Here is a 70,700-nt window from a genome sequence, read left to right as displayed (position 1 = left end):
GGTCAAGCTGCTGTAGCTGGCCCTGCTTGAGCTGTGGGGTTGGACTAGATGATCTCAAGAGGCCTTTTTCAACCTAAACAGTTCTGTGTGAATTTATACACCCCATGTAGATTTTGCGACTGAAGAACCTTTCAATCCAAATTGCACCAGTCAGCAGCAATGATGAATTAAACAAAAAAGGTCATTTTCTAAAGCTATGATACAAATTGCATTGAAGTCATTAAAAAGTCCCATTGATTTCAAAGGGCTTTGGCTTAGCTCCAATACTCCTTATTTAAATAACTGTCTAAATGGCCTGATTTTCACCAATATAGGGAATGCAGCTGCTCCAGAGGGCTTCACTTGGCTTTGATCAGACTCTAATTAGTTGTACTTGTTTAAAATGTTTCTAAAAAGTTTGAAAATTTAATTATTTTTTTTTTTCACCTCACAGTCAACAAACCCAATTCCTGGAGGAGTATGGTTTAAACTTTCCCCAGAGCTCAACCTTTTATGTAAAATAACTTTAGAAAAAATATTATTACAAAAGACAACTTTGAGTATGAAAAATTAGCAGCATGGTAGAGAGACTGTTGTGTAATTACAGTAACAGGCCAAAGGTTTCGGTGTCTCAGGCTCGTAAGGGCAAAATTCTGGGGCAGTGTTGAAGGGTGTCATCCAGCAATTGTGAACTATGTTGGAAATCGGAGATGGCAATGACTGGAGATTGAGAAAAGAGCATTGGATCCCACTTTCTTACAAGTGGCAGCTGTGTGGGAAGCAGTAACTAGTGACGGATGTTTTTGCCTTCTACTTAGTTCAGGATGTGTGAATGATGATGTTTCTGAAAAAGATTGGTAATGTAATATCCTAGGCTGACTAGAGATCTGAGATTTGTTACTGAAAAACTCCAGTGGGAATGCTGAAACTGTTTTCTGAACACAGGAAAGCTGAGATGCCAGAGGGAAAGTGATAGCAGTGACATTCTGGTGAAATGTTCATCAGCTATTGTCATACTTTATTAAAATCAATGAATTAAATACCCTCAACAATTATGCCAGTTATCAACAGCTTTTGAATGTGTAAATCTTCTTCTTAACGAAATTCACCTGGGCAGTGTTTCCTGTTCTGCTACCAAAATGTGTGTAATTTCTGTATGAATTATTGCCTTTTCTACAAATGAAATGATCCACCAGTTAAAGGCCTGTTTTTTGTTATTACCATTTAGCTCAGAGGGATATACTGTTACTAGCCATACTGTAGTTCCTACTAAGAGCTCAATGTTTTTCTTGCATAGTTACAAGTTGTTATTACTTTTTTTTTTAATACTTTATAGGCGTATATTTTATTTCAAAATATTACCACACCTTAAGGTTGAGGTAGCCAGAACATCTTGTGTGGTGTAGGTTTCTTCTTTGGAAGCACTGGTAAGTGTGGCTTCATCTATATTTCTTCTTTATCTGCTGCAAAAGGAAGAAAAAAGCTCTGATTGATGCATATGACTATGGGGAAAGACAAAAGGGAAAGATCCATCCTGGTTAAGTGCAAACTAGAAATATCAAACCAGACAGCTAGCTAAGCAGACAGCCAGATAAAAAGATAAGAATGACCGTAGAAATATACTGAGAATTGTACTTAGCTCAGCTGGGGAAAGGCACTGAAGAAGTAATATCCCTCCTGAAGACACTTGAATGTGTAAGAAGTAGCATGAGATACAGGATAGAAAGGAACACAGTCACCTGTTTTATTCTTCTTATGAAAATTCAGGGTATAAAGATAACCTTAAAATAAACACTTGTGGTTTTCTGTTGTAATAACAGTAAGTGGAAGTAATAACAAGTGCCAGAAGAGAAAAAGCTTGGTTCTTTAAATGGTCAAACCAGGCTCTAGCTGTGACCAGGAGGGACCAGCCAGAAGGACTGTGAGCAACAGTGAACTCTTCCTCTTCCCCAGGGGACACTTGTCACTACCGAGCTGTGCCGTTAGCTCAGAGCAAGTAACTCCTCTGCAAGGCACCCTGAACAGGGTGAGCAGCACCCTGAGCAGCAGCACAATGAAACAGTGTGCCTTGCTGGCATATTTTGAGAAAAACTTCTGAGCTTTCTCAAGTGAAAGCATATTATTCTGTGAAATAATTTGTTCTTCGTGAATGAAAAGACAAAATTCCAGCATTCACCATTTCCACCACTGTAAACTCCAAAGAAGCTATACATGTTTCAAATTTACATGAATGTAAAAAAGGGAAAGATTCAGACCATGAACCTCACATTTTTGGCTTGCTGACTTTAAGCTTGTTAAAAAGGCACAGATGCAATGACTGATAAAACCAAAGCCTACGTTTTCTTGCTTTGCTACGCAGGAGAGGAAGTGGTTTTTCATCTAAAATGCAATACCACAAAGAACTAACTTTTTCCATTTCTGAGTTATACAATGTTCTTTGTAGCTAAATTCTTGGCACCCATCAAAATATGACTAAGAGACTGCACTTGAAGCGATATGTGCAGGATCCAGCTACTCAAATGAAGTCACCTTCATCTTAGTGTGGGCATTCCTTATCAGAATGCTTCTGGGTTTCTTGATATGAAGTGTTATCCATCCTCTCTGCCTGGCTTTAACTGCTGATGCGGTGCAGTAGCGAGATACTACTACATAAGGTAGCTGTCAGTACCTTCAGCGGAGATGAACACCTGAATCCGTGGGGTACCCATCTGCTGCTGTAAATGTCCATACTTCATTGCACCTGGTCGTGCCAATAGAGGGGTTGGTTGTAACTGCTGGCCTCTCTTTTCAGGAGCGATTGGGAAGTCTTGTGAGGTGAAGCTCTTGGATTTAAGGAGAAAGTGGATGCCGTGCCAGATGTTTTTGCTGCAATCCTGTGCCTGAAGATAGTAGCAGAGGAAAATTTCCCTGGGAGGATGGACTCTGAGATGTGGGCAAAGGCCTTCTGTCTGCCCTTTGGCTTCAAGAAAGGGCTGGGCATGCATGTGATCTGGGGAGGGAACCACACAGCAGGGATTGCTTGGGGCTCTCTTGTAAGCACCTGGAGCCAGCCTGTTTCACCTTGACTGCTTATAGCAATCCCCAACTGCCGTGTGTGCTTGCTTCTCATCCTCCTTGAGTGATGTCCTCTTGCTACATATTGTGATGAACTGGATAAATTGTGCTCTTTCAGCCCCTGATCTGGCACAGTTACTTTAGAGGGGCTGTGGCTGAACTCTAGGGCGGAAACAAACCTGGCCAAAGCTGCTGTCTGGCCTACATGATTGGTTTTTTTTCCACATAGAAACCAGGCTGTTAAGAGGGGGAAGGGGAGAAAATCCTATGCACTTGGGCCGCTTCTAGCACCAAGGTGGGTCATACGTGGTTCTGCAAGCTCCCAGATCCCACAGTTTAGATGAGACCAAAGGGTAGCTAATATTTAAGTCTTTCATTTAGTTTTATTTACTTACTGAGTACCTATTAGGTTTAATTTTAATTGCAGTAAGGCCTCATTGCACTAATCTGAAGGGGTAAAGGTACCTCTTAATGGTATAAATTAGTTAGTTTCAATTTTAAAGCACTGCTTTAATTCAATCTCCATTTGAGGAGCAAAGAATAATTGCACTGGCTTCTTGTTGTCACTGCTTGATGTGTTCAGACCATTGATGTGCGTGCTGGCGTTTCTTGGCAATGTGTAGAGCATTAGTGCACGTGGCAGAACTGTGGAGCTGACCCTGTTTCCACAGGGCAGCAGACTTAGGGTTTTGTCTCTGAACATTGTTTAAATTACCTTTTAATTGCTGTTTCAAAAGAGAAAGTTTTGAAAGGTGTAAACGGAAACTTTCTAAAAGCAAAAGTCCCCTGAAGGCCCACACGCTGTTTCTCGGGATGCCTAGATAGTTTCTTGCTCTTACACCAGCCTGCTGAAATAAGGCATTTTAAGCGCTCGCTCTCAGTTTCTTTTGACTACCCCAGCTCTTACAGGGATCAGGGATGTTTGGTACTTCAAAATGCTTTGAGATCCCTGATGAAAGGTGCTGTATAAATGCACCTTTTTTTACACAGAAAGAATACGGTCTGCTAGGACTGTCGCAGACTACACACTGCACTACAGGTAACCACGTCAACGAGCGTAAAGTCCCCTTGCTTTTATTAACAGCAAGATCATGCTTAGCATCCTACTTGATAAAGCATGTTTCAGTAAATGTGTTTTCTGTTTCAGTCTTTACAAAGGATGTAGGGCCTTGAATACGCTGCTGGAGAAGTCCCATCCTGCTGCTGCTGCTGTCCTTGGGCCCATTCAGACAGGGCTGGGAAGCACAGCATGGACCTGAGTTTCCTGGGAGTGGGTCAGCTGCTGGATCATTGGTTCTCCAAAGTTCCTTGGCTTTGGGTGCTCTGATTTTGGTTTTTGCTCATTTTTGTGGCCTTGATCCTAAACATAATAGTCTTTGTAATGTCTTGCATGTGTAATATGCTGTACACTGAATGCAGGAATCATTTGCTTTTCTGCACGGGCAAGCAGCCTTCCCATAGGATGGAGGAACTGTTATTTAACAGTCCATAGAAATACATACAGCAGCTGGAAAAGAAGTAAATAAGGAAACAGGAAGCAAAACTTTTTCAAGAACTGAAGAGGCAGGACTAGTATTTGACACTTTGGGATGCTCTCTATCCTTTAGCGTGCTCCCGGGGGGTCTTCTGAAACTGGGCTAGCCTTGCTATTCATTTTAACAAAGGCTAGATGGACTTCAACACAGTAAGTCCCCGAGAGAGTTGACAAAAGATACCCTGGCATGTCAAGGGGGAGATTGCAAAATGACATTTTTAGCTGTAGTGCCTGATTTCTTTCAAGCTGGCACCACACCTGTAGGATGGAAAGAGAATCAGCCAGGCAGCTAAACTTGTACTTCCTTCTGGTATATCAATACGTTTTGTTAGAAACAATCAGTCACTTATAATCCTTATACGACAGCTGCAGTTTCTCCTCTCAGCCTCGCATACTGTGCCATTATAAATAGATTGTCATATTCCTTGCAGCACTAAATTGCTTTCTGCATTCCCAGTCCCTGGGTGGACAGATTGACTTGGGAAACCTGCCATTTTGGTAGCCCTCCAGAAAAAGTGATTACTTACTTTTGCATCCGTTGCCAAACCTGTGTAAGTATGTTACCATTAAAAAGTCAGTATTTAACCACAATTACCATAAAGGGGTATTTGATATGACAGTTGTTTCCTGCTGTGTTATGTTTCTCTGTACACAAACAGCAAATGGACGATTTTAATCAAAGCAGGGGGGCCTTTCTAGTGATATCTGCACTGCTTTGAACACAAAATACATTCTTGTTTCTCTAACCAACACAGTGATTAAGGATTTAAAAGTGCAGCCCACAATAAAAAAATGCCAGAAGTATACCTGTTGTAGGGAGCCCACAGGCACAGAGAAGTATTTGGGTGTATTGAATGATACCTCCTGCAACTAAATGTTAACTGCCTAAGGTTTGCTGATGATAGAAAACTGGGAGGAATGGTGGATACACCAGAAGGTTGTGCTGCCATTCAGTGAGACCTGGACAGGCTGGAAAGTTGGGTGCAGAGGAACCTGATGAAATTCAACAAGGGCAAGTGCAGGGTCCTGCACCTGGGGAGGAACAACCGCATGCACCAGTACAGGCTTGGGACGGACCTGCTGGAGAGCAGCTCTGTGGAGAGGGACCTGGGAGTGCTGGTGGATGACAGGCTGACCATGAGCCAGCAGTGTGCCCTGGCTGCCAAGAAGGCCAATGGGATCCTGGGGTGCACCAAGAGGAGTGTGGCCAGCAGGTCAAGGGAGGTTCTCCTTCCCCTCTACTCTGCCCTAGTGAGGCCCCATCTGGAGTACTGTGTCCAGTTCTGGGCTCCCCGGTTCAAGAAACATGAGGAGCTACTGGAGAGAGTCCAGCGGAGGGCTACGAGGATGGTAAGGGGACTGGAGCATCTCTCCTGTGAGGAAAGGCTGAAGGAGCTGGGCTTGTTCAGCCTGAAGAAGAGAAGGCTGCGAGGGGTCCTTATAAATGCTTACAAATATCTGAAGGGTGGGTGTCAGGAGGATGGGGCCAGACTCTTTTCAGTGGTGCCCAGCGACAGGACAAGGGGCAACGGGCACAAACTGAAGCACAAGAAGTTGTGTCTGAACATGAGGAAGGACTTCTTCCCTCTGAGGGTGACGGAGCACTGGAACAGGCTGCCCAGGGAGGTTGTGGAGTCTCCTTTTCTAGAGATACTCAAGGCCTGCCTGGACAAGGTCCTGTGCAGCCTGCTGTAGGTGACCCTGCTTCAGCAGGGGGGTTGGACCAGGTGACCCACAGAGGTCCCTTCCAACCTCTACCATTCTGTGATGCTAGAAGCAGGGTGGTTGTGTGGCTGTGGAATACTTTACTGGAAGAGTAACAATATTCATAGCATGTGCCTGTCCTGTGGCCTAATACAGAAATGCATGCATGGCAGTGGGCTGGGCACTCCAGAATCTGGAATATGTCCCTGCATATAACAAGATCTATTGCCATAATGACCTAATCCAGCCTTGGTGAGTCAGGGAAAAACTTCCCATTGAGGTGAATGGGCTTTCGATTATACTGTAACCCTTCAAAAATCTTTGAAGACAATGTGCCTTATGCCTAGCCCTGCAAAATAGGGCACTTTGTGCTGCGTGGTTCTTAATGAGGCAACGTCTGTTGCATTTTAATAGCATCCTCTTAGGCATTGGCCCAGATAGGAGCTCCTTCAGTGGGTGTTTAGACACTCCACATTGAACGCTCATTGATTAAAACCCAAACACAACCTCAGAAGCAGGGACTAGTCTGTCCTGACCAGGCTCCAGACTGATGTTCCCTCCATGCTCATTCCTTCCCTGTTTCTATCTAGTCCTATGAATGACGAATTTTTTACTGCATGGTGACAGAGCGCCAAGAGTCCAGGTGAAGAGCTGTTCTTGTCTCTGTTGCCCTTCTTCACCAGCTGTCTTCCTAATCTGGACTTCATTTGAGAAATTGAATGCCCCATGAGAAGGTAGAAGATGGGCTGAGAGAAAGGTGCTGAATCTCCCCTTCCCGGTCAGCTGCTATAAAAATGAAGTTAACATACAAAGGCTAGGAGAGGAGGTGACACCTTTGAAGTTTCATTTTTGAGGGATGATGACTGTTGGGAGAGGGCCTGCTGGATTCACCCCTCAGGGAGAGCAGAATATGGAGGAGACATCTAGTTTATAGCTGAGGCTCAGGGTGGATGTTGTCAGGTTCCCCTAGGGCAGCTCTCATCGTGCAGAGGCTTTCTGAAGAACCTGATAAACTTGCATTTCAACAGTGATCTCGTGAATGCGTGTTCCTCCAGGGCTTGGTGGCAGGTGAAGGCTCCATTTTGGGTCATGTCTTTAAACTTGGATGATTCATGTCTGCTGAAATGCTTTATTAAAATGAAACCTAAACTCAGACTCCTCAAAATGCTTTTTGGAATGGGTAAATATAATTATTTCACAGTTCCGGATGAGGGCAGGATTTCTAAAGATAGCCGTATGCCTAGCATCAGGAAAGGAAGCCTTTGGTATTTTTTCCCTCCGGTGACTAAATGGGTAGGTGCCTGAGGGTTTCAGTCAAGATTAACCTGAATCCCACGGAGCATTTATCTGTACCTTGAGGTAACTGAGCAATCTGAAAATACAGCCCTGGGGGATTTGCCTAGAGCCTAACAGAAAGCAGGTTTTGGATCCGATAACAGAATATGGCTTTCCTGATCTGCTGCTCACTCCACGGGCACCGATGGGCTTCTGTGCTGCTGCTTCTCCTGTCTGCTCTTTCATGAGGGGTCCCGTTTGGCATGCATTTTAGTATTGGATTGTAGACAACAGGCTTATACTTTGTGACTGAAGGTAGAGGAATCAGGGGAAGAAATCATTCATAGTAGATACTTATAAAGAGGTATTGATACACAAAATTCTATTGCTTTGATATAAATATGAATTTAAAGTTACTTAATAGGCTGCCTAAATGCCATTTTACATCTGGCCTGTGGAGTGTTTTAGCAGACTCAGTCTATTTAGATTGACCAGATACTTATTGCATACTAATCGGAATACTTACTGATTTAGCGTATTTAATGTTTTTCATCTAGCTAGTAGGAATCTCTTTAGTTGTTCTTTTCCTCCATAAATACTTTTTCTAATGTCCAGCACTCTTTTTTAATATGCAAGTCCTCTCTCCTGAATCTGAAGAGCAAGATTAAATAGGATGCTTATGATATTGTGTATAAATAATAGCTCTACACCATTAAAAGCAGCTGGCTAGTGAGTACTGTAAAATCAGCATCTTTTTGTACTTTCAACCAGAGCATAAACAAACTTCATGGCTTAGTGTACCATCAAATCCAGGTCTGGGATAATGTAAGTGCAGAGATCCTAGAGTTTGTTCCAAAACCAAGGAAAATAAAAAATCACAAACCACTACATAGCTACTGTATTTTTACTGCGCTACCTTATTTCTGAGCTGTGGCACCTTATCAGCACTTCTTTCTGTCATTCCCTATTGCCAGACACCTACAAAATGCCTGCAAAGCCTTCAACACTAAGTAGGAAAGATGATGCCTGTCTCCAAGTAATGAAGTTTGTTTACAATCCAAATATTTGAAGATGTTGCTAGTTATGTGGTAACCAGAACCTGTGTAACTCAATGCTTTAATTAAAGGTTTCAGTTGACTGAAGCATGGATGGTAGCTGATTTGAAAGCTATTGCTGCAGTTATGTTTTATCTACCTCTAAAGCCCACAGCAGAAAACATGTAATTCAGAGTAAATATAAATTTTAAAAGACTAGTTGTTGGTTGGTTGCTGTGCAAATGCAATCAGCTGTTCGTAGTCTGGCGTGATGGGAGAAATATCTCAGATGGGGAAAACTGCACCCTCCAGGAAAGCCTGCTTGTTGCATTTTCTTTCATTTTGTGACTCTCAGTGGTTTCAATCTCTCCCAGGACCTTCTGTCCACAGAAAATGCCATCGGAACCACTTTTGCTGGGCTCTTCACAGCTTCTGAACTCCTGTGTGGTTTGGCCAACATTGTTGCTAGTGGTATTGGACTTGGAGACTTGATTATTTGTGTTAGTGAGAGTCAGAGTGGGCAAGCAGGTAATGAAGGACTTGGGTCAGCAGTGCAAGGGAATGAGCTCAAAGCTTACCACCTTTCCTGTTCCCAATAAATGTGAGCAGAAAACTCCCCTGAGGGGGATTTTAAGAAGGCATCAGCTGCTCTGGAGATGTATCCAAACCTCTGGACCTTTTGTGGTTTGCCCATCACTTCTTACGATCAGGAAAGAAATGCATGACTCTGTGAGGAAGGTATTTTAAGCTTATTTTCTTTAATCTTCTGGGTTCTGTGGTTGTGACTCCCCTGAGGTCATACAGATATTTTTAAATGAATTCTCACTGCTTGAATAACAGGGAAATAACGTCTTGCTGTTCAACTTCTGCGTTCTCCAGCTTCATAACTTTGGTCACTCCTCAAGTGGAGCTGAAGTTGTTGGGCTGTTTCAAGTGTCCTTTTGTATTTACATTAATAACAAACCTTCCCCCTCGAAGAACATTTGCCATACTTCAACTGTTTATTGTTCAGCCAGGCCAACTAACAGCTGTATTGAGCAAAGCCCCATGTGACAACCAGCGCATTCCTGGATGATTATAGTATACTGCCAATGACTGTTTAATGTGTATGTTGTGGTAGTATCCAACTGGCCCAGAGCACAGCTAAGGGCGAAAAAAAAAAACCCTTGCAATCTCAGTATGAAATCGCCACATAGGGATATAGAAGGCAAGGAAGACGTTGTTGCGCCCCTGGTGAAATGTCTTCTGTCCATCCTTGCCTTGAATTTCTACCTGTTTTCTGACAGGAGAGGGCTCAGCCTGTGTACACATGTGACTCGGCACGGGGGCTTCGGAGCTGTTTTCCCCAGAGACGGCTCAGAGCTTTTCTCCAAACCACATTTGCATCAGAAAATGAAGTCCGTCAAAATCGAAACACGTTGTGGGAACACGCCAGCATTCTGGGGGTGGCGCTTTGACATCCTCAGTTTGTTCTGATCAGTACCAGACTGCATTGATTTGACGAGATGAAGGCATTTCGTTTCAACTTGCAGTGCTCCTGTTACTTTTCACTTGGTCTATTTACATTGAAGGAAATGTTAATATTAAAACTCATCAAAGGCAGCAGTGCTTTATATTGTGATACCATTGTAGAAGTGAGGTATTTCCACACTTCTGAACTGATCTCTTTTAAAAGAATTTCTAACTAGCAGGAAAACTTAAAATTTGGATTTTTTGGATTTACCGTGACACAAACTTGGAAACACTGTAGGTGACTACAGGTTCCTAGCTAACTTGAGTGTGTCTTTGTGTCCACATCATTCCTTGCTCTGACCTGTGCCAGATACGATTTCCAGACCAAAAAACTTAGGAGGTTTTTATTTACTGGATTAATTTAAAACCCTTTTAAATTTTTTTGTTGTAAGTAACACAGTGGAGCTCCCACAGAAGTTCTTGGGCCTTGCAAGAGGGAGCAGAACATTTCCCCTGTCTGGCGCGACATGAGCTTCTCGCAGCCATCCTCGTGCCCTGGGCACTACTGGCACCCTGCACAGTCCTGACACCACTTCAGGGCTTTTAAAATAATACTTGGTTTTTTTCCCTGTTTCTATGCACCCATTTCCCCTTCTTGCTCTCCTCCCATAAGCAAGCAGAGGGGTACAACTGCTGCATATGACCCCTGGGGAAGTACAGCCTCACCTGGGTGCTTTTCCAAAGGGGCTGCTCCCACGGCAGTGTGAAGCTGGACAAGCCTTGGAGGCTCAGCCTTGATCCCATAGCGGGCAGCAGAGGAGCATCAGCTGGCGTGGAGCAAGGTACAGTTTGTCTCCTTGTTTCTTCCTCATTAACTGCCTCTGCCACAGCAAAGATGAAAGCATTGGAGCAGACTGGTCCTCAACTTTCCTAATAATACAAAATTTTTACATCATCTATGCTGTTTACATTGCTGCTCTGCCATCAGCTACTGTCTTACTGACATCATCGAACAGGCACACAGGGAGGAATTACCACAGCTTGTTAATAAAAACAGTTTTAGCACTTGGGATTGTTTCAAATGGATTTTTGTGCTAAGAACGATGTTTCTTCCTTACCCCAACATCTTCTAAAACAAAAGAAGGGGCTGTGTAGCTATCGATTCTCTTTCAGCAGTTCCTGAATAAGGAGAGAAATTATATTCGGGCAGGCCTTTAAATCGATTTGCAGATCTCATCTGGACCTGTCTTGTGTGAGAGCCCTCCACTTTGTTAGTCCTCTGCGACACACAAGCTTGCTGTTCTCCTCAGCTAGACAAATAATAGTATCCAAAGTGGATTAAACTGACAATCGGCTTCTTATAAAAAGTCATTTTTTAAATGTCTGTATGAGAATGAACGTTTCAGGCAAGTCCACAGACTGTTACAGGAAAATTGGATCTGAAATTAGCTCCTTCGGATTAACTTTCATGTAGCGGGGTATCGCAGTGCCACCTAGATTCTTCCTGTTAATAAGGCTTATTTAAGGGGCAGAATAATGATAGTCTGGCAAAATTCCTGCTTTTGCAAGATTTTCAGTATAATTTTGATGACTCAAAATGATCAGATATGATTCTTTTGAATTAAGCATGGTCAGTGACTGCTACCATATCTCTGTAGAGTATTAAAGATTTTGAACATTTTCATGGTAATATTTTTGTTAGGAAATGGAATTAGGGCTCTGCAGGCTGCGACACAAGTTTTGGTTTCTTTTTTGTCCTGGTGTTACCTTCTACAAAACAAAATGCTAATTAAAAGAATGTTTTAGTTCATTTAACATTAAAAAAATGTTTCTGTTTGAAGAGAATAATTTCTCCAAAACCTAGATTACACCATGCCTAATCAGCTAGAAGAACTGTTTTTGTTTGGGAGCAGTTACCTGAAGTGAGGTTCTTTGGGACTCATTTTCATAAGACAGAGAAACTGGGAACTGAGCTGTTATCCTTGGTGCAGCTCCCCAAGACCAAGGGGAATAAAAATATAAAACCAGCCAAACAGAGAAACTCACATTTGTGTACAGCTCTTGGACTCGTCTGCTAGTATGTTGCCAAGAAATGTCTCTGGACTTCTCCTTGCTACCTTGATTTAAGTGGAGGTCTTTTGGATGCCTTTTTCTTTTTTGCGCCCGAGTTTGGAGGACATCTTCTCTGGAACAGTGGGGAATAAGACACAATTTTCCCCTGAATTGCTTTCCTTTCCTGTTACTTTCTAGGGTTAATTAGCTCAGAAGGATCAAAGGGACGGCTGTCTGTTTCCCAGTCGGGCAGGATGCAGCCCGTAATGGCAGGCAAGCGGTCGCCCGTGTGACTGATGTTTCTGATGCAGAGCAGGGAGACAAGTGATGGAAGTGGCTGTGAGCTGAAAATGAATCTATAAGCCCTTTGAAAGTTTGAAAGAAAGATTTCATGCCCTTCACTGACTGAGAGATGGTTTTGATATAAACGAGTCCATCGGGCCTTTGGCTGAGCGAGCAAACGCTGCTACTTGGAGAAGATGCTCCACTGCAGTGGAGCCATGAGATGCCACGGTTCCCAGCCCCAGGGCAGGGAGCAGGGACGCCTCTGCCAGTGCCTAAGTCCAGCAGGACACCCTGACACCTCCTCCCCGAGGCTGCTACAGGGGAGGCACAGCTGCAGCGGGATCTCAGCTCCGCACTGGGTCTGGCCCCATGGATACTGTAGCCTGTGTGTATTTTCTGTCTGTAATATTTAGGGGGAAGTGTGGCATGCCGATGGGAACCGACTGAAAATGAGGTGACCAAATCTGCTTGGACCTGCAATATATTTCATCTCTGACCTTTGATATCTCTTGCTGCCACTATCTTGTGTCTTCCTTTATCAGAGACTTCCACTCTCATGTCGATTTTAAGATATGGGCTGTGGGCCTTGGGCAAATATTCACTGGAGATTAGGAGACTTTAATGAATGCAGCGCAGCAGAAGCACTCGCATGACAGCAGCTTTTGAAAAACCTTTCCCAGGGCAGTTGCAGCAAATCTGGGGCACGCCATGATTTTGTTCACTTGAGATGCCGGCTGCAAGGCGTGCTGTTCCACGTGGATTTTCTTTTGCATTTCACCCGCTCAAAATGTCCACTCCGCAGCTGCTGGGGGCTTGAAATGAATTTGGGAATGCATCCAAAAAACAGTGGGTGGATGTGTTTTGCAGGTGAAGGCTAGCGGATGAAAATTGCTACCAGACAAGGGGGCATGAAGAAAAGACGATCCCAGTGCGTACCCTGGCCAGAGCCAGGGCAGAGGGAGGGAGGCAGGATTTGCTTCCATGGGGTGCGTCAAGATGCTGACCCAGATTCGTGATGCTGCGGTGGCGGGTTTTACGCAGCGCTGACTGCGCATGCAGCAACTCAGCAGGAGACAGCTTGTGCAGTACAAACGTTTCATCACGTCCCTTCCAGGGCAGGGAATGGGCTACCTGGAAGTCCCTGCAGCTTGATGGCTGGATTGGGAATTGCCTCACCCCTCCTTCCCTCCCTCTTCCCCTCTGTAATTACTAAAACCCTGTAGAAAAGTTGAGCAGTGGGGTCTGGCTTCAAGGTCAGGTGCATCTTTGAGGCCAGCACTGCTGTGAGCGGGTGGTTGCACTGGGTAACCCCCAGAAAACCTACTTGAATCATCAAAATCATTGGGATTGTAGCAGTCTGACGGTGGTATCAGTCAGGCCCCTGGGGACATACACATTAGTGCAGAGCTGGCTTTAGGTGTGTCGTGTCCAGCTGCCCGTGAACTGCCTCGTTCAGAGTTTGTCCCTTTTACCTGCATCCTTATTAGTTGCTAAATGACCAATAAATGATCTCTGCTTAATCTTCGTGTTTCCCTGCCATCAGTCATGTAAAACTCTCAGTATTACTTTATGCCTGATACAGTTCTGTTAAAGGAAATGGTGCTATTCAAGGACCCACATGACGCAGAGTTTGGTCTGACCTAGAGCTTATTTAATAAAAGCTTTGTCTATTGAGTGTTGGCTTCCTTTTTCTCCTCGAGTGACAGGACCACAACCTCCTTTCATTTTGGCTTATCTTCAGAGATCCAAGCTCAGAGGAAGGGAGGACCAGAGAAAAGAGGAAGGCAAGGCTTAGCACTTAGGACTGGCTGCTAAGTCTAAGGTCCAACTCGGGCCTGCTGAGACCCATTTACACTGTCATGGACTTCTGCTTCCCATTTTTGTCCCCTTCTCTCCCTCTAGAAAGTGGGAATGATTGTACTGGTCTATCTTATCAACGTATTAAATAGTTCAAGGTGTTGAGGCTTAGCAAAAGCTTGGAGAGTGGCAAAGTACAAAATGCGGCAGCACTGTGTGGTCCTCAAGGAGATCACTCCATCACACAACAAGGCCACCAGGAAGGTCACAGCGATTTGGGTTCTTGTTCAGCCCTCCTCCCCAGGATCTGGAGGAAGACTCTCAGCCTGACGTCAGCAGTTTGCGAGCCCTCCAGTCTGCAGATTTGACTGTTCACAGCTGTGGGTCAGCAATTGTTGGGATATTTCAGGTTTTTTCAGGTTCCATTCGTGATGAGGTAGCAAGAGAAGAGGCAGTTGTGTGACTCCTCATAGTTTAGCACAGAAACATCACTGCTCCTCCGCTTCTGGCAAACACATCATGACCGATGCTGTCCTAAGTGAAAAATGTTCTCCTCTTGTCCCATTAGGAGCTGCGATGGAAAGTTTCCTGTGGATCCACTTCTGTAGCAGCTGGGCCAAGAAGGAGTCGGGTCCCTCAGGCAGGCAGTTTCAGGCTGGCATCAGCAATGTTGTTTTTAGTACCATGCTACGGCCACCGGTGTGTGAGATCACACCTCTTAAACCCTTTATGAGAGGAAGAGGCAGCTGTCCTCACTGCTGAAGGCCTCCACATTAGTGCTGCACAGTGCCAGCCATGTGTCTGCCCTCAAATATGCTCAGTGTGGCTGCCAGCATTGATTTTATTGAAGGAAAGCCCTAAGTTTATTGGGCCAAGCTCTTTGTGTCAAGATCTTCTCGGCAGAGGGGAGAGGGGCATTCGTCAGGGACTGCAGCTATCCCTGAGGTTTGCTAGCAGGTTTTTGAAGCTGTCATGGCCTGTGGATGGCCATGGGGCTTCACTTGGTGGCCAAAGCAGTGCTGTGCTGGTTAAGGCCACCTCTCCGTAGCAGAGTGCTTAGTGTGATCCCTGTGTGTCAGGATACATCCCCTCTGCCTGGCTCAGGCTGCAGAAGGGCTGGGAGCATGGGGAAGAGCTGGGTCTGATACACGTGATTCTCCTGCCTGCTGCCTCTTCAGTCTGATCTTCCCCCTGCCCCTGGTAGGGCAATAAATGCCAAATGAGAAATGTCTAATTCTTCCCTATTTTCCTCAGCCTGTACTTGTTTCCTTATCTGAGTGGCCCAAAATAACCTCTGCCTCCTCTCCTTTCCAAACATTGTTCATGCAAGATTGACCTCGCGGTGCCCACATAGGAGAGTAAAGCACACAGCTTGGGTTTTGCCCATAGACAAAAGGGATTGAAATCCAATGAGTGGGGGATTTCCAGAGGGGGGGGTTCATCTGCCGCTACTGGGGATTTTCCAAGAAGGATGATCCAAAGCAGAAGCCTTGTGTAGACCTCACAGCATCTGTTGCACGGCCTGTGTATCGTGAGACACTGCAGGAAAAAGTTAGTTTTTTGGATTCAGAGGTGCATAATTGCATAAAGACATGACTAGAGTATATGGGGAATGTTTTTTCTTTTTTTCTCTTCTGTGATAGTTTTGTTCCTTTTATTGCCCTCTTATTTTGATGTGCTCACTTGTGATTACTGGATGCTGGCCTGAAGAGGGTGAATGCAGTGCTGGTGTAGAAATGCTATGTGTAAAAACAGAGACCTTGATATGGATAAATAGCAAGGGGTCAGATCCTCACCAGAAGATAAATGGGTGCAGAGCCTCTGCCTACAGATGAAGCCATCCCTCTTTATACTGCTCTGAAGACCTGCCTTGGAGAAAGTCAGCTGAGCTAGGGAGCTAACGGACTTGCTAGGGAAAGTATGATGAGACATATGTCCACATGTCCCTGATGCCTCTCACTTGCTTTCTTGACTAACTGGACTCCTTCTCTGGGGTGGAGGATGTGTGACGGACAGGGAGGTTGTGCCCCTCCAAAGGTGAACCTTCCCTGGGGCGACCTTTCCAGCCAGGGCGGCTCAGGCACGGGGCGTCCCATGACCATGAGTGCATCGGGGAGGTGTTGCTGGAGTGGCAAGGGTCCTACTTCGGCTGGAGCTCTGAATAGAAGGGGAAAGATGTGTCAAGAGCCTGCATGATGCAAGTGCCATGTGCCTCTTGCACATCTGGTGCGTGAGGTATGAGGAAGCACGGGGAAAATTCTTGAGCTTTGTAGATAGTTTTATTCATATCTTCCAGATAAGGATGGACTGTGGTGGTGCTTGCAGGTAAATCTCATGGGTGACTGGGAGCCCTTGTTGCCCCTCCTGATGCACGTTAGATGTAGCTGAAAGCTTAGGTGGGACAGAGGTGCCATGTGGACCTTGCGCTGGGTCACTGCACAACGGGGAACTCTGTGAGTCTGAAAAGTCCGTGTTGTCCAGCTGCTTGTAGGACACGAAGGGATTAGTAAAGGGATTTCTTGATAGCTTCCACCTCCCTTTTAATTAAGGGCATGAGCCTCAAGTGACATAAAAAGGCAAAACTCCCCTGGTGTCCTTGGAGCTATACTGACTGACATGACAGAGGACATTGGCCTCATTGTTGCCGTTGATCTTGGTTACTCATTTTTTCAGATTTCCACTCAGGATTACTCATACCACTTTTTCAAATGGGATATGTGTGGTGACTAAGCTGGGATGGATGAGTCTAACTTAGTCCATTATATCTTATGCTAACATGAGTTGTTATTTTTAATGTACTCATTTTTGAAAACTATATATATTGGGGGAGAATTAGTATTTTACTATATACAGAGTTCTCTCCTTGTAATACCACATCAACTTTCAGGCAGCCGATTTTTACTATTTTGCATGCAGCTATATTGAATTGGATTTAATGCTCCACGGGGCTGTGCAAAATGGTGCACCAAGGGAACTGGGAGACAAAAAAGCTTTTAAATGTACTGTAATATTTAGTTCCCAATGCCTGTGCAGAAAGGAGCAGTTCGAGACGTTTGGCAACACTTGCCCACAGCTGTCCTAAGACATACTGTCCCTGCACTTCCTACTGTACGTTGGGTGTGCAGTACTGTGAAGATACCACATTAGTGATGGGTTATTGTGCTCCTCCAACTCTGCAGGACCTGGAATACCAGTGCCTGGCATTACGCCCTCGGTAAATTCTGTCTGGTATCCAGCATGCAAGCCTGGAAATAGTTGTCTATCAGCGAAAAAAAAGTGTGTGAATCCTTTGTTTTTCTGCCAACAAAAAGGTACCTTCAGAGGTAAACAAAAATAAACTGGCTGATTTGGTCAAGTAGATCTGAGCTGAAAAGTTGAGAGACTTACATCGTGCCTGGGAATGTGTATTTACAAACAGCGTGTGCTCAGATCCTCTCTAAGCAGCGGGTCATGGAGCTCCAGTACTGTGGCGGGAAGGTGTTTTGCAGCCTGAGGAGTCTTGTTCTTGAAATCTCTCAAGTCCTGTGCAGCGTCCGTAGGGCACAGCCTCGTTTTATAGCACTTCCACCCGGCTGTTGTTAACCCGTGGCACCTTGAAACCCTTGGATATGTGTTATACCCTCTATTGATGGTGGCATTTCAGCAAAACCTCTCTTCCTCCCCCATGCGTGTTACACATCATTCCCTTGCAAAAGAAAATCCTCTCTCTGTGACCTGGCAGGTTGTGAGCTACATGCAGGTCAGAGGGTAGTTCCCAAATGTATTCTTTTCTTTTTTATATGCTGTGCCATATTTTCAGTGTAATTACCAGCTTCGTGTCAGTTTTGATTTCTAAATGTGTAAAGCTTATGAATTACTTTTTGTTTCCCTTTTCCATAGCTTGATAACAAATGTTTTTCCTGTAAAGTGTTTCCTGTACTGCAAACATCTGACCATGACTGGTCAACTCCAGTCGCCACTGTCATGAATGACTGCAAATTGTGAAACTTGATTGTCCCTTGATGAAGACGAGTGAGCTCATCGTTCCAACCCGAATGTGACTCTTCTGCTAGGCATTTTTTTCATTATCAGGGGCAGGAAGGGTCCCCGTAATGGGAAAGATCAAACCAAAAGATTAGGGAATGTCTCACTGGAACCGCCTGAGATTGTCACAGCCCTGTTCACTTGGCTTACTAGCACGTGAATTGGGAAAGTTAGGTCACCAAATTCTTATGGTGCCTCTTGCAGTGTGGGAGTATCCCTGAAAAATTAGGAGGCAGCAAATGTGCTAGGAGTAACACGCTGTTTTACACAAGGCATAATTAACACGTGGAAATTCCTTTTCAAGAGAGTGTCGAGGTCAAGAGGCAAGTGGGATGAAGAATAGGAATGAAACAGAGGGCTAATGAGACTGCTCCTAACGACTCTGTTAGAAGGAATCAAAAGCACTAACGAGTCTTGCCTGTGGGAGCGTTTGCTCAGGCTTGGATATTGTAGCTGTTCCTTGGTTGTCCACGGGTGGATTCATTCAACCTTTCGCTGCATCTCTTTGCTCTCAGAGGCTCCGTATCAGAGTAGGTGGGTTGCTGGGATTGCCCACAAGACAAATTTGTTTGTGTATGTAGCATGGAGGGAATCAACAAAAGCATTTTGTGTGTGTGTAAATATACCTATGCACACTATGTAAATTGAAACTATTTAATATGCATAGTTGTTCAGACCTCACTAAGCTTTGTGGCTGAAAAGTCTGAAGGCATGACATTGTCAAGGGGAAAAGTTGCATTTATCACCTTTTTGCTTGCAGCCTCCATTTTATACACTGACCTCAGCAAATGTAGCAATGAAGACAGCAGTATCAAGGAAAAAAATCAAAACAAAGCCTCCCAGCTGCTTACCCGTGCATGTTCCCAAATCCTGCACTGTTCTAGGTTTGAAATTTGCAAATCCTTTCCTTTATAATGGGCTGAACAAGCAATCAGGTTAAAACAACCTCCTTTTCCCTTTGTCTCCCCACTCCCTCTCCAAATCTACAGTGTAAGATCCTCACACCAAAGTTTGCAATTTAAACTAAAATTTCTGACCTCTTCCTGATATCTGGATTTCTTTGGATTGCCTTAGTGGAATGTGCACGTCCCAGTGCTCTGAGTGGTGGCTCGAGATCCCTCCTGTTCCCCGGTGGGCAGGCTGCAGGACACTGATCCAGCCAGGATGACAGAATGCTTGGAAGCCCCTAGTGCTCTCCTGAGCCCAAGCTTAAGTTTTATTTGTGCCGTTTGCCAGAAAAATGTTAGTAATGAATGAAATAGCCATAAGATCACACAACTGTCCTCCTAAGCTTTTATTTAATCTATTTTGAAAGGATGTATCATTTTATAATACAATGCTTTTTTTTAAGAAATGCTGCAGATGAGAGATGACATATTTGCAGTGATGAATGGAACAGTTGAAGAGACCTGTTGTTTATCGTCCATCGTGGCAGTTGCACATATCCTCGCCTGATGAAGCAATTCCTTATTTGTGTATTGAGCACTAATTTTTTGTGTGTTCTCTGTGTTTAACACAGAGGGCATTGCTCACTCCCGTGGCATTTACAATTAGTGGTGATCACAGGCAGCGTAGTCAGAAGTAGGTGGTGTACAAATCAAAAGCCAAAGGAGTGCTGGTTTTGTTGGACCTATAGGCAGGTACGTCACTATTTTCTTCACCAGAAACAGAGTTTATCCCTGCACTGTCCCAGCCCCCCCTGGGCACAAAGGCGTGAGCTGAGAGTCAGGAGGGGACCAGTGAGTGGACAGGACAAAAAATGGGATGCCTGGGAACTGCAGGACCCCTCTTCTCTTTTGGTCTTGATACCCTGACGAGAGAGCGGCGGGAGGGTGAGGGCAGAGGAGAAGCAGTGCTTTGGGCTGTGCTTGGGATTAGAAATGTGTTCCCTGGCAGGGAAAGTTTTGGTGATTCATTATCAGAGCCTCCATGGGTCTGAAACAATTTTGCTGCGCATTTCTCAATCCCTGTTATGCTCGTCCTGCAGATAACTCGGCGACAGGCAAAGGCTCTTTTAGAAAAAAAAATGTTAGAAGTGAGAAACAGCATCACAGCAGCAGCTGGCAGAGCTGCTGCAGATAAGGGCTTGTGACGATTTCCATTACCCTGTTGTCTGAGTGCTTACGGTTCAGCCATTAAAATTAGGTTGGAGCTAAAAACTGACATTGAGTTGCTCATCTCTAACACTGAACACACACAAGGTAAGTTTTTTATCACGTAGGTTCCCCATTCCTGGCAAAATTTATAGTAAATGGATTTGTCCCCATCTGTTAGCTACAGGCATAGACTTACGCATGCAGTTTGTAGGTACAGGGCACAGAGCTATGAGGAAATTAGCCAGGTGTGGACCCAGAGCTTGTTCTCTGTCCTGAAAATGGGCAGGCTGCCGTATGGCTGAGTGTATGAACACCCCGGAGCTTCTCCGTGTATGCCAGTGAGCGCAGCGCAGCAGCACTTTGGCATACTCAGCTGTGTGTACTGGTGCTTCTGGACACACGGCTGGGCTGAGCTGTGGCATTTACTGGCCTCTGTTTGGCCATGATGCCTCAAAAAAATTTTTTTTTCCCTTGAAAGTTAATACAAACCGTAAGTTTCAGTCCTTTACATTTTTATTTTTGGAACCTATTTAGTCGATGATCTGTGCCCATAAAAGGGCAATGAAACTCCAGTTCCCATCCCTTTTTGTCCTCCAGCAGCTGCTGGGCAGTGCTGCTACTGCTAACAGTTGCTGAATCGTGATGTAAGGCTGCCTGTGTGGGCAGGGACGTACATCTTCGGTAATATAACGGGAAGAGTCCCTTTGGAGTGCTTAGTTCTGAAGAGGTCATTCTGCACTGTAGGAAGTAAAGAAATAGAGGAGATAAATCTTCCTGAACATGTGTTGCGCCTGTACAGACACGCAGGGATCTGGTAGCCGCTGTCATCAACGCTTGTGTCCACTGCAATGCCTCTGGAAATACCTCTTGGAAAAATTGTTCTTCCTTAGTGATTTTCTGTAGTGTTTCCGAAACACCACGCGTGCCTGACCACTGCTTATTGGATGGATTTTCCCTGGCCAAGAAACAAAGCAGAACAGGGCCGGGATGTGGAGGGGAACCGGGGTAGCTTACACCGGATGAAGGGTGTAATCCCCTTTTTGGGAAGGAGAAGAGCCAAAAGGGATCAGGGACATGATGAGAGAGTTTTCTCTCACAGGGTGAGTGCAGGGATGGTAACTGCCCCTTGCTGAACATTAATCCCATAATGGCCATGGGCTCAGCAGACCCACATCTGTTGCCCCACCTGAAGACCATAATCTACTCACAACTCTCATGGGGGCTGTGTGACTGTGACTTAATTAACGCTCATCAAGAAAGAATCTTTCACTTCATTATATCACCACTTTTTATTTTTACACTCCTTCGATTAAAACCTAGAGTAATTACTCGCACTGTTGACTTTGGCATCTCCTCTTAGATCTCCTGCGATAAGCAGTGAACAGGGAGGTGACTCAGAGCACTGGAGTGATCCGGGGGCGGCATCTAATTTAGGCAGAGACGGCTGGTTTGGGTGCCTCATCTGGATGGCATGGCTGCCTAGAAAGGAAGAGGACTAAAGTCCTGAATGAAAGTCCCTTGACAGGACTCGTAGCAGACCCACGTGATACCTGGAGTGACAGTGTTTGCCACAGTACCGCTGCGTCAGATGGGGAAAAAAAGCTTTTATTTGCTTTCTTGCTGGTCAGATGCGATTAGTCATATTTGAAAACTACTTTAATCAGACTAATAGTAAATGCACATGCTCGGCTAGGAAAAACCCTTTTTATTTTTGAGGAAATCCACTTGATTTGCCTGATGCAGTACAAATGATTGGCACAGCTCAGAAATATTTGTACAATGCTCTGAACTCGTGTACAGGTGACTGTTTAACTTGACTTTCCTATCGAAACCTTTCTCTTCTGCTAGGCTACAGCCACTTACGCTGTCTTCCACAGCATTTTAAGGCTGAGTTACCACCTCAAAAATAACATACAAAGTCCTGTGAGTTTACTGTATCTTTATTATTAGGTGTCTGTAATTAATGGCCTTATTTTGGAGAAGAAGGAGGGGAAGCAGCGTTCTTTGAGCATGTTTATAAAAGCAAAAATGAGCAGGGTTTTAGGAAAAAGAGCAGAATTTGGAAACAATGGTGAAAAACACCCAGATGTTTTTTATGTCATCAGCCTGTCTCAGTGTGTTGCTGCTGATGGGGGATTCACGTAGAACTGAAATTCCGATGAGTGTCCTGGCACACTCTTACTGGTTTGAATGTAGGGCTGAGAGACATCTGCCCTGGATTCTTCGTTCTGTGCCTGCTTCTCACCCTTTCATGTCCTAAAAAGTCTGTTTTTAAGTCACCTGGGATCTCTAAGCCACCATGCCCCGCCACCCCTCGGACAGGATGTTAGCACTCAGATGGTCACATTGGAGCTTGCAGGGCCACTTCTGGGTATGGCACCATCTGACTGGCTTGCAAAGTGCCAGGTCCTCTTTTCCTCATCTCATGCAGGTGGCACGGAGGACTGGTCAACCTGCTGACAACACTTTGGGGACGCACAAGGTCCATTACCGTGAGCTCACTCTAAACTGTTCTCCAGTGGTGAGGAAGGAGGCAAGCCTGGGGGTTGGTGTGGTTGTTGCCATGTAGGTGGCATGGGCAACACTGACTCAGCTGTGGAGGACTGGCACTATCACTGTTTTCATCTGTAGTGACTCTTTCCAGACAGAGCTCAAAGGATGACCCACGACTTACAGAGATCACCTGCAAAAGGCCACTATGGTGAAGCGATGGAGCAACACAGTGTTGCATGCTAATGATCCCTACAGTAGAGACAGCCAGTCCCACACCTTCTTGAATACCACATGCACCATTTCGGGTGCTGCTCTGATAAAATGAAGGGGCCTGTGATTAAAGCTTGTCCATCCAGTTTCTAATATCTGCAGTTTGCTGCTGAACAGAGAAACAAGGGCTGAGCTGACCACCAGCAGACACTGAAGTGAAGCTACAGCTGTGCCCCTTGAGAGACTGCCGAGTAGGCAGAGCCAGGGCCGTGTAACCCAAAACTGTGGCACAAACATCTCACTAAGAGATGTCTTTCCAATACATTGCACCTGCTGCAGGGCAGAGTGCTACTGGGATCTGGAGCCAGGGCCACGGCTCTGCTTGCTGGTGGGGATTTTGTGTGGCTGGCTAGTGCGAACGGGATACTTACAAAGACTGAACAAGCTCATTAGAGGTCAGGAGAACCACAGGAACTGGACTGGAGTAAGAAAAAGGACTGGTCAGCTGTTGGCTGCATGCCGAATTGCTTTCAGCAGGAACCAGGGGGAAAAATTATTATTAGTCCAACCAGCAAACTAATCTCTCAAGGAGGTATCTAAGTAGATGGTAGGTGTGGTGATAATCCTCAGTGGGCTGGGGAAGCCAGCCCATAGTGTGCAGTCTCCACCGCTGACATCTGTTGTGTGAGTCCCTGCGCTGTGGTTTCACAATCCATCAGCTGCAGGATCATCAGCGTGGGAAAACAGAAGTTGCAAGAAATGCCTGGGACATTAATATTAACCCTAAATAAACTTGGGTTTATTTTTTGTCCCTTGCTATATAAGAGCAGGGCACTGCGATTTCCTATTCGGAGCAGCCAGCCTAACCCAAGTATGGGTGATCTACCTTCGGAGCAAGAATAAGCATTTTGCACAAGATCTATATTTATGGCCAAATACTGCTTGCTGTACTCTCACAAGGGGCATGAGGGAGCCAGCTTCCTCTTCTCCCTCGATTACATCATGTTGTTTTTCTTCTACCAGGAGTGGCAGTTCCTTAGGAAGTCCCTCAATCTCGTGAGTCAACTGAGCAGGATTTGCCTTAAAATTTTTATCAGTTTCAAGCATCGATTATACTGATTGGCTGATCATACTGTCCTACTGCTCTGTTATCCGGATGACCCGCACTGATTTATGTGGTAAGAGCATAGTCTGCCTGCTTAAAGTTTGGTCGCAAGCTTCAACCACAGAGACAGGCTCCCCTGGTAAACGCAAAATTGATCTCTAGTTTTCTCCTACCATCTTTAACCCTCAGTGTCCTTCCCTCATGTCTGGGTGGTTTTAATAAGTTGACCTCACAAAGGAAGAGGGGATACCTGAACCAAGGTGAGAGAATGTGCTGTTCTCCTTCAAGCAACACCCTTTTTAGAGGCTCAGCAAGGCCAGTGCATTGCGCTAAGCTAAAAGTGGCAGTGACCTCCCAAGAAAAGAAGTTGGTACCAGCAATTTGCGAGCTGGTGTGCCCCATCGCCTTGCCTCACCTGCAGGGATTAGCAGGGGCTTGGCCTCCTGCAGCCCCTCCGGGATGTCCTGGCAGACCCCGGCATTGCGGTCAATGGGAAGAAATTAAGGGGGATTGCGGGCGTGTCGTGGGACCCAGCTGGCAGCTGTGAGAGCAGAAGCAAGTGAGGAGTGGTTTTCTGGTGGGAGGGAGGTTCTGGGGAGGCAGGAGATGCTTTTGATTGAACTGTCATTGCTTTCAGAGGGAAAATCTCTTCAGTAAAAGCTGCATAAACCCACATGGGCCCATTGGCCTTTGGCACAAGAGACTGACAAAGGAAGCATCCTCTGTAGTTAAACTGGTTTGTTGTATCAGAGTAAGGAAGATGGTGAGCATAATTATTGCCCGCTGCCTCAGGGAAGCGGAAGAGGAGGAGGTGGGAAACAAGCTCATCCTGTGACCCAGAGCACTTTGCTCATTGACTAGAGAGATTAAAATTTTGAGCCCATTAATACGAATTCCACTTTCCCCATTGCCTGACTTTGGCTGCATGGAGGGTGACTGCTGGTTGCTCGACTGTGGTGGGAGGCATGGGTTTTTGTGATGCGAGGTGAGAGCTCTGGGCAGAGGGTGCCGAGGAGCCTCTGCTGTACCTGCTCGCCCCGCGCTGGTGATAAAGCAAGCTGTGGCTTGCGCTGTAGTAGTCATAAGTAGAACAAGGTCAACTGCCTATTTCAGTCAACGCGACAGAAATAGAGTTGATCTCAATAAGATCCCAGCTCTTTCTTCCTGTTAACTTTTCAGCTCCAATTTTAGGGTTGCCGTAATCAAGCCCAGGAAGAGGCTGTTTATCCCATGGAGGGGAAGTTGCTTGAAGCCCAGGCAGGAGAGCAGTCGCCTGAAAGTGTACTTTAAGAAATGAGCGTCTGGCCCACAGAGAGGGTCTGTGCAGTTCAGGAGTTGTTCCTATCCAGTCATTGGTGTGGCCACACAGAAGGTATAGGGGTCAGGAGAGGACCTGTTCTCCTTCCCTTCTGGCGGCGGCTGCACTGCAGAAGGGAGGTAGTTGGGTTGAACCATCTCGTCTGGCTGAGAAAGTTTCCAGGTTCACAAGTCTGCACATCCATTAAACTGGTAAAACTCTGGCTTTGCACAGAGCCTCCCCTGCCTGCTGCCAAAGAATATCGATGCTCTTTTCGTTGAAGGCGAGATGCTGACAGCTCTGTCTAATACACACACAGAAACGGGGTGGAGTGGAAACCGGGACTGAATGCTAATCTAAATGAGCAGCAACTTACAATACAAAGCCTCCAGTGTAAATTAGTTAGGATGTTCTCTTAGGACAAAAAGTCCTAGTGGTTTTACGATAGTTCAATTAGTTTCCTCCGGAACACCTGCAAATACCAGGGCACAGCATTGCCGACAGCTGACTGCCGTGCGTTACCTTGCAGCCTGCCCGTGCACTGCCTCTGTCCCCTCACCTCCCCGGGGCCGGAGGGAGGGCTGCGAGCCTGGGGCTGAGCGGGCCAGTGAGCCACGGCGCTGAGCCCCCTGAGAAGGGCTGGTGCCGGCTCAGGAGCAAAGGAGCAGAGCCCGTGGTTTCCCCGCAGGGGTGGTGCTCTGCTGGTGAAGCTGTCCCGCTCTGTGCCCCTGGGCAGGGGCAGAGGCACCCACCCTGGCACCTGTTTTGGCACAAGCGCTGGTGCAAATTCAAGAACTGACCTGGTGTGAGAAGAGGTAGAGGAAGGGGGATCTGTGCCTCTTCTGCTGGTTCCTGCCCCCATGGGATGATGTCCCCACGCCACCCCTGTGCGCATGGGTGGACCAGCGCAGAGCGGGCAGCGAGGCAGGAGCAGCAGCCGGAGGTGACGCTGGCACATGACGCTGGATTAAAAAGTCCCCTGAGAACCAGGACTGCTAGCGCTGGTTATCTGGGCTGCAATTTGCCCCCTGGTAGCCAGGTCGCTCGTGGCAGTGAGTGGGGCTGGTATGTTCTCAGCTGTGTTATGAAGGCACATCTGCTGTCTAGCAGGGCTTCATCTGGCCGTGCAGCGTTGCGCTTTTTCACACCTCTGACCTTCAGAGCCTGGCCAGTGTTTGCAGCCAAGCAGGACCAAAACTGCAGTCCTGGTGGAAGGTCTGATGCGGAAGCTTGTTCTGGAAGACAAGAACCTTCTCACGTGAGACAGGAGCTGCCTTCCCGAAGAGGGGCCACAAGCAGCTACAGCGGTATTTGAAACTAGCGTCTCCAAAGAGCTAGCTGTTCTGGTATGCTGCCAAGTGCGGATAAGCCATAAAGGTCATATTGCCGTCCTGCTTCCCCTTTTGTTCATGGGGGTGGAGGGGGAAATAGGCAAGACAGAGTATTCTCCCTCTTGTGGCTCAGGAAGGAGGAGCTACATTGGGCAGTGAAAGAAAAACCAGGAGGGAGAGCACATGAATGGCAAGAGCTGTCACTTCTGGCAGACAGGCAGGCAGTTGTCCTCCCTGGCACGAGGAGGAAAGAGCTCAGCGTTGCCTGGCTTTGCAAAGGGGCACCAGGGCTCAGGTCTGCCTGGGAGCACGCCTAGAGCTTCTCTTACCCGGGGGCCTGGAAGGACCCTCAGAAGACCCCCATCCTGCGGTGTCAGCCGCGGCGTGCCCTTGCCTATGCCGTGGATGTCCGTCTGCAGTTCCCCGGCTGCCAGGACAGGACAATCGGATATTTGCCTCTGGAAAGGAGACCTTGTGCCAGTGCCCCGCAAGGCAGAGTTTGCTCTCAACGAATCGATGGCGTGGTTTGGGGGCAATGGGCAGCGGGATTTGGCCCAGCTCGCTGTCGATAGCACTTCAGCTTTCTCAGCTCACAGTTATTGTCAGGGCAGCTTTTCCAATAGAGCTGATTTGAATAATTCACCTTCCCTGATCTCTTTTCGAAGCCAGGAGGGCTAGCCTTTATGAGCCCAAACTGCTGAACAGATTTGTAGAAGTGACCCCACTTTCTCCAGTCCTCTCACTTCCTAGCTCTGCTCTCCATCACTGGTGTGTTCACCTTTGGCTTTTCTAAGGAGAGACAGAGTGAAGGATCTCACCCACTCTCTAAGAAAAGGAAGCAGGACCGTGTCTGGCCTGGATGTGATTTATAAATAAAGACCTTCAGAAAGCAGTTCCCTTTTCACTCTCTCTTACTGTCCCTTATGTCCCCTCCTGTGCGGCACAGATGTGCCACCTGTCCCTTCTTGTTGCCGTGCTCCTCATGTTGCTTCTTGCTGGGGGCTCTGGGAGCACACCTGAAGACTTCTTGTAACCAGAGTCTGTTCTGCTCCCTGTGGTATGTGTACCCTGGTGAGGTCAGTCACTGCGTGCTCACCCAAACAGCCGCTGCTTAAACAAGGAAATCATAATGATAAAAAGACTGTAAAAAAAAAAAAAATCTGTGTCTGTCCTGATGAGGTTCCTGGTCAGACTGCAGCCAGAGATGGTTGGAGAAGCTTAAATACTTCTTAAATACCAATAAGCAAGTTGGACCCAGACAGGTTTGAAAAACTATCTGACTTTACTGAAACAAAGTCCTATTTAATCATTCCTCTGCTAAAGGTGGCATATACTGCCAGGTAAGTGGAAATATGTTTGTTTTGAAGCCCTGGGTAAATGTCCTGTAGAGGAATTAAAATGTCAATCTGTAGCTGCATATGTTTAATTAAATTGTATAAACAAGGCTGTGAGCACAGATCACCTTCTCACTCAAGTGCCATGTCTGAAAGGTGTCGGACGACTTCCCGCTCCTCCCAGTGCGCAGCCATCCCCACGCCGTGCCGGCAGAAGGGTCACTGTCGGGGGTGCTCATGGGGCTGCTGGAGGCAAATTCCTCCGGGTTAGCTGGTCCCCTGCTTCAGCTGCTGTTCGGCCTAGCTGCAGCAGCTCAGGGTGGGTGCTTGCAGGGTGGTCTTGAGCCAAGATCTGCCACCAAGCACCAGGAGGGAAATGATGTCTGCAACGGCTGCGGGACGAGCATCCGACCGCAGCCCCACTGCAGCAGCCGAGAGCTAAACGGGAGCAGGCATGGAGGCCAGCAGGCATGGGCTGACTTCTCCTGTCTGACCGCCTGCGATGTCGCTTTGTGTAAGCAGTGCTGCTCACTGCCATGGCCTCCTGGCCCGAGTGGTCCTGTGGCATGCCGGGAGGGAGGGACACCTGGCATCGTCTGGGGCTTACCCAACCCACGCAGGCTGCTTACTGTGCAGCAAAAGCATCTACGGGGAGTTGCAGTGCCATAGCTATTGCATTTTGATTTTTTTTTCCCCATGGGGAACAAGCCATGAAAAGCAAGCAGGAGTACAAGGGTACATCTTTATGCTTACTACTGGATCTTATTTTCCTTATAAACTCATTTTGTGCACAGTTTTAAAACCACCTCCTTCCTTAGAAGATGAACTGTTTGTCTGAAAGAAGCTATGTTTACTCTAGTACTAGAGGATTAGTTAAGAAGGAAGTTTGCATTTTACTGAGGGAGGTGCCTTGGAAACAGAATTTTAAAAAAAGAAAGAAAAAGTGGGTATTCTTTTCTTGAAAAAGGCTAACAGAAAATAAATCAAGTGGTTTCTCAGCTTTGCCTGTGTAGTTAACTGACATTCCTAATGAGGACAAATGAAGGCACGATGGGGTGCATTAAAACCTATCAAGAATCAAAGAGTGCTTAAAATACCAAATGGGTAAACTTAAGCAGTGAACACAGAAGTTCAGCCTGGCCACAGGGAGATCTTCTTTTAGCCCATTCATGCCATAGCTGCTGAAATGCAAGATACTGGTTTGCAATTTAAATACTGTGCTGGTTAGCACTTTTGCTTTCCCCAGGTTTCCCTATTTTCTGCTCCATGGTGTAAGTTGTTGTGTAGCTTTGGGCAAGTCTTTCAACCTCTTGGTTCCCATTTCTGCTGGTAAAATTGGGAACTTTCTTTGCTCTGTTTAAATTCCAGTCTCAGGAGGGACAGGCAACTGTGCTTTATTGTCTTTACACAGCCTGTTATGGTGAACACCTAACTTCGGTTGTTAGTCTGCTCCTAAAACCGAAATAATGCTACCACTGCGAGGGCAGCTCTCGCAGCAGTGGGCACAGGGCTTCCCAGTCCCGCCATCATGCAGAGCACAGAGTGTGCAGTGGTCGTGGCGGAGGGATGTACCGTCTCATACATCAGGTCAAATCCTCCCCTCACACATCATTTCAGAGGAGATCTGAATGTTAAGAGGGACAGGACAGCAGACCTTCCTCTGCAGAGTGGGTGCTGGACATGGCTGTGTTGGCAAAGGTAATTATTCTTTTTTTCAATCCCAAACAAGAGAAAAGGTCCTTGATTGTAGAGCGGAAAATAAGAATGGTTTGACGTGGAAGAAATCTTTCAATAGCAAGGGACTCTCTAGTTTGAGAGCACTTGAGGGATGTCTGTGTTATTGGCAAGAATTTTGATGGTTTCTTTTTCACATCTGTTCAATATTCAGCGTGTGTTTTTAGAAATCTTTACTCTTTTTGTGAGGTTGAACAGGTTTGATTGGATTTTATGCAATTAGTATACTGTGAGAGTTTGTGAGGATTTGCTTCAATTCTGAGATGATTTCTCTTTGTCTGCTTGTCGTTTTCTACAAATATCTGAGCAAGTGCACCATGATGGCAAAAGCATTTGAGGAAAATGAATGTCAAAATTCCGTGTGCTGCTGCTGCTGGAAGTGGGAATTTAACTAAGATCTGCCAGCTTTCATAGTAAGAATTCTTGTATGCTTTTCAGAAAATAGAAGTGCAGTTGTTAGAGGATAGATAAGTCATGTCTCTTATGGGTGTTGAATTACAGAATGCAAAAGCACTTAGAAAGCTGTTCATTGAATATGCTCAGGAAAAAAATCACAGCGGGTTGTGGTTTTTGGGTGCAGGAAAGAGGCCAATCTTATGTCACAGGCTAATAAAATATATTAAGGATGAAGTCAGTAAAAGTTCTGTAGGAAATCCTCTGAAACCAGGGACGAATAGCAACTTACAGTCAACATTCTTAGAAAAATATAAAGTTAAGTTAAATATGAGACAAAATTACATTTGGCCTCCCTTTGTATTGTAAGAACACTTGGCAAACGCTTGAGTATCCCTTTCAGAAGGGAGCAGTGCTTGCTGCGGGTAAGCTCTGCAGGGCTCTTCTGCAAGGTGAGCTCTTCCATAAACAAGTCATGAAATGTTTCCTCAGTTTGCATTGATTAGTACTGAGAAATTTGGTCAGAAAGTAAAAGATAGATAAATCAATGATTCCAAGTGTTTTCCAGCAAATGCTTGCTTTAGGACACATCTAGCTTTGGGAGGATGCCCAAACACAGGAACACCATCTCCAGCTCCCCTGGTTGGAAGGACCATTTTGGGTGGTGAATCAAGTACAAGCGCATGGAGAGCTCCTTCCCCAAGCCTGAGCATGGCTTGGAAGGACAGGTTGAGGGAAGTATGAGCTAACCCTCCTCTCTGTGATGAGCCCGGTTCCAACTGCTGCAAGCCACGGACAGAGGGATGGAGAGCATGAAAAAGATACAGTGGTGTCTCACGCTGGCACCTCTGTGGAACCGAACCATGTTTGTGGAAAAGAGTCTGGGATCGGTGCCTTTCTCCATCAATCTGCTCGCTGTTGCGTTGGGGAGGGCAACTGCTAATGCAGGAATTACATGCCAGTGTTGGAAGCCCAACTTGCCTTTATGCTGGACATCACGGTGACTTACATTTTACAAGCCTTCAGAAGGTAATACCTCCAGACTGCAGTCTTTGCTGGCATGAGGATGGCGCCACTCCATGACTTACTTGCTCCAAGTGTTTGCTCTCAGCAGGAGCAGATTATTGGAGGCGAAGCTGCTGTGTGTGAGAGCTTCACCCCCGGCTCCTATTTCCTCCCCAGCATGCAGGAGAACTGGTGTCTGACCGTGGCATCGCAAGACTGGGAACCAAAAGCCTGAGTTAGTGCTGCGTGAGTCTCTGTCCCACACGGAACGTTTAGATTGTCTAAGGAGTGGCTGCGAGGAGAATGACTGACTTGCTGTTTAAGTTAGAGCTGTTCATTGAAAAAATCAAATATTCAGTGCTTCTGAAATCTTGTTATCTGTTTCTGTGAGATTTTTTTACTCTGAATTGCTGAATCCTTCTATTACTGCATTTTACACTATATTTGCTAATAGTCTCGGTTGGATTGGTAGCCACAGCTTGAAAATCCAAGCTGAAAAACAAGTTCTCCCCGTTCACCCCAGAACCAAAATCTCTCGGGGGCTAATTTAGGTTCGATGTTGTCATGCTGACAACATCTTATCTGCTCCAACGTCACCCTTTGTCCTCTAGCTCAAAGAGTTTGCGTCCCTGGTCGCAGGCGAAACTCTCCGTCGCTCCCTCCGTCAGGGAGGACGTGGTGGGACGCACCATCCTGGCGATGCCATGGTCCCTGTCTCTGACATGACGGATTGGGACGTGATGAGATGTGGTTGCTGAACCCCGAAACGCTAAAACAGATTGTGCAGCAGGGAAGGAAGGGATGCAAAAGTCTCCTGCTGCTGCCAGGTACCCCCCTAGACTTTGGTGAGTTGATCCACGTGGCTCAAAAATCAATTTTTCTCCTTTTGTCTGGTAGTGCGCCCACGGCGAGGGTGAGCACTCGTTATTTCACCCACGTTAGGGTCTGAAAGAAAGGGTGGAAGAGATTTGTACTTCTTTTGGCAATGGGTCCTTCGAATCTTGTCCTCCAGCCTGCATGGCTTTCCTTCTTATGCTGGAAGGAGCGGCCTGATCCGAATACTCACGATTTTTGCTGGACGAGGACAGGCTGGTGGCATGCCAGAGGCTGGATTCAACCCAAATTTGTGTAACACGGGGCAACCGGATCCGCATTGATCACGGAGGTCGGGCCGGTGGAGACATCGAGGCCCAGCTGGCCCCAAGCCGCATGCCGGGGACATCTTCTGCCCTCCCCGTGACCTTCCTGTGCGGGGTGGAAAAACTTGGTGTTTTTCCACTCGAAGCCTCTTGTGCGGGCTTATTGTTTCCGTTTTTAATTCCTGACGAAGGGAGCGGTTTGGGACGTTTATGGGGGTGTCTCCCCGAGCGGGTGGGTCGGGGGTCAGCACCGGCAGGGCCCGTTCATCGCCTCAGGGCTGCCTCGCAGCGCCGGCAAGGCGGCCGACCCTGGGCTGCGGGCGCGCACCCCGTCCTGCGGGGGGCGCTATCCTCAGGGGGCGCGCGGCCCGGCCGGCAGCTGGTGCCCCGGGGCGCGGGCCGGCGCGGCTCCCTCCCCATTGGCTGCCGATGACATCACCGCCCCGTCGCCCGGCGGGCCGGCCGCGCCTCCGGCCCCGCCCCTCGGCCCTCCGCCGCGCCGCCATTGGCCGGCGGGGCCGCCCGTCGCCTCCCGCCCCGCCCGCTCCGAGCCGTACATTTACGCGGTAGCAAAAGAGAAAGTAACGAGGATGGTGCGGGCGGCGTGCGGGACGCGGGGCGGCAGGCGCGCGGGGCAGCGGGCTCGAGACACAGCGGCGGCCGCGCGGGGCCGTGACGTACCGGGCCGGAGCGCGCCGCGCCGGTGAGTGCGGGGAGCGGAGCGGGGGCGGCTGCCGACCCCTGCCAGGGACGCGGGGCCGGGGACTGCGGGAGCCCGGGCAGCGCTGCCGCGGCGGCGAGCTCCGGCCCGGCTCACCGCACCGCGTGGGTGGCGGCGGCGGCCCCGCGTCCCTGCGCTCGGGGTAAAACTTCGGTTTCTCACTTCTCTTCTGCTTTGTGTTTTTCGTGTTCCCCCCGGCTGGAGGAGCTGGGTGATCTCTTTCTTTTATTTAATTTAATTTTACATTTTTTTAATTGCATAGGACGAAGGCGCTCGGGGCTGGTTTCTGCTTTTTTCTAAGCAGCGGAAAGGGCGGGGACGGGGAAGGAGAGTGGGGTGGAGAAGCTCCCGGGTGGGCCCGGCTCCGGGACCCCCGCCGTCACTCGCCCCCTGCCCGGCGGTGCCCGCGGTTTTGCCCCGGTGGCTGTCGCGGGGCCGGGAGCGTCCCCCGGGAGAGGGCCCTGCTCTTGGGGACGGGGCACCCGCGGGCCCGGTGGCAGGCTGGGCGGGGGGCGGGCCGGCCGGCGCTGGGAGCTTGTGGGGGGGTGTGGGGGGTGGCGGAGTTCGTGAAGTTGCTGTTGGGTTGAGTTTTCCAGCGAGAGCCGCGGCTGCTCCGACAGTTGCCTGGGAAGAGGAGGCACTGCCTGGGCTTTCTGAGGTTGCCTTGTTCTCCTTGTTTCCCGAGTGGGAAGGGGGGGTTCTGATCCTGTGTGCTGCCCCTTGGCAAATGGCAAGGTGAAGGGTGGGCAGGCCGCGACCTTGGCTGGGGCGCGGGGGACCCCGCTTTCTAGAAGGTGTGAAACGTGCTGGGCAGGAGGGAGCTGCTGCTCTGGGACTGCTGGAGAACAGCAGCTCCTGGGGCTGGGGGCTTCTCGGGGGCTGGACTGACCTTTCCGATGGGGGACGGAACCGTGAGGCACGCTCTTACTCTTTGTAAAGAGCTCCAGAACCTAATTTTCCCATTTTCTGTGTAGCTTTATGTGTTCAAGTTTGTAACAGTCTCGGAGAATTTTTTCGCAAGCTGATTTTATTCTAGCTTGCTGGAGAAGTTGCAGATCGCCACTGACGCGTTCAGCTCCGGCGTGTTCCTCCCAGTAGCAGCATCGGCCCCAGTCGTCGTTTCCCTTGCTGTAAGCAGTGGGAACGAGAGAAGGTGCCTCTCTCGTTATCAGTGGCGTGCCTTCCAGCCTGGGGTTTCAGAATAGCTCGGCACCATCTGCATGTAGACAAATGCCTGCTCCTGGGTGTAGCTGCACAGTCCGGGCTAGTCGCGTGTATTCTGCATGCCATGTGCAGATAGCTGAAGTATTTCATGGGGGATTGGAAGAGGTTTTTTAGCAGCTACTGTGATCTGATAACTGGCAGAAGGGGTTGTTAGGTTGTTACCCATGGCTAATGGGTGTTGGCAAAGCAGGTTGCTGTATCTATAGGCTTATGCGACTTCATCATCTGTTTTCATCACCTTTTTCTTCTTCCCGCTCCCCCTCCCTTTTTTCTTTTGCAGGATGATCTTGAGTTCTTCTTAACTTGCTAGTGCTCAGCCTCCTCATGCCTCCATCTCCTTTAGACGACAGGGTAGTAGTGGCACTTTCGAGGCCGGTGAGACCTCAGGATCTCAACCTTTGTTTAGACTCTAGCTATCTTGAATCTGCCTCTTCCGCCGGTGAGAGCCACTCCAGTCTGCTCGGCGCAGCTGTCGTGTCCCTAAAGACTGCTAATCTCACGTATATGCCCTCATCTAACGGCTCTGCACGCTCCCTGAGTTGTGGATGCAGCAGTGCCAGTTGCTGCACTGTGGCAACATACGACAAGGACACTCAGGCCCAAACTCAAGCGAGCACCAGCAGCGCCAGCGCCGGAGCCTCCACTGCCTGCCCTGCCAACCAAATGGTCAACAGCAATGAGAACACCGGCAGCTTGAGCTCCCTGGGTGGAGTGGGGAGCCCGGTCTCGGGCACCACCAAGCAACTCGCTAGCATCAAAATCATTTACCCCAATGATCTGGCGAAGAAGATGACCAAATGCAGCAAGAGCCACCAACAGAACCAAGGGCCTGTCATCATTGACTGCAGGCCATTCATGGAGTATAATAAGAGCCACATTCAAGGGGCTGTCCACATTAACTGTTCCGACAAGATCAGCCGGAGGAGGCTTCAGCAGGGCAAGATCACTGTCTTGGACTTGATCTCCTGCCGGGAAGGCAAGGACTCCTTCAAGAGGATCTTTTCCAAAGAAATCATAGTTTATGATGAGAATACCAATGAGCCAAGCAGAGTAATGCCTTCCCAGCCGCTCCACATAGTGCTGGAGTCGCTCAAGAGAGAAGGCAAGGAACCCCTAGTCCTAAAAGGTAATCCTCCGCTTTGCCCATGTGTAATCTCATGGTTCGCTTTGTGGTGCATGTATCCTGCCTCGCTGATGGTTGAACTTTCAAAGCCTTTGTTTATTTCTAGGAAGGCCTGTGTGCCCTGAGTCACCAATGGCAAAGCAGATGCCTTCCATGAACATAGTGGGGAGATGCTTGCTTTTCTTTGAGTAGTGGAGAGGGTGGGAACTCGAAGGAGGAGGAAATGCGCTTCCTGGTGTCTGTCTGTGCAGACAAAGAATTTCCACCAGTGCTTACTCTGGGTATTTATAGTCCAAAGGGCAGAGGTCCAGGAGGGTATACTTCTCTTTTAGCTTGTCAGACTGACCTTTACTTGGCAGCCTTTTTTTAGTCCCTATAAAACTGAACTCATAGGTGCTGGAGATGGGCAGTAGAATGGAAAGTAGAAGAAGGGAGGAGGAAAGATGAAGGAGGCCTCTTGGTCCAAGGCATTGCATCATGGGCCAGTCAGCAAAACTTGAGGAGCAGTCAAGCCTTGTTTGGTGGACTGGGGTCGGAATAATGGACGGAGGGAGATATTTCATCTAAAAAGTGATCTGAAAGTGTTGCTTACATGTATGCATGCTTATATATGTATAAGGCTTTCCTGTAAAGGCTTCTGTTTTAATGTGATGTTTGGTCTATACCTTAATGCTCTGGGGTAAATGAGCCCCACCGATTAAGGCAGCATCCAAGGACACTTCCCTTTCTTCATTTGATTCTGGAGCTCCTATTTATAACAATGCTGCCCTCTAGATTGAATCTCCTTTCCCCTGGGTGTTATGCCATTGAGGCATGGTTGGCAGAGACTGGCTGTGGCCATGAGAAACTGTGGAAGGATTTGTTGCTTAGCTCATAATGTGTGTATTTAATTGACTTAATTTTTCTGTACAGCTTACTACTTCTAACCTGCATAATGTGGCAGGTAAATGAATTGGGCTGATAGTTTATCCCTTTTCCTCTGCTTAGTTTCAGAGCTCTGTAGGAGCTAAGGGTACTGTGGGATACTCCTCTGTGTGCATCTTGTGGAAGCTTAAAATTGTGCTGAACTTCCTCCTTGCTACCGGCAAGTGTATGGTTGTGCTGGGTTTACTTTGATAGTTGCTACAGGTTCCCAGTATGCTTTTATTGAATCTATCAAGTTGTGATGGTGCCCTTCATCTATAAAAAAGGGAAAGGACGTGCTTTGCAGAGTGAGGTTATCGTTGAAGTCCTGTGTTTCTGGCAGTAGTCATTCTGTTCAACAGCCCTTACAACTAGATGTATGGTTGTAGATTGCAAGCCTTCCTATCCTTAGAAAAGTGGGATGCTGAAGGTGTCTGTCCTCTGTGTTTCTCTGAAAACACTGAAGCTCCTGCGGATCTCAAGCTAGCAGTTCTTCAGTACCTGAGATAAGAGGCCCTGGCTGAGGTGGAGCCACAGAGCTGCAGCTGGGCAGCACCGAGCTGTTGGGTCCTGTGCGCAGCCCCCTCTCCCACCTTCCAGTGCTGGCTGCTGGGTTTAACTGAGTGCTTGCAGGATTGCTTGGGCCACTTTTGGTTTTCAGCCACTGAGAAATGTTAGCATTTGCCTCCAAGACCTGCCCAGCAGAAATCCCCCTCCCCAAGGTGTTCTGCCAACAGATCTGGAAGCATGCTAGAAGATGGGAGAAGCCCAAATCATTTGCTTTTTGGGTGTAGTAACTGGCTGGGACAGAGCAGACCTTGCTGGGGAAGTGTGTAGCAAGGAGCTCTCCCCCATCACTTTAACTCCCATCCCCACCTTTGAAGTGGGGCTTGAACTGGGGTGAATGTCGTGGAGCGTAGAATAAAGCAGCATTTAGGAAGGCTGTGGTTAAGCTTCCGAGCCAGAGGAGTCGTGCTGGAAGTGCTTGTTACTTAGTTTCGCTTGTCAGATAGTGTTTTTTCCATCATGCTTCAGCAGCTGGGGTGCTGGGGTGTGCATGCCCCTGGGTTGAGGCACCAAAATGAAACTAGGGGAGCCCTCTTTGCCTCCGTTTCTTATTTCGAGCTATTTCTCTTGCTTGCTGCAATCCGGTCCTAATTTATTGCCGGCCCATCTGATCCCCCGTGTTGTGTTTGCAAACACTGGTTGCTAGCCTGGCTGTCCAAGTTAATGTCCCCCTGATCCGGTGCCACCTTCTCCATGTTTGGTGCTGCCTGTCAGCCTGTGGCCCCGTTGCCGTTTTTGTGGTGCGGTGTCATGTTGTGGGGCGAATTCGATCGGCAAAGCTGAGGGTTGAGTTACAGTTTTGGCTTACAGCACACCGGGGTAGCAACGTGGCCCTGTGTGCGCTTGGGTTTTGGGTGCCTGAGTCTTTAAGCAGCAGAGAAACTCTGTGCTGTTACCGAAGGCCAGGCTGTGATCTATAGATAAATGTGTGTATGGGGCACCGTATTAGGCTCAAGTTAAAAAGAGGTGGCCTGATTTATTTTTGATGTGGCAGACCAATATATAAACTAGCACTGTGACAGGAGAGCACTGGGATTTTAAGTATGCTGTAGTATGGGGGGGATTTTAAGGCCTCTGTTCCTCCCTTCTTATCTGTGACTTTGCCACTTCCTTTAGCATGGAATGCTTTTGTCATAAATGTAACATTTGCATAATTTTGATTTAAGCTCTTTAGAAGCAAAGGTTTGCTTATTTCTTTGTTCACAAGGCACACTGGCACTTGAGACAGGCACAACCCCCCTGTTTTAACAGAAAGAAAAAAAAAATCATGTATTTAGTAGTAGTGCTGCTACACGGGCTCTAGCAGCCTAAGCTGTCAGGGCTGAACTGCTGCTCGGTCTGTTTGTATATGAAATAGGAAGAAGTCACATTTCCCTCTGCACCCATGCACCTTCCTACTGGACCATGGTATTGCATGCTTACTGAAACCTAAAGGCCTCCCTTTTTGTGGATGCCTGCTTTTTTTTTTTTTTTTTTTTTCTCTGAGCGTGGGGAAGAAGAGGAGGAAGAACCAGTGAAGTGAGCCCAGCCCCTTCTGCTGGAGGCCAGTGGCAAAGCTGTTGCTGAATTTGGGGAGGTAGAGTGCGGCGGAGCACCCCTGGCCCTCCTTGGCAGGGTTATGCCCCTTTCTCTCCAGCAAACCCAACCGCGAGGTGCCTCTGCCTTCCCTGAGCGCCTCAGCTTGTAGCAAAAGTGGCCTGGCATCTTGGGGTTCTGTGTGCTGGAGTTTGCTGCCGGGACCTAAGAATGGGAAGTGGGGGATTCGTTTGCATTCAGATGATGAGTATTATTTTACCCAGAATGAAACGTTTAGATTTGGAGTTGAGTGTCTCTTTTCCAAGTTAAATTAAATCTACAAATTAAAGATGATGAAATGTGGAAGCATCTGTGCCAACACATTTCAACAGCTTTTAACACAAGAGAAGTTGCCCTTGTCTCCCTAGCTAGTGTCTTGCGGTATTGCCTTCATCCTGCCCTTCCTCCTCTGCCTTCCAGCCCCAGCAGTGGGAGCATTATGAACCTGCTGAAGTCTTGTCTTTAGTTGTTAAAGGCTTCCCTGCCTGACTGCAGGGGAACACCAAATTCAGAAGCAGAGGTGCAAAATGTAATTTGGTGAATAATCCCTCCCCCCCGTGCTGTAAACTGATGGCTGGACTGCTGCAAGGGGGATGGGGAGGAACCAGCTGGTGGTGATAACAACTGGTTGCTTCTCTGTTCTTGTTCCTGGTCTGAGGAGTTTATTTATGCTCTGGCTTTCAGTCTTCTCGTTGCTAATCTAACAGCGAAACAAACCAAGCGACTTGCTCTCATTATAGCTGCAAGTATAAGACCTGCCAGCAAACCACTTCATGCTTTCTGGCATGGTCTAAGAATACCTTCAGATCTCTTACCACATATCGGCGAAGCTGAAACAACTACAGAGGGACTGAGACACCTAGAGAAGGAATAAGTACCTGTTTTATGTTGTCTCGTGTTTGTGTAAAATACTGTTATTAGCTGCTGTTGCAATACCTGAACTGGTCATAATCTGTTGCAAAAACCTTATTAATTATTATTAATTATGTAATTTAACAATGCCAATGTTGCTTTAAGCCCTAATTGGATTACACTGCTCGAGGGTATTTGAGAGTAAAACTTGACGCAATGGTCAACAAATCCAGCTGACTAACAAAACACGTGCCTGGCACTTACTTTCACCAGAGATCTCCCACTTAAGAATTATTAGGTCATGGTTGTAATAGGGAAATGTGTATTTTTAAGAGTTAAGTAATGCATATGAAAGATCTAATGTGTTTAAAACTGAAGTGTGTTCACTCTGTGCTGTAGAGGAAATCTGGCCCCATCAGTCACTGGGGGGGGGAAGTTCTGCTGGCTCTATTAGGGCTGAGTTTTCGCGTTCCATTTTCAGACTGATTGCTAGAGCTTGGAGAAGTATCTCTTTCTGCACTGGAACAGCTAAACTTACTGGCCGTAACACTTGAAAATTGGTTATGTGTGTCTGTACCTCTTGCATGTAGGTAAACTGGGACAACAGGGAGGCTGGAGACCACGCTGTTTTTCAGTACTTGGAGGGGATGCTTCCGCAGAGGAGGGTACCTCCAAACTTTGCCCATTCAACAGTAATGGGAAGTGTAGCACTTCTTCCCAGATGATGGGATCTGAGTGTTCAAAGTGCTGCCTTGCACAGTGCCTGTGACATTTGAACTGTCCTTGGAGGGGGTAAGAGCAATGACACTGCCTTGGAAAGAGAGGAACAGGAAGGACTTTTTATTTTAAGCTCTCCAGCTTCCCATACCTGTGGAAACCAAACTAAGAGTCAACAAGCAAACTGTTGTGTTAGGCAAAGATCTCTGATGGTTGTAAAGGGAAAAAAAAACCACAAACCTGTCTCCAGTTCTGTTTAAACTTGGGAGACATCCCCTGCAATGTTCCTGGTGGGTGAATCACAGAATGGTAGGGGTTGGAAGGGACCTCTGTGGGTCATCTAGTCCAACCCTTCTGCCGAAGCAGGGTCACCTACAGCAGGCTGCAGAGGACTGCGTCCAGGCGGGTCTTTAATATCTCCAGAGAAGGAGACTCCACAACCTCCCTGGGCAGCCTGTTCCAGTGCTCCGTCACCCTGAGGGAAGAAGTTCTTCCTCATGTTCAGACAGAACTTCCTGTGCTTCAGTTTGTTATTTGAATGTTGGCTTATAGTTAGCTAATTGCCTCATGAGCTGCCCTGACTGTAGAGGTGAGACACTTTACTAGTAAAATCTTCATACAGTTGCTTGCTGGTGTGTCTTCTGGCTTTCTACTCTTAAGGTGAGCACAGCCTTGTTGAGAGGCGCAGGGTGGAAGAGTAGCTGCATTTGAGGTCTGAGTGGTGTCTGGATGTTAACTAATACAGACAGACCTTTTTTTAGGATCTGTGCATGAGTTGTTTTCCTTCTGAAGCAGCAACCAATGTTTTTACTATGCTTAGGAGCACTAAAGTTTTTAGTGAGCTACCTTGGCTTTAACATGCATTTGAAGTGGAGGACCAGCCACTTGTCTTTAGGCTATGACCCTGTGTTCTGTGAAAAGCCACATTATAATTAGTCTTTTATTTATGCAAGCAACACTGAAGTGAAGAAATGCCATAAATAGGAGCAGCATGCACACAGTCTTAACATTTGTCTGTTCTGCATGTTCACTAGCCAACCAGGAGAGAAATATTTCTCAAATATTCAGCATGGGCTCGCAGGGCTATAGAAGTTACGCTGTTTAAAGAAATAGATTATGGTAATCTATGAAGATGACCTAATGCATTGTCCCTTTGCGCATAAGATAAGGTTATGCATGGTGCTTTTGGGAAGTCTTTGGTGGGCCTGGGAGAGTGCTGGCTGCAGAAATCACAAGGCTGACCTGAATTGTCGCAAGCAGTTGTTTGCCTGGAGCATTGCACTTGCTCTGCTAGCAAGTCTTTCAGATGGCTGCCTTTCACCTGGTCTTGATCCAATGGATGTTGGGGGTTATGGGGGTAAAGCTCACGTGTGCACCAGTGCCTTTAGGGTTGGCCACCACTCCTGGCTGTGCCCCCCACTGCACCCTGTGTGGATGTACAATGGGGAGCTGCTGTGAGCAGGAGGCATGGAGGGGTTTGGCAGGGTTATTTCTGCAGCTGAAAAGTCCTGGGGTGCTCATGGCTTCTGTGTGGGGTGGCTGATTGATGCTCTGTGCTCCAATACTTTCGGCAGTGAAACTGCAAGTTCGGGTTTTTATTAGTGCCTTCTGACATTTTAGTACAGGAAACTCTTTGCTTCAGTTAACATCTATGATTAAGGCAACTTCATGTCTGGAAGCATCTCAGCCCACTGGAGGTTGGTTTTGGTGTGTTTTCACATGCTCTGAAAGATGTGCGTTCCTCAGGAGCTGATATACCTCCAGAAGGTGGTCTCTGGCTTGGTTCTGGACCTGTACAGCAGCATTTTAGGGCTTGAAGGAGAGGAGGGGGAATACGGGAGAAGTATTCTGTTCCATGTGGTGCAGAAAAGGGGCAGTCTGGTTAGAGGGATAACTCTGTGCCTAGATAGCAGGACAGTCTTGGGCCCAGGGGAGCTCTGGCCAAGGCCTGCAATGGTCATTCTCCCACTCTGACTAAGCACATACAACAGCCTTGCTGTGAGGCCTTGGACAAGTTATTTTGATCTGTCTGGGTTTTTTTTCCTGTTTTCTGCACTGTTTGTAGTGCTGAGCTCATCTCTCTTGTTGCCGTCGGTGTTGAGCGTGGCTTACCCAGCTTCATCCACTGACACAGTGAGTGGTACCCTAGAACACCGCAGCTGCCTGTTCCAGAAAGCTGGAGAGGGGATTGCAAGCACCCCCTCCTCCCTTGACAGTATGTCTTTGCTAAAGTGATAAACTGTAGGCTCTGATTTGCCTCTAGGGTTGTTTTTTTTGTTTGTTTTAAAAACTCAAGGTTCGCTTTCATGTCTTCCTTTGCTTGCGCGAGCAGACTACCTCTTTTCCAAAGGAAAGCTCACATCCAGCAAGGAGACCAAGGTCCAGAAGGGGCACAAGCTCATGGTCTCCTGGCACTTGTTTAGTGGTGTCCCTACGAGCATGTCCCAGGGGAGCGTGTTCAGAGAGACCTGAGCCAGCAAGTCGGTGAGGAGCAACTGGAACCTTGTAGGTCTGGGTGCCACCTAGTCCCTCTTGTCCTGAAGGAACGAGCTTCTGATTGCTGCCGCCTGGCACAACGCTAGCCTTGTCCAGCTCAACTACACACTCGGGTCCCTTGGCTGGGGTCCAGCCAGCTCATGAGTCCCCGCACTGGGCAGTCCCCACCGGAGGGGTCTGAGGCTTGCCCAGTCAGGGTGACTATAAATCTGTCATCACCTTCTGCTGGGGGGACATGGATGCACTTAGTGGGTGGGTGGGTTTGGGAGCCACTGCTCCCACTGGGGTTAGATGCTGCTTTGCATGTGTGCATCGCTCCGTTTCAAAGATAATGGCTTTGAAGGAAGAAGTTGGAAAAAATGAATTAAAATCATAATTGTGATGTGAACATGTTGGTTCCAACTCTTTTTATTATACTCTAGCTTTAGAAAGCCTACAGTGTGCCTGGGTTAATTCCCACTTGATTTGCTGCAGCAGAGAACAACTGCTTCTAATTAAAGGTAATAAAAAGAAGAACAAATGTTTATCCTTGTCCACACATGACTTATCATATATATTTTTTTTTTACAGTAGCTCAGAGATTTGGAGAAAAGATAACTTGCAACTGGTTGTCTCCAGTTTATTATGCCAAAATGTGGTATTGAGCAGCTGAGCAATAATGTTTTAAAGCAAAAGCTCCTGTTACAGCAGTTGTTCTGTACTGTGTTGGTGATGGGCTCTAATTCTTCTTGGCCTGTCCTAAGATAGTAGGAGTTCGTCTCTTCCGTTGACGGAAACTAAGAATGAGCTTTTTGCAGCCGCTTAGAATTTGTGGGTATATTCTAGGTACAAAACCACTTAATGTGGTTGTTTAACATGAGGTTAATCTTGGGTTCATAGGTGTTTGTGTTAGTCCTGTAAGGCAGCGTGACATCTCTGTTGAGGGATCACGCAGTATTTGTGCTTCCTGGGAAATGTTGGTGTTAACTCACCTGTGGAGACAAGGAGACACAGATTGGTTTTGATCTGGCTGAAGGGATTCCTTGTTTGATTGCTGTTTAGCCTGGATTCTGTAACTAGGGGAGGGTTTTTTTTTTATCTCTTGACTCTGGAGTATATGGATGCAAACTGGGTCAACTTTCTCTTGCCCTTTGGGGTCTTTAGGGTCTACCCTTGCCTCCCTGACCATTAGGATCGGGATTTAAGTGCTGGCAGGGCTGGCCCTGAAGTTTGTGGCAGTGTGGCAGCATGGTGCTGGTTCCAGTAGTTTGCTGCTTTTATTTTTGGCCAGTCTGTCACTGGGATGTTTCAAGACAGCACCCTTCACTTTCTCTGGGTTGTTTTCATGTGCTTTGAAATACTTCATTGCAAAGTGTCAAATCAGAGCCACATATTACTATTTCAAGCTAAAAGGACAGAAACTCTTAACTTCAAAAGGGAGTTTAGATCCTGCAGGAACAGACTGCAGTCCCAAATGCTGGTGAGGTGTATCAGCACCCTATTTTCCTTTCATATTAATACAAATGTTGCTGGTGTTTCTGATGTGGAGGAGCAGTGGTTTGGGCAGGAAAAGAGCCTGTGTTCAGCTTTGGGAGAAACAAAGCAGCCTGCCCTGTCATTAGAAAGAAGCTGTTCTGAAGAGGTTGCCCTTAAAAGGGTGAAGTGAGTGAATGGATGGCTGAACCACCAAAATGTCAGTGTTCTCTGAAACATGCAAATTAAACAGAAATGTCCACTCCTGCGCAGCTGGGATTACAGATGTCTGACACAGTGCCGGGACCCTTCTGCCTCTTCAGATGTGCTGAGCTGAAGCCCTCGGCGTTACGCTCGCAGATCACTCTGCCGTCACACTGGCTGCTGGCTGTTGCCAGACCAAGCGGGACCGTTGCTTCAGGGATGCACGTGGTGATGGGCAGGGAGAGAGTTGGTGATAGGTTTAAAAAACAAACCAAACCGGGTGTTTTGGGTAAATCTGGGCTGCGTTACCTCTGTCTGTGAAAATGGACTCATAGCTCTTTGTCAATATAAAACCATTTGTGGTATCTTTACTGCATTAAAATAGTTTCTGTTCCCTCCCCCCTCACTTCCCCTCCCTTCTTTGTACGTAGCTGTAGCGTTTCTTGATGACCTTTTGTTAATATGATTTCCAGTGGGAGCATTTCACAGTAGAAGTATGTATTCCTTCAGGGTTTATGCTGACATTTCCAGTGATTATTTAATTGGACTTCATGTTAGCCTACAGCCCCACGGGAATGCATACTTTTGCTATGAGAAGTTATAATGTGTCTAATTTTGAGTTTCTGCTATAAATGCTTGCCCTCTGGGGAGGATAAGTCAAATCCTTGTCTGTTGCTGCAGAATCGTCACCATAGTGTGTTTGGGGTGTGGGGTTTCTTGTCTTGTTCCTAATTACATTATTGTATAGCTTAATCCTTGTACTGAAATTGAGAGCAAGCCTTCTCCTCTTTCACCTTCCTGACTGCTCCCAGAGGATAAATCAGCGCTTTGAAGGATGCTGTCATGTGCTTTATTTTCCTGTGAATATTTTTTTTTTTTTTTCTTTCAAAAGGGCAGACTCTGCACTCACTCAGTATAGGGGGATTTCCAGTTACAAGCTGGAACCACTGTCTTGAATTCAGAGATGTGGTTCAGAAGTATTCACAGCGGCTTCTGGACAGGCTGGTGGTTAGTCCAGAAGTTAGTGGCATCTCTTGGAAAACCTGGCAAGTAAGGTAGGCAAGGGGTGTGTGGGATTTGTCCAAAACTTAGGGTCTGAGGAAAAACTAAGACCAAAGAAAAAATCCCAAACTGAAATCCCAGGAAAGGTTCCCTCGTGGCAGACGGAAGTAAAAAATAATATTGTTTGTTTCTAATTGGATGATCTAGTGGTCCTCAGAAGAAGAGCGAAGGGATGAGAGCTGATGGTAAAAGAACTGAGTGACGTGCTGTGGCGTGACGTGCTGTGGCGTGGTAGGCATTGGGGGTGACAAGGTGGTTGAGGGCAGGTGGTGGCGAGGCAGCAGAAGCTGAGTGGAGCTGGGCTTTCGGTCACCTCTCTCCTGACTCCCTGGATGTGTTCCTCCGCACTGTGTCTGCTGTCAAAGTACAAAACAAAATCAGATGAGACTGGGAACTGCGAAGGCCAGTGGGAGAGGATGTGCTGTGGCAAGGGGCATGAGTTGTAGCGAGATGAAATTAGAAATAACATGCAAATGCATGTGCATGTGCCTTGATGCTGAGGGGAAACCTTTCCTCTTTATCCAGTGTCACACTCTTGACCTTTAAAGGGACCTCAAAGCTGTTGTGTCAAGGATGTGCTTGTAACTCCTCTAGGCCAGAGTTTGTGTACAAACCAACCTCTCGGGATAGTTCCCACATGGAAAAAACCTGACCTTGCAAGTTCTGTGGAATGCAGGGTTTTGCCTGTTTTTGAAGTGCCATTGGCAGCTCGATTAGAGGGAGAGACCAGATTAGATTGAGTTTATCAAGGTGGAAGCTGTTCTTTGTGAACTATGTTTACTTTTTAATGTTTGTTTAAAGCTTAATCTATTGCAGCAAGGCTGATGCTGAATGCCATGTGGGTGACAGGGAAAGAAACCCTGTGATGGGTCTTTTGAACCTCCTGTGGACAGGTGAGAAATACCCTCGAAGGACCAGAAAGTCAGACCACTTCTACTTGCTGGTAGCCATAGAACAGTCTTCAGTTATGTCTTTGATTTTGAAAAGGAGGGACAGTGTGAGTTGCTGAGGTAAATGTGGATACATGGGCTGTAAAAGGATGGATTTCTTTTTGTTTCCCCCTTGCTTTAACAGCAGGAATGGTAATGTGTAAAGCAGTCCTGGTGTCACTGTGGTTGTCATGTACTGCAGAAGCGTGGGCTTCCCTCTGTTGTGGCCTTGACCTTGCATAAATCTCTCTCCAGTGTTTTTAAAACAACCAAATGAAAACAACCAAACCACAATTTCTTTGAAACAAAAGGAGCAATTTCTTTGTCACTTAGGTGAGTGTGGTTTGATAGGTCCCCACCCCTTTTGACAGAAGGGAGTTGTCCTTCTCATCTCAGCTTTCCGCTGTGTGAGCCAGATACATTACTTTCAACCATGTCGAACTTTCTACAGCAGCAGGGGCAAGCCCTGAGTGCTGCTCAGCAGCAGCTGTGGTGCGGAGGAGGACATCTGTCTTGGAGAGTAGGAATGCTCCTACAATGACCTGCTTGGATTAGCCCCATTGCTCTAGAAGAGGTGTGGGAAGCACAGTTCTTCACCACAGGAAGCAGAGCCCTGCACAGACAAGGAAATGGGCTGTCATGCTTAGGGAATTTGGGCATCCCTTCTTTCAGTACCTCAGGATGAACAGTGGATGATCCGCAGCATGCACCATGAACTGTCTTTGCTATGGCTAAAATGGTGTTAGCAATGGCTGTGGGAAAGCATGATGGCTAGATCTTCCACTGTGAGGTGGTTTTAGTTGTCATGCTCTACAGGTGCACCCCCAGTGACTCTGTGCCCTCCCTGCTAGTGCCTTTGGTGCCTGGTAGACCTACCCTTGCTTGAGGCTAAGAGAGTACTGCCGGAGAAATATGGAGAGTTAGGTGCTTTTTTCTTCTGCTTTTACTCTTTCCATATCATCTCATGGGGTTGGAGGTAAGGTAGTGGGCCTTTGGTTTGGTTATGGCGCAGATACAAGATCCTTTGTGCACAGCCATAAACTTCTGCAGACATGGCTGTGTTAGTTGGTGGTGTGAAGGAATGGTCTGGGTGGTTGCCCAAATCCTAGGAGTGGATTTGGCCTGTACTGGCTGAATTCTGCTTCAACCTTTACAGCTCCTTTTTTTTTCTTCCCTTGGTGGAAGCAAGCAAGCTGTGATGGATTTGCTGCTGAAAGCAAACCTGTGTTAGATGGGGAGTGGTGTCCATTGGAGTGCCTCTGTGCTGGAGCTTGCTGTTTCCCTTTGTGTGGGAGAGCGCTCCTACCATAGACCTGCGACCTGGGGACAACCGCTGCCTCCAAATAAGCTCAGCCAGCTTTTGCCCTCGGTAAACCTGTCGCGTGAATGGTCAGCACAAGCAAAGTCATGCCATCTACTTGCTGGAAGCCAGTGGGGACTGTACCCTGAGCACCAGCGTGCCGCCCTGCAGCAGGACGTCCAGGCACTGCTGGTGGCACGGCACCAGGGTGGCCCCTGGGCCCTGACCCTCCTTTCCAGGTGGGGAAGGGGTACAGTACTGGGTGGATGAAGCAGTGAGCAGTACCTGGCCTCTATTTTTACATGCCAGAGTCAGGTTTGCTTAATCTTGAGACATCCTGCACTTTGAATCCACTTGACACAAAGTCGTCTGTTCATTAATAACACAGGAGCAGTTTAATTGTTGTCTTAGTGGAAAAATACATGAGACTGTCATCAGCTGTTGCTTCTGGCAGTGCTTTTCTGCAGTAATGTAAATAAATGAGGTCACAGGTTTAAAGGAACAGGCTGTACTTGCACAAATTCAAAGCGTCATCTTAAACAGATAGACACCAATTGTCTGAATATCTCTGTCCTGTGCCCTGAATGATAGCTGTAACATTTTGACCTTAAACACTCTCAGATGCAGCTACAGGGGCTCAGTTTGCTGTGTCGGTACTGACAGGGCACGTGCTGAGTGGGTGTTAAAACTTGGCTTCGTTCCTGAGCGAGTGAAGCTTTTCGTGGCCAGAACCCTGTGATCGCTGAATTTTCCGCTGCTGCCCCCATGAGAACCCAGCAACTCGAGAGCAGGGGAAGTTACAGACCCACCATCTCTTCCGCTGATACTTCACGGCCTCCTGGGATTTCTGCTCTTGTTGTGCATGTGTGTGCTGGTTTTATTTTTTCTGGGATGGCTTTGTGGTATTGTAATTGAGGATGAACAGATCCAGAAATCCGCTTGGACAGCTTTGAAAGCTGTATAAAAGGTCTGTTTGTCTCCCGGGACCACGTGTTCTGTCTAAATGTGGATCCCGCATCTGCAGTCTGTCATGTATAAAAATATGTTCTTGTTTGTAATGGTAGCAGGAACACCCAGTACCTGCCACGCTCAGAACAAAGTATGGCCACGCCGATGAGGTAACGCAAAGGTATTGCTTTATGATGGGGGTAGTTCACAGTAACTGCCTCCCTAAGCTCTCGCTATAGGGGGAACAAGGTCACTTACTCCCTTTGCTGTGGGGTGAGGGCCTGTTTGCAGAGAGGAAACATATTGCAAATCTACCTAAGCATACTGTGAGCTCACAGCCTAGTTGGTATATAGTCACAGAGCAGCAGTGGTGGTTGAAGGAGGTGCCAAAGAAGACGCAGAGATGGAGGGCAGGTGTTACTGTACTCCTTGTACTTTAATTCTCTATCTTCTCTTAAAAAAAAGTCACTTATATAAAATGCGTGCGATAAGGTTCATTTTTCTTGCTGTCTTTGAAGATGATTGTTTCTATTGCAAGGTCATGGTCTCTTGTAAAAGCTGGCTGCCTCGTTTCTGCCATACCTTTTGTGCCTGTTTTGCATCATATTTGCTCCCTCTGATGGCAAATGACAGATCCCATGTTTGACATGATTTTTAAGCAAGCACCATGCTGCTCGTCTTTTATTTGTTCAGAGCTGCGCTGGCTCCTGCTTAGCTGCTCACCTGGCCCCGTAGTGTTGGTGCAAGCCCCAGACTACTGGATGGCTTTGGAGCTGGGAAACCTGTGCGCAGCTGCTGCCCAGGCACTGCTCAGTGAGTGATTTTTTTTTTTTTTTTTTTTTTTAGGAGCATTAAGCGAGATGTTTATGGGCAGATGGTTGCAAAGAACTTGAACAAACAAGAATGAGTAGCTGGAGCACGTACAGTGCTGACTTGAGACTTCCTAAAAGTTTTGAGGTCTTGGACTATCCAAAGTCTGTTGCTCACTGGCTGTTCTGGCAGGGCAGGATGCTGGAAGGTGTCATGCAGTCATAACTGCAAAAATATCTGCCTCTTGGCATCAGCGGTGAGCAAGAGCCCTCGGTCTTCTGTTGTGTTCCACTAGATAGTGGGCAAGGCCAACTGCGGTCAAGGGTACTGCTTCGTTGATTCACTTCCTTATGGAAGAAATACTTCGGGTTCCTTAGTGTACTGAGCATCCTTGTGTGTCCGTCTTCATTGGGATTTGGGTAGGTTCAGTTCCCCCCTGAAAGCTTGCCCAGCAGCTGTTTTGGAGCAGAGTGTGCACAAAAGCACTTGGTTTGTAATCCGCATCCATGTGTGGGCTGCATCAGACTGGCTGGGCGGGTCGGGCTTTTGCCGTACTTTGGTTATTAAAACTATGCGGTATGTTTAAAGCTAGAAGAGACAGGTTACAAGCATGGCGTTCTGTAGAAGTGGACACTGGTGGCTCATCTAGCTGCTGGCGTTTTGGTTTGCCGCTGGAGGTGGCTACGCAGCTGAGTCTGGGCTTCATGGCTGTTGTTCAAACTGCACTGCTGTGCATGCTAATGGTCTTTCCTGGAGGATATGTTATGTTGCCTCTCTGCTTAGGCTGCCTCTGTGTGATGAAGGCTTCTTGCATATTGCAAATAACAGCTGAAAAGCTGCTTTTAAAATGCAGCTTACTTGTTGTGCTAGTGGGAGGCTTCTGCCAGGTCGTGCTTCTCCTCCACACTCCCTGTTACTGCCTACTGGAACACTTCCTTCACGCCCCAGGTTTGGAAAGGCTTGAGCAGCTTCAACCACAAAACAGCTTCTGTTACAACCATGAGTGGAGTCTCTGCATCCATGCCTTGAGCTTTCTCGTGGTCTGGAGTTGCTACTGTCAGTAGCAGTGGTAGGTCTTGGTACTTGCTGAGTTTAATGAATCAACTCTTAGACCAGGCTTGCAGTAGCTATATGACGACCTCCTTTCCAGGTATGGCCTCTTCTCTCCCGTCTCCTCTCCTTCACTGCACGAAGACTTTAAATGCTGAAGTAGCAGCTGCTTGACAAAGGAATACAGGTGCATTTGAGTACCCTGTACATTTTATTTACCTTCCTGTGGGAAGTCCATCCCTTTTTGATTCCTTCTGACTGGTCATAATGGACTTTGGTTGGACCTTTTCTAGAAGCAGTCTCAAACTTTAGAAAACCTGAGCATTATGCATGTGTGACCTCCACTTAAATTGTACTAGTGCCTCGTAAATCAGCTAGGAGCAAGGTTTGTGTATGGTGAGGGTGGATTTAGGGAACAGCACTCATGAGGTGTCTGGATCCTGGTTTGGGACCTGCATGACCCGTGTGGCAGTGCCGATCCAAGCTAAGCTCCTACTGTTGGCGTTGGAGTTCAGATTACCTCTGTGACTGCATCTAGCTGCATCCTTTCTGGGTACCAGTGTTCTTGTCCAGTCCTTCCTTGCTTGTGTGTCTGAGCCAGTTCAGGTTAGTAATGCTCATCCCAGTAACGTGTTGTTTCAGAGACATTTGCTCTGAGAGTTGCTTGGGTATGGTATGTTAAATATTGCTTGAACTGACTTTTTAACTCCCTACCTGCAGGAGGGAAGAGAACAAGGAGGGGGAGGATGTGGACTGAAATTAGGAAAGGTGACCTTTTCACTGGCGAATGTCAGGAAAGAAATTGTGAGTGAAGCTATGATGTGTTTGGCTACCCCACTTGTTTGGACGTCTTCCACGTCGTGTGTTTGGGGTTGCTTTCCCATCCCTTGGCCTGATGCTCCTGCTGGAGTGGTAGCGATTGCCCTACACCTCTTGATCTCTTCTGGGTACAGTGATAAGAGGAGCTGTGCACAATGTAATGGTCTTTTGTCTTCTTCTCCCTGTTCTCATCTGCTGGACCGAAGCTCACACTGAGGAAGAATTGGTAACAGGAGTGATAGTGTCGTCTGGCCGACAGGACAGGCAGAGGCCCCAAAAGCGGGATGTAGGTGGGTAGGAAAGAGCTTGCTCTAGACTGTCCAGCTCTGCTATATCTTACAAGGTGGCTGGTGAAGCAGGATGGTGTGTGCCACGCCGTCAGTGTGTCCACACCTGAGTGACAAAGCAATGGGATCCTACCTCCACCTATGGCTGCTTACTCCCAGAAGGCTGCAGGAGAGGTGAAAAATGAGCATTGGCTCTGAAGCAACTTATTTTTCAGGGATTTTCTTGAGAATTCTGACATGCTCTGGTTATTGTTTAAACAGCAGTACTTAAGGTGCATGGGTTGCTTGCCTATGCAGGAGGGCGGGAATGTGGGTTAGGGCTTAGCCTGTAGCCCAAACTCTAGGCTGGGATTGTTGGTTTGGATAAGACTGCAGACATCTTCAGCTTGAGGACCGTAGTCTTGTTTGTTTTCTTGGTGGATTGAGAAGACTTCTCGGACCCTGTCAAAGCCAGGTGATGCAGTTGGCAGATGAGCTCAGATGTTTGTCCTTGCTCTTCCTTCTGTCCTGCTCCACTGTTGTAACAACTTTGTGAGCAGTGGTCTTTAAAGCCGATCTGTTTGCTCTGTGTCCTGCAAGCAGCAGAAACAGCTGAAGACAAGCATGCTTTTGAGGTGGGGCAAATGTTTTGTGGGCAATTCAAGGATTTCTGGGAAAATCAGCTACTACTAGCATGTGAAGGACAATTCTGGACATTACAAAGGGCACTTGTATTAGAGGGACTCGCATGGATGTAACCTAGTCTGGGTGCCTCATGCCCGTCGAGTGCAGTATAAGGCACTGAGGTGGTCCCTGGATGGGTCCCATGCTGTGGTCAGCCGTGTGGAGGTTTGGAGTTGCAGCGCTTGATGCAATAGGCATCGAAGCCCTTTGGTGTGTCTGATCCGGTACCTGTGGGATGGTGTGTTTTGCTCTGTTTTAAAAGTCTTCCTTTTCTAAATCACTGTGGAAGACCATGAAAAAGAAAAATAACCTCTTTTTTTCTTTTTTAAAAATAACATTATTGGGATGGTGACATTCAGCATTTATTTTGGCTAGTGTAGCTCTTTCTAGTAACTTCAGTGTCACTCTCCCCCCTCCTGGGGTTTTTTTTGGCTTGCATTTGACAAAGTGCAATTGAGTCTGAACACTTGGCCCATCTCGGTGCGGTGCGTGGCTCCAAGTGTCCTGGTACAACAGAAACGTGCGCTTCTGCGGGCAAGGCGGGGGGATATATCGCTGCACTTCTCTTTCCGCTTTTTTCTTTTGGAGGAGCCACCTGTTAGCATTACATCAGCGGCTCTCAGGAACGCCGCCGCCTACCAAAGGCCTTACACAAAGTAGTTCTTCTTGTATTGTTTGCGCTCAAAGAGCTGATGTCATGCCAGCTGATGTCATTGTGTGCTTTGTGTAATCGCTATGGAAACCGGGCAGGTGGGGAGCCTGGGGCTGATGTAATTGCTGAATGAGGTGTAGAAAGAAGGTCTGCTTTTCTTGCTCCAGTTCTGCGGAGCTGCCCTCCTGGAAAAATTAAAAAAAAAAAAAAAAAAACGGGGGGAAAATGCTGCTTGAAAAAGCCAGTAAGATGTGCAATAGAGCCAGGGGAGGCACAAGCCAAAAAAAGTGACTTCTCCCTCCTCCCTCAGATCCATTTCCCAATCCATATTAATGTCCTAAAAATAACTCCTGCTAGATATTTTCAGGCAACCGGGACAGAAAAAGGAGAGCTGTTTGCCCCATAACCGAGCACCCCAGTCGCTGTTAGGTTACAAGGAGCAGTTTTCTTTTGTTCGGCTGCACAGACGTGTACGTACAGTTCCCCGGAGCAATGCCGGCATGCATGGCTCCCACCCCTCCGTGGGGCTCTTGGATGGGCGATGCCATGCAGGGCTGCTCCCGGCAGGTAAATCTGCCGTGGGCAGGTAAAGCTAAAAGCCTGTCCCAGCTGGCTCGCTGCCCTGCTTTTGTGTGCTGGTAGCCCATTTGCTTGTAGTTTTGGAGATGCTTTCCTTCTTGGAAAAATGCCTTTTGCCTTCCTCCCTACCTTTGCTGGCTCGTAGGTGAGGCAGCCCCAGCGCACGAATGTCACACAGAGGCGTGTTTGTCTTCGAGCCTGTTCCTTGGCACCGTCAGCCTTCTGGAGGGGAGGACAATGCGTGCCGCTGTCACCCTTGCCGCTGGCGGCCATGCCCAACATCAGTCACTGTGACAGTGGTGTTGGGGACAACAGAGCCAGCTCCAGTCTTGGTGGCCCCAGTGTGTGCCCTGAAGAAAGGTGGGTCCAAAGCATCGCTGACCTCGGGGTGTCTAACCTAAGTATCTGCTTGGTCTCTCTTCCCAGGAGGACTCAGCGGTTTCAAGCAGAACCACGAAAACCTCTGCGATAACTCCCTCCAGCTGCAAGAGTGCCCGGAGGGAGGAGGAGGGGGCGGCGCGTCTGCCGTGCCCCCCACACTACCTCAGTCCATCCCCACCACGCCGGACATCGAGAATGCTGAGCTCACCCCTATCCTGCCCTTCCTCTTCCTCGGAAATGAGCACGATGCTCAGGACTTGGAGAAAATGCAGAGGATGAACATAGGCTATGTGATCAACGTCACCACCCACCTGCCCCTGTACCATTATGAGAAGGGCATGTTCAACTACAAGCGGCTCCCGGCCACTGACAGCAACAAGCAGAATCTCAGGCAGTATTTTGAAGAGGCTTTTGAGTTCATTGGTAATTACCTTTGACTGGAATGCTTCTGTTTTTTTACCTGTTATAAGAATCTGGAGTGAATTTTGTGCTTTGCTAGTTGCCCTGAAGGCTGTGTAAGGCCGTATGTACTTTTGTTCAGGTTGTCAGAAATGCTGAGCACCTCATGTTTCTACTCATTCTCATCTCTGGCGTATCCAGTTAAGTAGCCTGGGGCTACAATTTTATCCATTGATAGTGATGCCAACCTCCAGGCCTCAAAATTCAGGAAACTCCACAAAACTGAGAATTTTTGTCACCCCCTCTTCCGAATTCCTTCACATTCCTAGTTTCCACAGTGGCTTCCAGCCAATTTTTGATAGTAACTATTTTTAATGATGGCTGAGTCTCTGCTGACTTAATTTCATGAGAAAACTGACAAACTTTCACCCTTCACTTGTTCTACTATTAGATTTATAGCTTCAGAGTGTATATGTGGATGAGCAAATGGTGATGAAAACTTGTATTAATAAGTCTCAAAACCCTGCAGGCTGTGTGAGTGTTTGCCACAGACATGCAGCGCGCTCTGACATTGGGGAGGCTGCTGAAGAAATGACCCGGCAACATTACCCATGTTGCTCTGAACTTCTCTCTAATCCACACAGTGAAACCCTCAGCCAAGTTTAGGGGTGTGTTCAGCTCTGCTTGGTCATCTAGGCTAAAGCCTGGTGGTCTCTTTCATCAGGGCTGGTCAGTGAGGGCATCAGCACAGGATACGGAAAGCTTTTGAGGACCTTCCCTTGCCCCTCTGTGTGGGCACAGCTCCTTGCAGTGCCTTTCACAGCATGATGAATGTCGCTTGTGCTTCTCCAGCACAAGTACGTGTCCTGAGAGGCTTTCAGAAATATGCCAGGGGCAGGCGGAACCCCTGGTGTATAACTCTCTTTTCTTGTGCTGAGGCTGGGCTTGTCTCACTTTAAGTACTTCAGGCTTGTTAGTGGAGGATGAGACAATGGAAACTTGCTTCTGTGCTGCGACGCAGCTTAGGTGGACTTGCTGAATGGGTGCAGAGCTGTCTTTATCCCTGCCCTCAGACAGTCAGTGTTTATGGCCGTTGAGTCTGGGTGTGGGTACACAGCCCTCTGAAACTCAGGCCTGGCTCTGTGGGGTGCTCTTGGCCTGATCAGCAAGGGTTGGGCCCCAGTTGTGGAACTGGGTCCTGGGGCAGGAGGTCCAGCTCGGCGTATTCTTCTGAGCCCATGTGCCCCTGCTGTCTGCCTGGGTAAGGCAGGGGTTTGCTGCTCTGAATGAGATGGCTCTTCAGCCTGAACTGGCTGTGTTTCAGTTGGCAGGGGGTCATCGTGCACCGATGCACGCAGTCTGTAGCCCTGCTACTTTAGTGAAGGTGAACAGGCAAATCGCTGCTTGTGCTGCGGTTCAGATGGAGTGCAGCATTAAAGCTTGAGTCTCACCACTGAGAGCTTCTACCAGGAGCCCTTGGGCTTGTCCTCTCCAGTGTAGAGGACCGAAGGAAATACTTAAAACCAGATTTTCCCTAGTGTTTCTAACCCTACCCTGGCTCTACCAAGTAATGCTGTCAGCTCCCCAGATGGCTGATTACTATGTACATGGGAAGGCGAAGGGAAAGCTCTGTCTGAGGTCGGGGAGAGGGGACTTCACTTTGATCCTTTGGGAAGAAAAGCTGCATCAAGAGATCCAGTAAAACCTTAAATGTTGAATTTGACAAGATGGGGAGATGCAATAGGCTAAGCTTGCATAAAGAAACGGTAAAGCTCTGAGGTGCTTTTGGGGTTGGAGGGAGACTCTTGCACCCAGCATCCCTATGAACTGCAGGATTAGAGCTCTCAAAACCACTAAAAGATACTCTTTGGCTGATGACCTTACCAAGGGCAGAGAAAGCAGCCTTGCTCTGATAAGGCTTAGAAAGTGTTTCAAAACCCATTTTACTTTCCTTTTTAATAATTACAGCTTGAGGGTCTGTCTTTATTTTTAATAAACAAATTATTTCTCCATTGAGAGTTTTTCTCCATAGCAAATTGTCATGTGGGGAAGTAAATAGTCAAAGCTTTCCCTTCCTCAGGATGAACTTTGAATTGCATTTGAGAAGATCTGGAAATGTTTAAACAGCAGATCGTTGGCCTATGTTTCTTTAAATATGTCTTGAAAAAACCACAACCAAACCCAGGTTTAGCTAAGACTAAAGCCATAGGAAGTTAAATCATCAAAAGGTCTCTGGGAAAGTGTGTCAAAATGCATTAGAGAGTTTCAGCTTTCTGAAATACTAACTGTCAAAAATGTCTAGAGGGAAGTTGGTTTCATTTATGCTTTCGCAATACAGGTTGAACACGGGGGGTGGGACGAACCATGCTCTTGGTGGGGTTGGATTCATGCCAAAACTTGCAAATGAGATTTGTGCTCCTGTGGCGGATTAAAACAAAAGAAATAGATTGGAGTGTCACATCCTGGAAGTTTTATCTCCTGCTTTAAAGGAAGCTGTGGGAGATGAGGATGGTGTGGTACTGACTTTTCTCTTTCTCGTGTCCTGTTGGCATATGGCTCTAGGGGCTCTGTCCTCCCTAAATCCTGCCTAGATTGCATCCCTCTAAGTGATGTATCTTAGTGGTGATTGTGAGTGTGTGTGGTGGTGTTTCCCTCCCACCCCACCGCATCCTTACCCCACCGCTCCCAGTGAGCAGCTCTGGAGGGGTAGCGTTCAGCAGAATGAGATGCTGCACTCGAATCACCTAGTGACAGGGACGGCAAATCACCCTTTCACACCATTGAAGGTGACCAAGTCAAAACAGACAAAGATTGATACGCAGCAAGTGAGGAGTCGGAACTTGAGGTCTCTTACAGCTGAAGTCCTGCTGAGGTATAAATTGGATCCAGCTCATGCTTTTGCAGAGAAACCACAGCAGAGTGCCCCATTGAATCTTGTTTCCAGAACAGCCTTGTGAAAGCCTCAAAGAGTAGGGCTTTGGAACAGATGTGCTGTTGTGAGTTGAATCTGAAAATAGCTGTTTTTTGGAAAGGTGGTATCTTGCTTTGGAAGACAATGAGCTTAAGATGCCAATGGAACGCAGCAGTGTTGCAACAGAGGTGGAGCCCGAGCTGCCTCATCGTGGGCCTTGACCTCCTAAATAAATGCTCCCTAGCAGCATGTGAGCAGTGCAGCAGTGTCTCTTGATGTGCAGTTTGTCTAATAAAGAGATTAAAGCGACTGTGAGGATTTTCATTGCTAGACTGGCCTGTGTGTTTCACATTTGGTAACTCTGAAACCCCAAAGAAAGATGGACTGGAGGGAAAGGGGAGGAGATGCTGCTGTGCTTGTAGTCAAATAAAGGGATTTTTCACATTAAATTACTCTTTAATTGCACTGAGCTTTTTCTAATTTGCAAACTGGCAAAAATCTTAATTTCTTCTGTCTTTCTTGTTTCCAGAGGAAGCTCATCAGTGTGGGAAAGGTCTCCTCATCCACTGCCAGGCTGGTGTCTCCCGATCTGCCACCATAGTTATCGCGTACTTAATGAAACACACACGCATGACCATGACGGATGCCTATAAATTTGTAAAAGGCAAAAGACCAATCATTTCCCCTAACCTTAACTTTATGGGGCAGTTACTGGAGTTCGAAGAAGATCTAAACAATGGTGTTACGCCACGAATCCTCACACCAAAGTTGATCGGCGTAGAGACTGTCGTGTGATGATGAAGCTGCGAGGAGGCGGCCGATGAAAGGGTTAACCTATTCTTCACCTGATTTGGGGTAGTGATGGGTGGGTTGTGGGGTTTTCTTTTTAGCTTTCAAGGGGGGTTTTGTGGTAAACTTTTTTGTGAATAAAAACCTTTTTTTTTGGTAAGGAAAGGTTTTTAAAAGATCCAAGAACTTCGCCGTGTTTGGGATGCTGTTGTAATTTCCTTCCCAGATGCTGGCAGAGCAGGGTGGCTTCAGAGCAAAAGGAGTACTTCTTAAAATCCAAAAGAAGAAGAAGAAGAAGAAATATTGGGCTTTTTTTTCTTTTTATTTTTTTCCCTCCTCTCCAGCTACTTGTAGAGTTTGTGGCTAAGTAGTCTGTGCAGGTTCATAGACTGAAGAAACCTAAGTTGACAGTGAAACACAAACAGACGAAACGAAGCAGGAAAAAAACCTCCCTGAAACATAAGGGCCTTCGTTCTGCAAAGGCTTTGCTAAAGATAACTTAGCTAAACGCTCACCAATGCCAAGGAGACCGGAGCAGCTTAAAAAGGCTGCAAGGCACTTTTCACGCTCCTGACGCAAACTAAAGAAGGGGTAAAAAAAAAAGTTTGTGGCGTGTTTCATGTTCCAGTTCTATTTTTCTATTTTTGGGGTGTAAGGTTTTAACAGTAAGGGACTTTGATCATTCTGTGCCATATGCCTTCACTGGCTTCTTGTGCAATAATAATTTGAGGTTTGTTTTGAGTGTTCAAACCAATTAGAGTTGGCTGCCCACTAATAATAAGATAATAATTTTTAAAGTCTAATAGTGCAATGGCAGCTGGCTTGGTTCAGAAAGGATAAATGAGAGCAATTATTTCGTTCCTTTATATGATTTTGATTCTGGTTACAGTGCCATAAACCTTGTTACATATGTATATCAGAATGTACAAAAAAATCGAGAACGAGCAAAGTTTATTTAAAAATATTTTTCGCACAGAATATTGGTGTGTTTCAGTTGTCTATGTAAAAAAAAAAATTTGATTATAAAACAAAACATCTTTTGGAAAATGTGTGTCCTTTTATTTCTTTAGCAATTTTCCCTTTTTTCTCCATGGGATGGGTTTTTGTTCTGTTCTTTTTGTTTTGTTTTTTTTGTTGCAGTGTGCATCCCCCTTTCACAAAACCTGCATCTCTTGTTTGGCATCTCCTCTTCAGTGTTTTCTTCCTGTCCTCTGTTGGTGGAACACGCTTTCTTTATCTTTATTTTCTGCTGTACTCTTGCATCTTTCAGTTTCTGTAACCGGATTTTTCTCTCCTGGAAGTACATCAGTTTTGGAGCTGTTCAGCTGAATTAGCACTATTGTTGCGGGCAGGCCTGTTACTTCTACAACTCAGTAGCCGTTTGGAAAATAAAGAAATCATCTTCCTGCAATTAGCTTAACTTCTATGTTACGAAATTGTCCGGTTTCTAGAAATACGTTGGTCTCTTGTGTGCTTTTCCCTGGCCTCCCTGTAGCAGTTCCCTGGCCTCCCTACTCCTTTAGAAGTTCCACGATTCCTGGGAATCCTCCTCCTGGGATTTTCACCTCTCTCTTGCCCATCATTCCTTCATCCCCCTCCTTTTCCAGCTGTGTTAAGTGTGGTGTGTATTGTAGGGCTGATGTTTCTGCCTGGCAGTGTCCCTTAGGTGGCTGACCTTTGCGTTTTTTGTTTGTATTTAATTTTTTTAAAATTATATGGTATAACCTGATTTCTTCTGGACTGTTGCCAACTCTGAAGTTTATTTGTATGAGTCTAAAAAGAGATAGAAAGCATTTCTCGTGTGATTCTGTTGTGCAAACTGATACATCCCAGGAAGCCTGGTAGTAGTGAAGGTTTTTTCCTAGATGAAAACTTGGATGGACTGAACCAAGTTTAAAACAGGATCTGTCAGAAAACTTACATGTAATCACATTAGACATGTATATTTTTGTGGACATTTTACTTAAAATGTTGTTACTATACAGATATTTTCTTGAAACTTATCCCTTTATTAAATTATTTTTCTACTGGAAGTGATTTTTTAATATTTTTTTTTATTTTCTATGATCAGTATTGGTCCTTTCGCTGTGATGCCCTTGGCAGTGAGTGTTACCAAGGTGGCAAAACCTCTCAGACTGTGACTGCTCCTGGAACTAAGGAGAGAGTGGCTGGATAGAGAAGTCCCTGTTTGCTGGTTGGGAGCCTTTGTGCTCTGGGATGAAGGAGGTCCCTTAGCAGAGATGGTCTCCTTCCCTTCCCCCTTTCCTTGTGTTTGGACTCAGCCTATTCCAGCTGTTCTCCATGAACTGCAGGTGCAGGTTGTTTGATGGGAAGGAGGAGATTAGAAAGCCTCTTCATTTCTTGCCATAGATGCAAAAGCAGTAGGGCTGAGGGCTGGCTGAGATGTTGGTCCTTGCAGCCTGTGTTGTAGCTGCAAGTGCTGCGTAACAGTGCTGATGCTCCACGAGGGGAGTAGGTTATTCGGCAAGGGGAGTGTGCGAGGTGCCAGCCTGGGGTGTGAGGGGAAAGGGGACCAAAGTCAAAACTGGTCTTCCTTGTTGCTGCTGTTATCTTGTTCCTGTGCTAAATGGGCTGATGCAGACATCTCCAGTGGGAGGAAGGGCCTGCCACGCTGATGGGACTCACAGCATCCCCTCCGGTTCAGCGTCGTCTGCCGCACGCTGCCCTGCATCAGGTTGAAGTTTGCAGCCACGTAAGTTCTTGCATTTGGTGCTTATTTAAGCCAAAGAGTAGTCCTTGCAGCCCTGAGTAAGTGACTGGCAGCAGAGGAGCTCATGCTTTTGCCTTGGTAAGGATGAGCAGCGCTGCCGCTGCATGCACGAGCGTGGAGTTTGGAGGGCTTGCTCCCTGCTACAGAAACCCCGTCAGCCTTTGTGCTCGTCATGGTGAACAGTAGTAAGCATAGGGTGAAACTTGCCTGGTTTTGCTCCCCGGTGTGATGAACTTGGAAACGATGGGGCTGGGCGACACGGGGTTTGCTGTGGGTCTGTCGATAGCAGAGACAGGCTGGATCAAACCCTTCTTTTGTGCAGACCCATTCCCTTGGAGGGGACTGGACCCGGGCTGGAGGAGAGGAGCTCAGGAATGTTCTGTTCCACTGAAGGCAGCGCTGGGAAATGGGAGCCTAGGAGTAACTTCAGTGGGGGACAGGCTGGGGAGAAATGCTGATTTTTTTCATGCAGGATTTATTGAAGCTAGTGAATGATCACTTGACACGTTTACGCCTGAAGGCAGGATAAATTTAGTTGGGGTTTATACGAGTGTTAGACTGTCTGGAAGCCCTGCCTGTGTGCGTGTGTGCCGGAGATGGCTGCCTTTGAGGTACCCAGTATGATGCGATGTGAATATGTACCTGCGTACCAGTAGAAATCCCCTGTCTGAGCATCACAAACTCCTAGCCAGGAAAAAAAAAAAAGCAGATTTGCCCTCATTTCTAGGAGGAAGCAAGGCTGAAGGGGCAAGGTCCACAGCTGCAAAGGAGTTTAAGCAGACATTGGTGTTGCTTTGCCACAGAAACCTCTAGAAAGGTTATTCCTGACTCTAAGGTCAGAATTGAGTCGTGATCACCCATCCCCTGCTCTTACCACTGGCTGCGACACACTCCCAGCCTCTCCGAGATGGGGTGTGGTTAAAACAAACACAAACTGGGAACATCATGCAGTAGCCTCTGATGCACACGCGGGTGTGAGCGAGGGCAAGACCTGCTTTTCCCCGCTCAGCGTCAGCATTGCATGCTTGTGTGCGAGGTACACCAAAATAGGTACGGTCCTGGAAAACTGGTTACGTCATAACTTACTTTCCATTTCTCCCCTTCAGGAGCTTGGTGTAGACCCCTGAGTGCTTGTTTCTGAGAGCACTACCCTTGAGACCCAGATCTCCTGAGCAGCTCCCCGAGATCCAACTTGCAAAGGCAGGGTGTTCAGAGCAAGTGCTCCTTCTGGTTGTGAGTTTACTTTCTCTTTACAAACTGGGAGCTCAACCAAATGGTGAATTATCGCTGTGTGAGCGTGTTAAGACCTGCTGTAAATCCCTATTAAAGTTAAAACTTCGGTTTGTTGATCTTGCAAGCTATCCTGATTTTAAGGTTGGACTTTCAGAGCCAAGAGATTGTTTAACTTTCCGTGCTAAGTATCTCATATGCTTTATCCTTGTGGGTAACACTGGGGACCAAACCAAATCCCCCGTTTTGTCTTGGCAGTTGATTTTCTGAGGCTTCCTATGACTTTACCTTTCACAAATGTGCTAACATCCTTTGGAGAAAGAAGAATCAAAGGTCCCTCTCCTACCCGCTTGACAGATATAGGCCAGGAGCGTTTCAATGAAGCAATTGTGTAGGAAGTGCATTGTACCTTATGGTCATGAGATCTGCCAACAACTCGTTGTGGGGAGGTGTGTTCGAAAGCACGTGTAGGAACTGACAAGACCAAGGTGGGAGCCACAAGGAGTGTGGGAAAGTGCCAAGCAGACTGGGAGCATTTTGGCCTCCGGTCCTGTTCAGCTGGCTCCCGGCGCATGCACTACCTGCAGCATGAAAGCCTCTGGGAACTGAAAATGCTGATTCAGTAGCGAGAACAAAAATAAAGCATGCTATCTCTTGACAGAGTTAAGGAGGTAATCAAAGAGAGAGAACAAGTGGTTGATGGCTGTCTCATTGGCAGGCATCGGCTTTCCTGTGGCATGTTTGCCTGCTGCTCCTGTAGGTACCACAGAGGAGGTTACTGATGAGCAGGTTTCAAATGGTTTGAGGACAGCCTGACATCAGTAGCTGATAATTAGAGCCATTGGTTCCCCCCTACTCCTCAGCATGCTGCTGCTGGCAGCAAAGGGAGGTGATTCAAGCCATGCCGTGTTCCCAGGAGCAGTCCAGGTGCTGCCAGCCCCCATCATCCTCCCACTGCTGGGTGCCATATTAATCTCTTTGCTCGATTGGGTGCTTCTTTTGCAGAGGGATTTCTTCTGCTATCTCCGCTCTCTCTGTTGAACTTTTGTCCCAATGGAGCATGAGATGGAGGAGAAGTCTCCTTCGTTGTCTTGCTTTAACTATCTTCTGCATCTTCTCCAACCCTGTTGTTCCTCAGAACAGAGGAAAGCAATTTAAAGCCAGTCATTTTCAAGGTGTACTGCAGCAGGATGACTATTTTCAGCTACCCTGGTGGGCTCCTGGTTTGATTTGGGTATTATCCAGGCAGCATCTCTCCTAGGGAGGCCAGAGCCCAAGACCTTCTCCTGCAGCAATTCCTGCTTGAAATCTTGCAACTGCCTGGTTACTAAAAAGAAGGGATGCTGCTGAGATGACAAAACTGCATATTGCAATCACCTGCTGAGTAGCATGCCAGTCTCTGCTTGGTGCTGCTGTCAGGTGTGCAATGAGCTGTAGCAGGACTTAGCCGGTGTGCAGCCAGAAATCCTGCTGGTGACTCAGTGACTGACCTGCTCTTTGCATCTTTACGGAGCGAGTATCCTGGGGTATGTAGAGATATGATCAGAAGCCGTCTGAGCTCCTGTTGAATTTGGCTGGATCCAGTCTGGCTTAAATCCTCCTCCACGAGATGCCCACCTGTTCGGTGTGTTCCTGGGCTGTGACATCAATTTGTCGGAGTGAGCACAGAGCCTGTGAGCTCCTGCCTCAGGGCTGAGTTCATTTCGGTGATGAGGAAAAATAATCTGAAGTCTTATTCCTGGGGATAAGAATTGTTGTGTCTGGGAGGGGGAGAGTTCGGTGCCATACAGAAACACTTAAAGAACCCTAACATGAATCAGGGAGTAAAGTTAAAACATGTAGCAAACTATTTCTGATAGATAAAAGAACTAAACCAGAGGGTAAATGTAATTTGACTCATATGCCTTGTCCTCACACTTCTACACCTTAGCTGCTTTGATGTCTATATATGAGGTGACTTTGGAGGGCATGGATTTATCATGAAGATTTATTTGTCGTGGAGAGATGAAGGAGCTGTCTGGCACTTGGGGGTTTCGTATCAAGTTGCGCTTCTGGCAGATGCCAGGGGAGCATTTAAAGAAGATCGCATTGTAGAGCAGAGTAGTAAGTTGCTATAAGGATGGACAGAGGTTTTTCTGTGATGCAGGGACTCTGAACAGAGAGCCGCTGGAGTTGTAAGATCTGTCTCTGGTCAAGGACAAATGCGGATACAAAATGTCTAGCCAGAGGCATAGGCAGCATCTTCCCTGAGGGCATGTTCTGGTCATTTGTTAAAATCAGCTGGGGTGATGGAAGAGGGTGCTGGCGTGAAAAACTGTGAGATACTGGTAGCTGGGCTAAGGAGCTTGCCTGGAGCCTTTAATGTTATCAGGGGTCTGAACAAGGTCTCCCAGTCGTGAACAAAGCTTTGCTCTGAGAGCATCCATTTGAATGTACTTTTCAAGGCATCCAGTTTTGATGCAGTGCTGTGCATCTGTCTCACATTGCTTTGCTCTGTCTTGCAATACTCCAACACCTGAAACCAAAATTTTGCAGTTACTGATAGTAGTTTCTTTTCCAGCAGGAGGCAAAAGGGTGCCGAGAAGCCCACTGACAGTTTGTGCTCCTTCTCCAAACCCTGATTGGTTTCAGTGGTGCTCCTTGGGTGGCGAGGGCTGTGGTGACCATCAGGTCATGGTGTGAAGTCCAGCTGTGCTTCAGCTGTTGATCCTACTGGAGCGCGACCTGCGGAAACACCCCTCTGGGCTTGGCTCTTCTAGGCTGAGGTCTGTGACAGAGCCTGAAAGGGAAACTCAAGCGCACTGGGTGGGCTGTTTCTGCCAGCTGACTCCGCTGAGCTACTGCCCACATAGCATCAGTAAAAATCTCAGAAAGCTTGAAATGAGAGCCCGATTTCTACTCTGATTTTTTGATGCATATAGAGAATTTGGTGCGCAGTCATGAATGTGCTACCTTTGTCAGGGAATCTAGGCAGATAAAATGTTTACAGGTCTATAGGATCTGTATGAAACATAGTATGTTGGCTATAAGACAGGACTGGGTTTCTTTGGGAGACCTCTCTACCCCTAAGTATCACCCATGTTTGTAAGTAACACTGTGGAAGCCGGAGGCAAGACCTCATCCTTTAGACAGATGCTGTTCTTCTCATTTTGCAGCTGGGGCAGATGAGGGGGATGTCCATGGTCACAGAGTGGAGTGAGGAAAAGAGCCCAGGAACAGAGCCCAGGAGCTAGAACTCCTCTTGCTTTACTAACGTCGCAAAACCATTTCTTAAAACTTTGTATGGTTGCTGATAAATGTGGTGATTAGCTACAACTTCAGACGCTGAGGCCCTTCTCCTTGAAGCCGGAGCAAATTAGGTCTTCACTGTGTCTGGCTGTCCTATATGCACTGAAAAATGCCAGAGCAATTTTAGCTTACACGAAGTGACATGGAAGTCTTATTAGTGCCATTCACTAAACCTCTTTCTACTGCTGTATGAGCATTAGCAAATGGTCTTCTGCACCTTAGCTCCAAATGAAGAGCAATGCATACGTACGGCAGTTTACCATCCTATATTTAACGAAGGCACGATTACGCAGGGATATAGAAGGGGCTGATAAGCCGTTTGAGTACTCTGCAGAGAAATGGCACCAAAATAGTTGTACTGTTGTTTCTAATTGCAACGGATGAGCAGCCCGGCTCATTAATCCTCCCTATCAGCAGCACATAGCCTGTCTGCACCAGAATAGCCCTGATCTCAGCAAACCTGCATCCAGCCCTGGCCCTCTGTTTTCGACGTATTTGGAAAAGACAAGCTTCCACCACAGCCCCAGAGGGACTTGCACTTGGCCTGGCTGCCGTTCCACGGCAGAGATGACCCAGGGCATGAGGGGCTTTGTAGCATCTCAGGAGACTGCCAGGGTGCAGGCAGATGTCTGTGCAACCCCAACTTTGGGCTGAGCAAGAGTGCTGGTTCGGCAGGCCCTGTGGCATCGGCGGTCACACTGGTGAGCAGTGAGCCACCGCACCAGTGTCTCTCATTTCTCAGGCGTGGCGGGGCTGCTGCCCATGCCTGCAACCAACCTGTGTGGTGGGAACGCTGGCCACATCAGCCTCGGACACGGCTGGCATGGCTTTATGCCGCTACAGCCTTGGATTTGAAGCCAGAGGACATAATTCAGAGGGACCTGTTCAGCAAAGGGCCCACAGCATCCTGCTTCTCCCTTGTCTTTTTCCCTTTTCTTCTTGGACACCTGCACAAGGCTTTTCCAGGGTCCATAATGAGTACTGTTAATAAGCCAATTCTGTGTTTTCTTGCTGTCCTCAGTGACTTCAGTCTAAGCTGTGTTTGCAGAAATTTTCTCTCAAGATAAGGTGCAAGCTACTCTTGAAAACTGAACCTGAGTCTTTAATAGCACCCAGCACTGTTGCAATCATCCTGAAATCCTCACAGTAGGAGTCTGGTGTCAGGTACAACATGGATTAGAAAGCCGAGGCTGGGGTCAGATGGCGACTTGGGAAATGTTGCTGCTTAGGGCAGAGGCTGTGCGGTGCATCGTGAGAAGCAGAGTGCTGCCTGCCTGGTATGACAGGGTGGAGGAAAGTCATGCAAAGACACGGACCATAGCGGCAGGGTGAGCACAGGTGCAATGGTACCACTGTTTGGGCTGCTAAATGGGGATTTAGTCTTCTGCACCCATACGGATATGCATGTCACTAAGTATTGTGCAGGCAAGAGATTTGGTTTTGGGACAGGCTAATGCTTGTTGAAAGCTAGGAATGTTTTCCTCATCTATTTCCTTCATTTTAATTGTGCGTATCCTATTGGCTTTGAAGACTGAACAGCCAGACAGCAACATCTTACAGCATAGCCTGACAAGGTGGGAATGTGTCAGCCAAAAGCTGGCAGCCAGCTGCAGCCGGTTGCTCGGTACCAGCCTGGTTCGAGACAGGCTTCTGCAGAGCTGAGCCCTTCCCTGCTCACCACCTTGCAAAGAGCTGCTTCTTGCAAGCCGTTCAATCCAGGGTATGCTGGACCTAATGTCCCTTCCAGCTGAATTCCTGGGATGACTGGGCGGGATATGGCTGGATAAACCACTGGGGAATCAAGTACATAAACTCCTGCTACCTTTGCCTTGCTTTCGCTACGATGACCATGCATTGTACATGAGGAAGCAGAGCAACCATAACTTAGTGCAGTCTGTTAGAGTAAGGGTCACGTATGGAGAAACTGGGCAAAAGGATTTCTGGATCATCTTAAGATCCCAAGGAAGTATGCTATAGTATTTTTGCTTCTTTAATCTCTCCTGTTCTATGTTTCTGTCTGCCAAATATCTGCAGTAACACTCCAGGCACATGGTCTACACCCACAGAATAATGATGTTTTGCCTAATAAAATTCTCCTTTCTGTTTCAACTGGAGACGGCATTTCCCTTTGTTTCCTTTTTCACCTTTAAGGTGAAAAAATTCCAGGCTTTTAATGATTGGAGGTTGGAAAGGCAGAACCACCTTGCTGAAAAGTACCGTGCGTGGGAGTTGCTAAGAAGCAGAGGATGGTACACACAGGGAAAACTGGGTGCAGAAGTGAGAGTCCCTCCTCACCTGGTTTTGAAGGACAATGTAAGATCTCTGCTGAGCGGTGGGGTATCAAGAACACCAGCTCTGGCAGTCAGTTGCTGGACCTCTTGAGATGAGCTGCTGACCAGGGAAAGAAATGGGTCCTAGGAGCTGGGCAGGAGCAAAGCAGTAATTCTGCTTCACGCATTTCTTTATGATATCGTTGGCCTGGTTCAGAGACATGTAAACAGTGACCCAGATAGAAAGAGAATTTCTACATGACCAAAAGTCTACCTTATTCCCTGTTCTGGGCAGCAGGGAGATCTGGGTTGAGATAGGATACCTGTAGAAGGCAATGGAGATGTAGTGTGCCTGTCGAAGGATTTGAGATCCTTCTGGAGTCTTCGGCTTCCCAGGGAGGTCCTGGGACTAGCTGCATCCTGGTGACTGAAATCTAGTTGGGTCCAACTGGCATCCTAATGCTGGGACACAAGGCAGCCCATTGGCAGCTTTGCCCACCTGAGAACCATCTTGGCTTCCCTGCAGCTCTTTCACTGTGAAGGTTAAATTCTGGTGCCTCAGAGGGGTCTTGAGCACTTTGTCATCACCCTGCTGGCTCTGTTAGTCTCATTGCAGTTTCCTGCACTTATGAGAAGGCTCAGGTTTCAGTTCCTTGTAACTTTGCTGAACTTGAGCTATTTGGGGCTAAATTTTTTCATACTGGGTGGGTGTCAAGGCTTAGCATGTCTTTGCACTCATCTGAAGCTGATTTACTCTATTTCCATTGTATTCTTAGGTAATTCTCTTTTAATTTGAACGGACAAGAATTTTTGGAATAAGATGTTTTGAATTTATTCATTAGGAATATGAAAAGAATTTAATTTTCATTAGGAAAATGATTCGTTTCATGAACAGTAAGGCATTGCATGGCATGCATAATTCTAATAAGGTTTTTGTTTGGAAAATAATTGGAAAGAAACCCTTTTGATAAGGTCAGAGTATGTCACTTTGACCTTTTTAGCAATGAAACCATTCAATTGCTCACCCTAAAAAAGGATTTCGTCTTCTGGATGCACATCTAAAATGAAGTAAAGTTGCTGTTGGAAAGAATTGCTTTGAGTTTTGACAAAACTTTTTGATCATCTGTGAATGAACCATATTTTAAATGGCTCAGTGCAGACTTTTTTTTTTTTTAAATGATGATGTTTCTTCCAGTAAGGAATGTCAATATTTCACAGTGGATAATAATCCCTAATAGTAAAAGTGAGCAGAGAGAGGAGCTTTGCCTGCCTGCCTGGTTTGTTTTACAGACTTTGAAGTACCCTGAGGCTGTGGAGGTGCCTTCACAGGGGCTGGTGCAGGGTCTGTGTGGGTCGCCGGTGGGACCGCTGGTGCACAGCACCTGCCTCCACTGCCTGCATCAGGAGTGTGACCCAAATCTGTTAATGATGTCAGAGCTGACATCCTGAAATGTGGCTGTTGCTCTTCCAGGTGAGTCCAAGAGATCACTTGTGGTTGGAGGCAGGTTGGAGAAGGGGCCAGCCTGGCCTTGGTAGGAGAGAGGAAACAGAGAGAGGCTCCTGGGTCCAGTTGGTATGGTCTTCAGGCAGTTTGTTCTGTGGCATGGACTCCTAGTCATGCTCCTGCTAAACCAGACTTTGTGGGGCTATGGTTGAGAAAGGAAAATGTCTGTGTCAATGGCTGACAGCACTTGCAAGACTGCTGCGTCCTGCCTGGAGGGTGAACGTTGACAGTTTGTTCTACCAAGACTGCATGGTTGCAAAGGAGGGCCAGATAGACATGTATACCTGAACTGGGTCTTAATGTGAAGGTGAAATTCTCTTTATAGAAAATAATGATGTATTCTTATGTTTGTGAGAGATCTGAAAAACATATTGACTTACAGAGGCTCCCCAGGGTTTCAAGCTTTCCCAAACTACTACTTCAGTCTCTTCAGCCTGCCGGTCTTAGAGGGAAGTGGAGCTTTCCTTCTAGATGACAGTTTCTACCAATATACTCTATGCCGGTATTTCTCTTCTTCCTTCCTAATGTTTGTTTGCCTGATCCCCTTCGGAGCACTCAGACTAGAAGCTCTCAGCTATGTTTACTGGGAAAAGCCTTCACTTGATACCATGAAAGTAGTAGGAGCAAGCTTTACAGGAGTTTGAAGTTTGTAGTCTTGGGAAGTGCAACTCCTCCTTTGCTATTGACTCTGGGCATGTATTTGAGATGGGTATTCAGTTTTGGATCTCCATGTGAGGGTGCAGCCCAGCTGGGACCCCTGGAAGCTGTCGACTCCAAGCCAACATCAAGAACAGACCATGCTGCTGAGGGTGGTGCTGTGGCTGTAGCAATGTCGTGTTCCCACTCTGAGAGATGCGAGCTCCTTCAGCCCTATCTCTGGAGCACATCCTGACCCAAGGCTGGCCACCAGTCAGTGCAGGGGTTACAGCAGGGGCTGATGTCCATGATCTAGCATCTCATCTGACAGCTATGTCAGGGGAGGTTTCCTTGTTTATGGTCCTCTTTCCCTGCAGGCAGACATTTATGTGCTGAAGTGTGATTTTAATTCTCATCCTCAGCACTGTTGCCTGTAAAATGAGGTGATGGAATTGCTTGCATCTCGGGGCTCAGTGCTCCTTGCAGAAAGTGTGGATGCAAGATGTGAAGGTGGAGGTCCTCAAAGAGGAGCTGTGGCCTAAGGAGAAAATGCCGGTGCACTTCTCTGGATTCACCCTGAAAGCGCTTGAAGAGCACTTGATGCCTCATGTGGTAACAGGATAGGAATGATTATTAACGAGAGCAGGAAAATTAATATGTTTGTGAAACAATATCATGCAACTGAGGTCAATGTAGCTCTTTGAATTTCCAATGGGCAATTCAAGATGTATGGAGTATCAAAGTTTGTACGCTTGAGAGCCAAGGGCCTCACGTTGCCCATGATTGATTGACTTCTTCAGCTCTGTTTTCCTAGTTCTCAGCCGTGCCGACAGCCCTGTGCCCGAAGCGCTGTGCTTATTCTGAGCTTGAGTGAAAGCACATATTTCCTGTTGCAAGATGCTAGTAAGAAGTCAAGGTATGCCTGAGCACCAAGATAGAGATAAAGGCAACACATGGCTTTTATAATTCAGAGCACTTAATTCATCTTGGGGAAGAACGTTCCTGTCGTCTTTTCACTATATGACCCCCATGCCTTTGTGCATAATTATACTGGGTCAGTCAGAGAAAGCAGCAAAAGGGTTTAGGTATTCACTAGGGATGATTAGTGCTAAATTAAAGGAGGTTTGATGTTTAGCATAGTCAAGAAAATCACGAAAGGAAGAAAGCAACATGTTGAAGTTGGTTTCTCTGTGATAAAAGAGAACAAGCAGTAAAAGCTGGTACAAAGACCTACAATACAATATAAGAAAATTAGCTGAAAATGTGCTGAAAAGAACAAAATGGTTCATAATTATGATGAAA

The 70,700-nt window shown here is 47.2% G+C and overlaps 1 protein-coding gene across 1 annotated transcript; it reads left to right on the top strand.

Moving 5' to 3' along the window:
* The first annotated feature begins 32,918 nt into the window (after positions 1 to 32,918).
* DUSP10 (dual specificity phosphatase 10) lies at positions 32,919 to 59,772 on the top strand. Its single transcript, XM_075413041.1, has 4 exons — positions 32,919 to 33,029; positions 34,552 to 35,397; positions 53,686 to 54,063; positions 57,480 to 59,772. Exons 2-4 carry the CDS (start codon positions 34,596 to 34,598, stop codon positions 57,743 to 57,745), a joined length of 1,446 nt encoding a protein of 481 aa, XP_075269156.1. The 5' UTR covers positions 32,919 to 33,029; positions 34,552 to 34,595; the 3' UTR covers positions 57,746 to 59,772.
* Positions 59,773 to 70,700: the final 10,928 nt, after the last annotated feature.

Source organism: Opisthocomus hoazin, chromosome 2, assembly GCF_030867145.1.
Source record: "Opisthocomus hoazin isolate bOpiHoa1 chromosome 2, bOpiHoa1.hap1, whole genome shotgun sequence".
NCBI classification, from domain to species: Eukaryota; Metazoa; Chordata; class Aves; order Opisthocomiformes; family Opisthocomidae; genus Opisthocomus; species Opisthocomus hoazin.
The sequence above is the reverse complement of the archived record's forward strand: the minus strand, read 5'-3'. Positions and strand labels throughout refer to the sequence as shown.

What these genes read in the sequence shown, in the direction of transcription:
- DUSP10 (XM_075413041.1), top strand. Translation starts at nt 34,596, where the DNA reads ATGCCTCCATCTCCTTTAGACGACAGGGTAGTAGTGGCACTTTCGAGG. An exon ending in GGAACCCCTAGTCCTAAAAG is followed by an intron (nt 35,398 to 53,685) that starts GTAATCCTCCGC and finishes CTCTCTTCCCAG; the next exon opens with GAGGACTCAGCGGTTTCAAG. An exon ending in AGAGGCTTTTGAGTTCATTG is followed by an intron (nt 54,064 to 57,479) that starts GTAATTACCTTT and finishes TCTTGTTTCCAG; the next exon opens with AGGAAGCTCATCAGTGTGGG.